The sequence below is a fragment of the Lissotriton vulgaris genome, chromosome 3_1 (assembly GCF_964263255.1).
Source record: "Lissotriton vulgaris chromosome 3_1, aLisVul1.2, whole genome shotgun sequence".
NCBI classification, from domain to species: Eukaryota; Metazoa; Chordata; class Amphibia; order Caudata; family Salamandridae; genus Lissotriton; species Lissotriton vulgaris.
Window position 1 is genome coordinate 1,589,213,449 of NC_141689.1, and position 72,089 is coordinate 1,589,285,537.

The following is a 72,089-nucleotide window of genomic DNA, read 5'->3' on the forward strand; positions in this document are numbered from 1 at the left end:
AAATAATCAAAAATAGAACAAATATTCTCAGTTAAGATCTCATGATGACGGAACCTGGAAAGGGTGGAAACAGAGAGCAGTCCAAGGACATACTACACAGAATGATATTTACCTAGAATGGTGTGAGGACCAATCCCTGGCCAAGGAGCTGGATAGTGACCCCTGAGTCAGTCAGGAGCCAAAGGATCAGGACAGCTTCAGGATACGATAGGTGACTTCTTCTAGATGCAACCCCAGTGTCACACCCCTCTCTGGCACTACTCTCTCTTCGATTCTTCCCCTTCTTCTGATGTGCCTTCCCGAATTTCTTGTGTATTCCCCTTCTAGATGTTCAGATTCTTCTTCAGCAGTGTCTCCGTCTCTTTTCTCTCCCTCGAGTCTTCTATCAGAGTGTTCGGACAGCGTCTCTGACCTCTGGGGCATCCGCCGTCCTCTGCACCGGTGATGGATCTCTGTGTCATCTAACTGTTTAAACCTACACTAGTTATACTATTCTATGTGTATGTTCCACCCCCAATGTTTCAATATTTGTGAAAACCCCTACTTCTTATTGGACAAGGAGATGGGTAGAGGTCATCACACCATTCTAATGTAATGCTTTTTCTGTAGTTCTTTGTTCAATATTCCCGCCCCTTTAATTTACTTTCCCAAGCTTTATTCCCACCCGCATTTCACATTATGATCAATACATTGTATACAAATTTTGGCTTCTTTCCTTCCTCTCTTCGGGTCGAGGGTTGAGGTTCCTAAACGCTTCTTGGTAGAGCGACCTTGGCTGAGTTTCAACTTGTCTCATCATGGTTCTGGATGGGTTTTGAGTGCGCTTGCGCACAAGTCAGGTGGGATAGGGATTTTAGTCACCCTTCAGGCCCAAATAAGAACTAATATTAAAGTTAGAAAAGGACATGTTAGAATACAAAAATAAATGAATGCACTGTATACCACTTAATCCTACCCTAATCCCATTAAATTATTTACCCTTTCGCATTAGCAATTTTAAATAAACGTTCAAGGTTTAGTTTAAGCATAGCATGTGCATTAACAGGTGAGTGTCATCGGCTATCTTAGTAGCTATGGCGCAGCTGCAAAGTTTTCCCACCAAAGCAAAGGATGTCATACTACGTAGATGCAGTAGACACATGCGCAGAATATTCCTGCGTTTTCGGCAGCCATTTTAAATCACTCTGGTTACTTATTAGTAATACACATAGGCAAGCTTCCCCTAGATTCTGTATATAGAAAGTAATGCAATATATTAGTAATTTACGAACATGTTGATTACAGTATTACACAATATTGGAGAGGATTGCATTGGAGCAAGTCTTTTTAATACAAAACCTTGCTCCATGAGCTGGAGGCTTATGTAATAAGAGAGCATGGATTGCCAGATTATTGAGCATTGAGGTGCAAAAGTTATCATTTTTGCCGCAGTATTTTCTGAATTTACCCAGAGAAGCAAGCAAACGTATGTTGGGCTCGCAGGCGTAGGCATGTCATGGAATGCAATTTTGCTGTGAAATCCTCTCTCTAGCCAGCATCCTACCGGGCAAATCCCGGGTGGCATTATATATGGACAGTACAGTCCTGAAGAACAACTTCAATTCAAAAGCTCTAAAAACTTCCAAAATCTGCAAATTTGACCAGAATATCTTTTTTTATTTTTTATTTTTTATCGAGATAAACATTTTTTAAACTGTAATAACATCACTGAGAGCTATAGTTAAAGTCGAGTGCCCATGAACTCTCCAACATCTGAATGAACCGGATGACCAGGCTTCCGCAGCATTCAGTTTGTGGTTTTTATTTGGAGATGCGGTAGCACATATTCCCTTTGGAAAATACCTCGGTCAGCACAGATGGACTCATTTCATGTGGGCTGACTGCAGTGGTCTGAAAAGATTTTCACACACAGCTCTGCAAGGAAAGGACGAGTGGGAGAGGCATGAAATGACTTTCACATTCTGAGAGTTACATTTTTTTACAGGAATTAAATTCCTTCGAGACAATGGACAATACCACCTTTTTGTTGCTATTTTAATTTATTTCTCAGTTTTAGCCTTGAACTTCTTTGGGAAACAACCCTAATATGCCACAATGTAGTCAAGAAATAGTTCAATTATAGCATAACAAATTACAAAGGCTGAACACAAATGTCTTCTGTATTCAGCATCTTCGTCTAAAAACAGAACACAAACCAGGGCACTGCATAACAAAAATGTTCTGTGACTTAGAATTTTCATACACCTGGCTTATGGATAGAGTTCAGTAGTAAGCCAAGAGTATTACAAGTCTAAGTCATCTACACACAGCAAATGTTTTGTGTATCCGGTCTAAGTTCTGCAGAACCTGAGGGTATTTTCAGAACCAGGCACTGCGTTGGTCCAGTACAACTTTTAAAATTGTCTGCCCAGCCAGGATCAAAAGTGTAACAGTTCTTGGCATCAGCTATACCTTGCTCTGAAGTCAACAAACACTTGAAAATCATGTTGCACCATTTATTTCCAATACAATGGTATTTAGCCCCAAAACGTTCATGAGCAAATTCGCAAACAGATTTTGCACACACACTTTTTACACCTGCAAATCCATTTTGCTTCTTGGGCATGCCATCGACGCTGCATGTGGTGTGGGGCTATTGATGTGACGAATTCATATTAAAGCATATCCCTAATGCTCAGAGTGGTGCAGTGGAATGTGTACTTGACACAACACAGGCGGGATTACATTAACACTGTGCGTTGGCCCCGTCTGCCCTGGGCCTATTACTGGGTGCACATTACAAATTAGGCCAACAAAGGGCTCTCCCTAGTGCAGGCACCTGCCCACAGGACAGAACATTAGTGAGCGAGGGACCACAGTTTCAAAATGCCACACTGCTTTGCACTGAAACCAGGCATGCCGGAGTTTGGAGAGAGGGGTACAGGAGGAAATGTGTTCCCCAAACACCTGTGCAAATGATGAAATGCCAACTTGAGATTGCACGGACAATAAATGTGTCAAATTAGTATTACTGTAGTAGCTTTACAAAAATTAGGCACAAATTCCCATTCTGCCCCAGGGCTGTTGCATGAGAAGGCAAAATGGAGGCATAACCCAGAACTTCCACTGTCTGAATTGCCAAGCAGTATTTTTCCACTCTTAGTTTACATGACCCTTGGAGTACTGATTTCTATTTACACACTCAAATTTGATGTGGAAATGTAAATCTGAGAATTGACAGGAATGGGCCACTTAAGACCTGTACCTTTCAATTCTGATCCTTTGGGTGAATACATTTAAAGGAGAGAGTCTGAAGTCATCAGCAGCTCATCCTATATGCAAATGCCTCATGGGAGTCAATGCATACCAGTGCAGAAGGCTGCGGCCCATGGCTTGCCCCTTGCAACCCCTAGCACTGCCGTTGTGACCCCTGACCTCAGCGGTCGAACAATCTGTGTCAGAAACATAGCGGCAGGTCGTGCTTGTGGACTGTTGGGACTCCAGTCTCTGTTTCTGACATTTTATTATTAAACTAATAGTGAACAGCCGTACATTATTCACTGTTCGTATAATACAAATTGAGTATAATTAGCTAGAATATGACCTTTCCTGGTAGTTAATGTAAGTAAACAAAATGCTTTAAAATGTATAATGTGTTCAAGCTTGCGGGTGAGAGCTTATTTATGTGAGAGTGAATGTGTATATGTGTGTAAGCATGTGTGTGTGAGTGAAACTGAAGGTCAAAGGGCGCTTGATATCACTTCCGTGACGTTTGCCATAGTTTTCTAAAAAAAAAAAAACATTTTTGAGGTTTACATGAAAAAGTGTTAAAATATTTTTTTAAGTTTTTTCAGTGAAAGTTTGATTGTTTATGTTATACTCCAACAGCTGCCTAAACCAGTAGTGCATGCTCTTTGGTTGGGCACAGTAGGCTCCAGACACAGAGGCTTGCCTTCAGCTATACCCAGCGCCCAACCATTACCCCTTGAAAATCAGCTGCACATGACCTGCCTATTTGAAAGGGGCCTCTCTCCGTACATGGCCTGGCATACAGCCTGGCCCTGCCCACTTATACCAATTGGATGCAACCAGCAACATCTACACAATTTTCCCCTTTTTAAGTTTGCAGATTTTGCCAGGAGTCTTTAGTTTTAAGATGGTACCCAGATTACGCAGCTCATTGGCACTTGGCAAATATCTCAGACTTAAAATGACACCGAGAGTCTGTTGCCCTCTCGGGAACCTGATTCCCACAGACTCTACTTAAAGTATAGGGGCTTTGTAGGAAAACTGTGTGTTTTTGGGGAGAGGATAGTTAGGTTAATATGGGGCGCGCACATTATCCATGGGGTTTGTGGGTTTTCCTGATTAACCTACACACCCACGTAAAAGTTTGGTATACATTGTGGGTTTGGAGCTTAGCATCATTCTTTCCTGCATACTGCAAATGCTTCCCAGGCTCCAGGCAATGCACATGGATGCCAGTAGAGTGTTGGTATGCAGAAATATATCTAGATCCAGAAAAAAATATGTATTTTTATGTGAATGTCAGCCACACACCACACAATTAGCAATGGCACAACACTTCCACTCACTACTTCAGCCTGTCATATCCCTAGCCCAAATCCAGCAGGTGACAATGGTTATACCTGGAAGTCTGCAAGGGAATGAAAATAGTAAGGATCTGGACATATTGCAAAATAAAGTGAGTGTTGGAAAATGGCCCTCTCTGAAGGGTGACCTCAAATCTTTAGCCTTCCTCCTCCTCTTTTTCTGACCTTTTGTTGGTTTGAGGACACTGAATTCTTTACCACTGCTAACCCGTGCCGCTTTGACTCAGTCAGTCTCAGTTCAGATTAGCTTAATTCGATTTTGATACATAAAATCGTAAAAGCAACATTCATTATATACACATCATTAAGAACCATTTCATTACAATAATTAATAATAAGTTAAGACATTATTAAATCAGTTCAAACGATTTGCTAATCACTGGATACCACTGCCAAAAATACTTCATGGAAAATAATTTGGGATGGGGTTGTTAAAGCCATTCTGTACATACACACTCCAATCCGGCCGATAATTAGTCTCTAAACTTGTTCTTTCTGGAAAATGGTGTTTTCTCATTAGTCTTGTATTTAAGGGCCGAGAATAGCGGGACCTAGGGTAGAAATCATGGAGTCCCCAGACAGAGATCGGGCCATTCCCTAATTGTGGAGACCAAGTTTGTAAATAAGGCACAACCCGATCACTCCAGAATCTAACTAACACCAGGTCGCCTGGGAGATCTTTTGGAAGGGGGCCGAGCCATCCCACCCTTCTAACACTTCGAATGGCACCATCAATGTTCACTGGCAAGGGTTGGTTCCTAGACAGCCAATAGATGACCTTGTGTTTTAGATCCTCTGATCTCTCGGTTTTTCCCTTTGTAATTGGTAAAACACCAGTAAGAACACAGACAAAGGGGGCGGCCATTGGCGGCAAATGTATATGTTTATTATAATCTGGGTTAGTAGCTTTCTCCTCATAAGGTGTGGGAACGTTTGGCACCCTTACATCAGCGAAGATACTCTTGGTGGTAGTGGGCTCGATGTCGGATGGCGAGGAGATACATGAGTGGTTCTTTGGGACCGTAGGTCTGTTGAGTGGGATGCTACTTCTTTGCGGAGCTAACTTAGAAACCACGGTAGCAGGTAAGGGCTGTGGTTGGCTAAGTCCTGCCAGGTTCTTATTAGGTTGAGTCAGTGCCCTAATTTAGGTCTCTATATCCCTTAACCCATCCCCTAGGGAGTTGATTCTTGCAGTCAAAGGGGATATTAGAGAGGTGACCAGGCGTTCAATCAGGTCCAGAAGAGCTGCCTGGTAGGGGGGTGCAAAAGATTCAATGTTATCGCAGGCCTGGGAAGCTGTAAATAGGGTGCTGACGGACGGTGAGGAACTTGTGCAAGGCTTTAGCAGTTTTGCTTCTCTCCTCATGCAGTTATCCCCGGAACACTTTCTTGTGACCTTAGGAGTTTTAGGGTTCCCAAGTTGTTTAGTGTTTGCTTTTACTGACGGGGATAAGGGTGGGGCAGCCAGAATGTTATCGTTTGCGTTCAATAATGAGCTAGACTGCAAATGTACGGGAAGTATTGGGCTGGAAAGGGCTTGAAGTGGGTCTGCCATGGTTTCGACTGGTGCATATCGAATGTGACATAGGGCGTTCAATTCCTCCAACCAGGACAAACTTGATGCTGAGTCGGCTAGCTGCGCCTCGGGATGTTTGCAGGCTACGCTATGTGAGGGTAAACGAGTTTCTAGATCTTCCAAATCATGAATAACGGGTAATAATACCCTGTCTACATAGCAGTCTAACCTCCCCCTACTAGAGTCACTTGGGGGAATACTGGGTTTGGGAGCCCCCTTAAGAGGCATGGCGAAGGTGCAGCAAACTGAGTCCCGCAAAAAGTCAATAAAAGTCCCAGTGTCTTGAGGCGACAGTATGTGCAGAGATGTAGTTCGGAGTATCACTATACATTGTTCAGTAGGAGCCAAGGGGGGTGGCCCGTCTCGCGGTGCGAGGGTCCCACAGGAGCTTTATGCGCCTCCTGGCTTTGGGGCTTGACGTGTGCGCTCCCTGGAGAATTGGGAGTTGTAGTCCAGCAGGCAGCAGCGGCGCCCTGCATGCAGCAGAGGTGGTGGAGCGGGGCCCTGCACAGCAGCAGAAACGGCGGAGTGAAGCCCAGCCCAAACGCTCCCCGACGGAGCAGAGCCCGGTCAGTGTGCAAGGTTCCACGCTAGTGTATTGTTCCCCCTGCCACGGGGAGCACAGGCGCAGGGACAATGAGTTGGACCGTTCCCCTCACGGTCGGTAAGCAGCCTCTCCTGGTTGATTGCGCGTCCCAACTCAAAACTCAGGGGGCAGTGTAAAATCCAAAGGAAGAAGCATCACTATCCCGAAAAATCCTCAGTCAGTCATTTACTTTATTTCACCAGTATAACAAAAATAGCATACAAAGTATATAATATACAATAACATCCATTCATAAAATTGCAATCACAATATGCATTTTAAGATAGAAGTAACCAGTGCTAAAGTGCTTGTGCTCTCTTCCCTAAGCATGCCATAATTGGTTTACACCTATTTGATATATTTAATTAACGTATAAGTGGTATACCATGTACCCAGGGACTTTAAATTAAATGCTACTAGTGGGCCTGAAGGATACAAACATTGAAGTGATGGACAGACTCCGCGAGGGTATTGACATCAACCTTACGCAAGCCCTTGTTCTTTTGGACCTGTCCGCCGCTTTTGACACGGTGGATCACTCCATTCTTCTCACTCGTGTCAGGGCGGCGGGCATAGAGGGCTCTGCCTTCTCCTGGCTTAATTCCTTCCTGCGTGACAGGGCACAGGCTGTTCATCTCACTGGTTTTACTGCCTCCTCACGAAAGGTGGAGCGCGGCGTCCCTCAGGGCTCCTCCTTATCCCCTCTTTTGTTTAACTTATACATCTACCCCCTTATTTCTTCATTACAGCAGCTTGAGGTCACGGTGTTTAATTACGCCGATGACCTCCAGCTTATCTTTAATCTTTCTCACTCTGCCTCCTCTGTTCAGAACTTTCAAACCGTCATGCTATTCATCCAAGATTGGATGAACTGCAACCACCTCAAACTCAACCCTGACAAGACAGAGTTGGTCTTGACAGGAGGTGGTTGCAGTCCCTGGTCCCCTTCGTTCTGGCCCCCTTCACTTGGTGTCCCCCCCCTCCCGGTCCCTAAAGTTAAAACACTTGGGATCTTTCTCAACCCCCAACTATCTGTACACCCCCAGGTGAGTTCGGTGGTCTCCTCCTGCATCATTTCCCTCGGATAATTAGGAAGATATCCCGTTTCTTTTCCCTCCCGGCACTGAAAATAATTGTAATGGCAATGGTGCTCTCGTGCCTCGATTATGGGAACATAATCTACAATGGCGCACCGGCCTATGCCATACACCGATTGCAGCTAGTGCAAAATCAGGCTGCCCGCCTAATCCATGGGCTGCCCAAATTCCATCGAGCAACCCCACTGCTGAAATCATTGCACTGATTCAGAAAAGGGGGTGGTGATGGACAGAGTATCTGAATTAAACAGAACACTCATACCCAGTCAACAGATCAGGGCTTGATCCATCACCGTTTTTTAGCTCACTGCACCATCCCAGCTCAGAACCCAGCTATATGCAAATTAGTCTGTCCCTGGCCCAGTGCATCATGGGAACAGGGCAGACCAAACTATCAAGCCAATTCTTATACTGGGAAGGAAACAAGCTTCCGGGGACCGGTTTCTGGCATTACAGCCGTCTTCGGCCCGGCTTGCTTGAATCCTGATGGTGCAATGAGCAAGGGACTCACATCTGAGTATACCCTTCCACGCTTATGGTGGACAAAACGATTTTCTGAATCGTTTTTGGCCACTATAGGTGTGGCAGGGTATACTCAGACATGAGTCCCTTTCTCACTGCACCATCAGGATTCAAGCAAGCCGGGCCTCAGACGGCTGAAATGCCAGAAACCGGTCCCCGGTAGCTTGTCTCCTTTCTGGTGAAGAATTGGCTTGGTAGTTTAGTCTGCCCTGTTCCCATGATGCACTGGGCCAGGGACAGACTGATTTGCATATAGCCAGGTTCTGAGCTGGGATGGTGCAGTGAGATAAATAACGGTGATGGATCAAGCCCTGATCTTTGGACTGGGTAAGAGTGGCCTGCTTAATTCAGACACTCTGTTCATCACCACCCCCCTTTTCTGAATCGAAATCATTGCACTGGCTACCTGTGAGGTAGCGGGCCTTATTTAAACTAGGTTGCCTCACCTTCCAGGCTAGGATGGGCACTGCCCCCGAGTTCATATGCTCAGCCATCAAATCTTACTTGCCGGGCAGAGAACTCCGCTCTACCCACATGGCACTCCTGGCCACCCCCCGCTTCAAGAAAAAGAAAGCAGGTGGGGCGAAATTTGCGGTCCTCGCACCTGTCTTCTGGAAGTCCCTCCCTATGACTCTCAGATCTGCAACCTCCTATTTGGAGTTCCGGAAGAATCTTAAAACCTTCCTCTTTTCCAGAGCTTTTGATGCCTAATCTGTCCCTCCTGTTGCTGTTGCTAGTAGCAGCTCCTTCAGCACCATGAAACCGCTGGGTATAAGCGCGCTAAACAAATGCTTTTAAATTCAAATTCAAAATTGAAGCAATTAGCTTGTGAACATTATGAATAAGCGCTCCTTTCTGAATAGGTGGTTTTAGATTATTGTTGGCCCAGTGGGGGTGGGACCATTGACAGTAGAGCGTGGTGGAACCAATCAGGCTGTTAGCCAGTATTGTACACCAGTGCAAACGCTTCAAAGCCTTCTCCGCTGGTTGAGTGGAAGGAACTTTCTAACTGCTGTTTTGTCTTAAAGTGCAAGTGCTCCTGTTATAAATTGTATTATGGATTGGTGTTTCCATGATTGGCATATTCAATTTGCTGGTAAGTCCCAAGTAAAGTGCGCTGAGTGTGCCAGGGCATGTAATTCAAATGCTGTTAGTGGGCATGCAGCACTAATTGTGCCATTTACATGAGCAGCCTTTCAAAGAGTTCTCAGACCTGCCACAGCAGTTTCTGCACAGTTTCTACTGCCATGTCGACTTGGCAAGTACTCTCACTTGCCAAGCCCTAGCCTTCCCTTTTATTGCATGAAAGGCACCCCTAAGGAAGACCCAACGTACCCCTATGGGCAAGGGCCAGTGTATGTGAAAGGTACGACATGTACTGGTGTGTGACATGTCCTCATAGTTAAATACAGTGGTTTTCGTTTTTCACTATTGAAAGGTTGTCTGTCCCAGAGGATAGAATGGGAGATACTTCATAACATCTTACAAGTATAAGTTCCGATGGGGACAAGAGGGAGAAATCGAGTTTAGTATGCCTGCACTCAGAATGTAAAAATGCATCTTTTAGTAAAGATCATTTTTTCGTTGTGTGTTTGAAAAGACCACTTTTAGAAAGTGGGTATTTTCTCATCCATCCTATGTGCCTCTGCTGAGTTGTGGTTGACTGTCTTCCTTGGGAGTGTGCATTCTCTTCAGACAGCCACTGGTGGGGTTGAGCTGTATCCTGCCTCTGCTGCATGAGTCAGGGCTGGGCTGAATAGACCTGGATTGCATTCAGAGTACTGGGAGGAGATTTCCTTGCACCTGAATAGGCCTGGTCTGCCTTGAACAATTCTGTCTCCACCTCCTGCCTGGAAGCTGGGCCAGAGAGGACAGAATTGGTTTGAAATGAACACAGACACTCTCTGCCACAAGAGAACAAAGGGAAGTGTGGTATAAATATTGGGGCCCAGATCCCAAAACTTTGGAACTTGCTGGGATCAAGGAACCTGCCAAGGAGAAGAGCTGGAAGAGCTGCCAGGAGGAGTACTGCCCATTTGCTGTTTTGTTGCTTTGCTGGGTTGGCCTGCAGTTGCTACTACTGCCAAGGGCAGGGACAAGACTAAAATAAACTTTCTTCATTTGTTGCTGAGTATCTCCAAGGGCTTGAGATAGAGATTGCCTCCTGTTCATGAAGTCTCAGGGACAGCAAAGACTTCACTTACCCCTGGGTGCCACCTCCAGGACCGCGTGTCTCAGTTGCCACTTGCCACAGAGGTAAACCACAATCCAATGCCGTCACCCAGACCGCTAGCGGTTCCAGGACATGAAGGCACAGCAAAAGGCACGCTGAACTTCGCACTGCAATCCTAGTCTCAATGACCACGACCACAATCAATGAGCTGCTGCTTGCACCATGACCAGTGGGCACTGTACTCCGTACTGGATTGCTTCACTTTGCCGCCCTGGTCTCACCGACAACGCTATGCCAGCTGACGTCGCCGTCATGGTCTGCACCGTGGTCTTAGGGCACCGCTCATAAACAACACGCAACATCACCCCTTCCCACGCCACAGACGCAGCCCGGTGACACCAGCCCCATCGACTGCCAATCCTCAATGGCTGCCTGAGCTTGCACCGTGATCGTCAGCACTGAAATGAGCACCACCCGCTTGGCACCATAGCCCTGGTCTCAACAACGCTGCTGAACGAGCGCCATAAGCTGCTGCATGCACTGCGACCTGAGGGCACCTCATGCTGCACCACTCCGCTTCACACTGCATCCCCGGCAACCGCAGCTACTGGAACCCAACACAAGTTACTGTTTACATGTCTTCTGGGACTGACGCCGGTCCGCACCAATGCGGTCGACAGACACTGCTGGATTTGGTTGTTTTCCGCACCGCAGTAGCACCAGATGGAGTTACCGACTTCAAGGAACTGCATTTTTAGGGTATTCTTGCAGAGTACAGATTTTGATTATTGTATGTTGGACCTTTATTGTTTTCATCTTGGTTTACACAGATAAATATATTGGATATTTTTCTAAACTGTTGTGGTGTCCTTTTGTAGTGTACATCTGAGATCAGCCTGACTGCTCATGCCAAGCAATCAAGGGAGTGAGCAGGGGTTATTTCAGTAGTGTATCCCCCTTTATCCTGACTAAGAAGAAGGGTCCCAACCTGTCCAACTAGAGATCCCTATTTCTAACAGGCTAATGTTGGGAATTTCTTAAAACACTTGTAAGTTGTCACTCCTGATCAGAGAAGAGTAGCTTTTTCATGTTTCATATCTATAAAATGGTAACAATAAAACCTCCTCACTGGTAAAGTTGGATTTATCTTTACTGTTTTAGAATTGCCACTTTTTGAAAGTGGACATTTCTCTGCATGTACTACTATGTATGCTTGACATACTGTCACCAATATATGTCTGGGGTGGGTGACAGCAACACTTCTTGCCTTCCCTCTAGACAGCCACAACACAGGAAGGATAGGTTTGTCGACATACATCTGCATTCTGATGGCCCGGCCTGGGCAAGATGGAAGGGAGGGGTTAACCACTTGAATAGGCAGTGTCCTACCCTCACATAAATAACTGATTACCCCCCTACAGATAGCCTGGCAGGCAGGACTGGAATGAAAGGGATACTTGTGTACTTCAGAGAGCTGCTTTGAAGTCACCCTCAAATCAAAGGCACTTTGGGGTATAAGTACTGGGTCTGTGGCCCCCTAAAATCAGACACTAGTGGACTTGAAACTCAAGCTCTGCCAGAAGAATTTCTGTGCTGCTTAAAGGACTCAACTGGACAGCTGATCTGGGGGGCCTGCTTTTCTGTTTGTTACCATGCTGCCTGCTGCTCTCTAACTCTGCTGAAAGAGAGCTGGACTCTGCCTTCCCATCTAAGTGTGCTCCAAGGGCTTGTTGGCTCGCCTTCTGTTATTGAAACTCAGGGAAATCCAAGTCTCTACCTCTGCTCCTGTGCCTGGTTCACCCGAAGTGGACCCAGATACTTGCACCAGTTAAATTGATGCATCTCCTGCCTGCTGGAAGAAGCATTGGCACATCAACTCTGTTGCTGGAGATGAAATCGGTGCATCACATTTGGGGCCTTAGCAGGGTCAGCAGAACCACTGCATTGACCGATGCATCACCGCCACCATAGAAGGACGATCGACAAACGTGGGGAAACCTGGTGCATTAGCTTCACTTCAAGTGATCTCCAAGGGCTTGTCGGCTTGCCTCCTTTTGCTTGAGACTCATGGATATTAAAGTTTCCACACCTGCTCCTGTGCCTGGTTCATTGGAAGTGGTCCAGATACTTGCAACATAGATTTAGATGCATCTCCTGTCTGTGTGTGGCAGAACCGGTGCATCGACCCTGTAATAGGGAAAAAAATCAACACATCGCCAAGGAACCAGCACTTTGCCCCCAGAGATCCACGCATCGGCCAGGGTATCCCCCCACTGCAGTTTGGGGAGATTGACGCATCCCTTGACTGCGTGCCAGAATCCGGCTCATCACTTGACACCTCTCAACTCAGGCACCAGTTTTTTAAACAGATGCATCACCTTAACAACATTGAGAAGAGCATTGCATCTTGCACATGCGGGTCTCAACATCAATGCAGCTCGCTGTTTTCGACCAGGAAAGGTACTTTGTTCACCGGGGCCTGCGTAGGTCCTGTAGCCAGCCAGCTCTCCATCATGGTCAGCCCATACTTTAATTTTGCCCAGGTCTAGCACAACCTAAAGTAATATTTTCAGTGCTACTTGCTTCTAAGCACTATACAGCATTTATTCTTTTAAAATTAAATATCTCAACTTCAATACATTGGATTTTTGTCATTATAGTCTTGCTTTGTTCAGAATATATTAATCAATTTTTACAAACCACCTGTGTGGAGTCTTCGTATGGTGCCTTACAAATTGCTTCTTTAGATAAACCTGACTGCTCTGTGCCAAGCTACCAGAGGGTGAGCATAGGTTATCTTTTACTGTGTATCTATCTCCTGTTCCGTTGGCCCACACTACCCTTACCAAGGCCAATGTGACAACTACTCTGGATTGGTACAGTTAGGCAAATACCTCTGAAGCAGCATCTGTGGAGAGAAGCTCAGTAAAGAAGGGTAATATTACCCGAGGGACTATAATACAGACTCGTACAAAGGTAGGAAGTAAAGAGGGCCTTAATATGCCTCCCAGGAGTGCCGGGAGTACTGTGGACAGATTGAAGCCTCCTAGCAGCTTCCAACATATTCACAGCCATCTCTCTGGACTCTGTCACACCTAAAGGGTACTTCATAGGGAGGGCAGGTAGGCACGGGTAGTTGCGAAGGATCTATCGCTGTTCAGGCCCATAGGAGTAAACATTGCTATCCCTGCAAGTGACAAAGGGCTGGTGATGACAGCTCATGTTACCTGCCTACTGTGTGCAAGCACATCCCTAGAGAGACTCAATGCAGCAGTCTCAGATGGCAAAAGGGCAGACCCGTGAACAGACTGGCAGAACGTTTATCTCTACCATGTTTTCATTTCAGATATGTTACTTTTCTAGTTGATACTCAAACCGTAAGATCTACAATCCATAATAAAAGACACTGTCGATTTACAAATGTGTCCAATTAAATTGTTAATGATTGAGACATTTAACAGCACCCTCAATATTACCGATGATTCAATGCCCTCCAATAAAACGACTTGTCTTAAAAATGCACTGCCTCTTACAATCAGGGTGTGTACTTCTATCAGTGCAGCAGGTACAGTGGCACTGGAGCCCAGAGGCAGCCGAATTCAAACAGCAGCCGGAGAAATTTCTCTGCTTGCACCAGGGCCCATGAAAAAGTGGCAACATTTATGAGCACCTTAAATTACTCTTAAGTGCATTCTTAACTGACACGTCATTGCAAACCAGTGAGATGTAACGTAGGATGTCTCAAGATTTAAAAGAAGGTAGATGTTAATTTCAAAAACATGTGCTTAAGTCAATGGTCTGCGAATGAAATGAAGAGTAATTTACACTATGCAGAACATACTCCAGCGGTGTAATTACCAATCAAGAAGTGAAACAGATAAAACAAGCACATCTTTTTCTCTCACAGCATTTTTTTCCATAATTAACCTTCTCTTCCCCTTTCCACTCTTTGAAAATGATTCTGACTGCAATTCATTCACACACGGTTCCTTTGAGGGGGTGTCTCATTATTCACCAACAACAAATGCTCCCTCAGATCACCTAACTCTAATAGTAAACGCTCAGAAACAGTGGGTGTGGACATACGGTGAGCTTCACATAATCAGGAAACTCTTGTCGCTGGGCCTCCTTTGTACTCGACAGTGCAGTTTTATTGAAGAGAGGCTATGCATAGAATATTCCCAGAGCAGGTGAGTATTCTGCAAAAATTATGCACATCTTTCATACAAATTCACTCAATATCCACCCTTGCACATAGGCACCAGTGTTGGGTGTTTCATGGAGTAAGATATGAATACGTGCATTTAGTAGGCAAGGAATAACTTTTAATGTGTGTGCGTTGGTGCACATGTATCCTTGGATTTGATTAGCTCGTGTTCCGAGAATGTTGATGTGTGGCTCCAGATGGTGGCCACTGACTGTAGACCTACAGTATGTTTGATATAGATATTTTTCTTGCTTTCTCCTGGGCATTTTAAAATGGATTACTTTTTGCTGTATGATTTTGCGATGCTATAAAATATGCAAACGTGCATAACATAAATTTTTGTAAGATCATTTTTGAGACATTTCAAACAATCAATCTCAGTTTCTGAACTGCAAAAAAAAAGAATTTTAGTAACTGTGGGGCTCTTTCAGACATAAGAAACTTTTAAATCTTGTATTTGTTCTTTGTAAATTGGTTACAATGTTTTTCTTTATCTCCCCCCTCCCCCCATTTCATAAAAGGGAACCGACCAAGGGTGAACTCGTGATGGTTTATATGAGTATGAGATCCGCTGCAGCACACCCGAGCATATCAGTTTCAGATTTAGTACTAGCTAAAATATTGCCAAGATGATTGATCTACTGGTTCAGAAGTAACTATGTCATACTGAGCCGTCAGCATAATGGAGCAGCTCCATTAAGTATTACCAATACCTTCAGACGGTGCACTCGTTTAGCAGGGTTCAGTAGAGACTCAGCTAAATGGAACTAAATTGTCATAAAGACAATATTGAAGAGTTGGTGTGGATTCATTTTGTTAAAGCTTGGGTACAAAATCAATGGTAATGGCCAAACACTGAAATCCCTCTACTATCTTCAGTTGCAAAATACCTACCCCTAAGGCACGGGCACAAGTCTGCCATCTCCTTACACTTAGGGTTGGTTTTACCAGGTGTGGAAGACTATGGGGATTCGGTAACATAAGAAATTATTAAAATGACTGAGGTAGAGGTGTCAGGTGAGCCCTTAGTGATGCTGCTGGGGACTGCTAAAAATATACTGAAAGGTGTGTGGATGCTATTGGCCATGGCTGGTAAGCTGGCCTAAAAAAGATTGGCAACACACCGGGTTACTTTAGGCGTAAAATACAACAGATAGATGCCTGGATTAAAGATATGATTTATTGCAATGAACACTGGGGAATATACTCTAATACATGCCGGGTTAAATCTAGATCACGAGACATCTGGGCCCTCTTCAGAGCTCATTTGGGAACAGGGAAAATGAGGAGGAAGAGAATGTGGATTTGCATAGTCAATGATTTATGGGTCTGTAAGCAGAGAGAGGGGAATTGTGCTCTCTATGTGGGGATTGGCTTTGTGAGAGTACTCAAAGAGGAAGCAATAAACACCTTTCCCCCATGATTGAATCTCAGCTGAGGTTTCCGTGAAATTATAACTTTTCTGTGTATGTGTCTAGCAGCAGATAAAGAAATACATAATTGAATAATTACATTTGTGCTTTGACTGACCTGTTGAGAATTTCTACTAGCAAAAGACTGCTCAGTCTCATTTGTACATATACCATGCTGGTCCTTCTGCATATTCCGCTTCTTGCAACGCTGACAAAACAAGTAATCAAGCAATAAACAGCGTTTTTGTTCCTGTTAATGTTTATAGCTTGAAATCTATTAAAAAGTAGTATGAACCAAGTAGTAAGCCACCTACACACCAGTTAAACTTAGAAAAAGTATCTCTCACTCTATCAAATTTGGGTTTGCATGATCAATTTTAATGTACAAGTCATGACGAGGCCAAAAAAACAAAAAAGAATGGTGCAGGCCTATGGGAGCGTGGTTCAATCAATCAATAAATCAGGGTTTTGTAGAGCATTACTACTCGCCCATAAGGGTCTCAAGGCGCTGTGTGGGAGGGAAAGTCTGCTGTTCAGTAAAAGAGCCTTTTCTTGAGGTCCTTCCTGAATTGTGGCAGAGAAGTTTATATCCTGAGATGCAGAGGAAGGGAGTTCTAGGTCCTTGCAGTGAGGTAGGAGAAGGATCTTCCTCCAGCGCGGGTCCTGCAGATCCGTGGGATGGTGGCCAGTGTCTGATGGGCAGAGCAGAGATGTCTGGTAAGGATGTGTAAAGAGAGGCGGTTAGTTGAGGCATGCAGGTCTGGCATTGTGGAGGGCTTATAAGGTGTGAGTGAGGAGCCTGTAGGTGATCCTTTTGTTGACCGGGAGCCAGTGGAGGTCTTGCAGGTGGTTAGTGATGTGGCTGCAGCAAGGGATGTACAGGATGAGTCTGGGGGAGGCGTTTTGAATGTTTTACAGGTTTTGTTTGAGTTTTTTAGTGGTGCTGGCGTGGAGTGCTTTGCCATTGGCGAGTCTGCTGCGGACGAGTGCATGGGTGTCTGTTACCCTTGTCTTGGTGGGCATCCACTTGAAGATCTTTGTGGAAGTAGGTGAACGAGACAGCGTTGATCTGGCGGTTCATTGAGAGCGTGGAGTCCAGGATGATGCCAAGTTTTCTTGTATGGTCTTTGGGGGCGAGGGGGGTCTGTGCATTGCAGTCCATCATGAGTCATCCCAGGCGGAAGGGTGGAGTCCCAGTGTGAGGACTTCGGTATTGTCTGAGTTGAGCTTGAGGCAGCTGTCCTTATCCAGGTGGCTACTGCCTTCATTCCGCTGGGAAGGTTGTCCTTGGTGGCTGTGGGTGCGTCAGAGAGGGAGAGGATCAGCTGGTTGTCATCGGCGTTGGAGACGATGTTGAGTCTGTAGTTTCTGCTGATGGTTGCAAGCGGGCCATATAAATGTTGAAAAGGGTGGGTTCTGGGAAAAAAGGTGGAAGTCTGACTCTCTGTGTTCAGCTGGTGAGGAAGAAGTGGATCCAGTTGAAGGCTTTGTCGTGGATGCCAGCGTCGTGAAGTCTAGCGCAGAGGGTGTCGTGGGAGATGGTGTAGAAATTGTCCGAGAGATCTAGGAGTATGAGGGCCGCAGTTTTGCCTCTGTCAATGAGGATGTCGTCTGTGGCAGCAAGGAGAGTGGTCTCGGTCCTGAGGTTGCTTCTGAATCCCTATTGGGAGAGGTCCAGGATGTTGCTTGATTCAGTTAAGAAGCTTTGTATCGTCCGCATTAACACAAAAATGGACAATTACTAAGCTTCAAATTTGGTACCAAACAGCACTGTCCACATTTTACCATGTTTGGTCACAGCTAAACGGTGTAAACCAGTGTCAGAATAAAATTGGTTCAATCACATAGACTTAATATCCCTTACAATCTGTGTCTACATATTGTGCTGTTCTGCTTTCCTTTACACATGGAATTATCACCCAAGTTTGGAGTGTAGGGTTTTTTTTTAATATTGATCTACGGTATTTCCCAAGTTGTCAGATTTCTCCACAGTAGCTACAATTGACTTCCTCAAAAGTGGCATAGAACTCCATGGAGGTCAGTAAAGCAGCACTATGGAATCCTTTGCGGATTTGCCTGCTCTAAATATTGAAGCCATCTCGTTGTCCAAAATAGAGATGTCCTTACAAAAAAGAATTTCCCTAGCCGACAGTGCCTGATGCTTGTTAAATCCATTCAGGTGCATGCAAAAGGAGGTGCTCGGAAAAAACCTCTCCGTTAACCATTAGTCTGTAAGATTCATGCACCTTTGTTTTCAAATTGGGGGTGATAGCATGTGGCCCTTCCAAGAGTCACTAACTACCTTTGATGGACACAATAATTTAAACAAAGATGTTTAAGCATTCTTCACAATTTCCAATAATTTTCCGCAACACATTTGAAATGCTACCCATGGTCAACGCCCCAAAATTAAATTATTAACATCAGTAGAAGAATTTGGGTACCCCTTTGGGGATTTCATGTTGAGCAGGTTAGTGCTGATCCCTCACTATCACTGTCAAGAGAATGTACCCCTGCGTGCAATAAGCTGGTGAAGATTAGTTTAATTTTCCTATGTCCTTTTTGAACATATAGGCACTGGTAAAACCTTACTAAACACCAAATAGTACCTTATCACTTACTATATTAAAATCACATCTTCGGTCCGCGAATGCAGCGGGGGTGCAATGGCCATAAAAAGGGCACGATGGATCGGCCTTGGTCTCTTTATTTGACCTTGCAAATTGATACTTGTATAGCGCACTACTCACCCGCAAGGGTCTCAAGTCGCTTGTACGATTACCGCTGTGGAACCCGTCCTGGCTTTCCCTGTGAGGCATCCACTCCTGGGCACCCCCAGGGTGAAGGCCAGGCATCCTTAGCGTTGTGGCAGCTGTTGTGGAGATTAAGCAAGCTATTGCCCAGAGTTGCAGAGTGAGACTCTATGATTAGAATAGGCACTGAGGCGAGAATTATCAGGTCCATGGAATTTTTGAGCCCAAGACCCGCCAAGGCAGGGAATTGAACCCTGGTCCCAGGCCAGACCTCTGCATTAGGGTCTGATGCTCTAACCATTGAGCCACACTTCTCCACCTTCTGAAAGCAGGAAAACTTCAGGGATTCCACATTTTTCAGATAAGACATGCTGCAGCTGAGGTCCAGCTTAAACACTCGAGATATAGGCTGAGGTGCATATCGACACGGTACCAGCACGCGCGTGCACATCTCATGCAGTCAATGCACCTCCGAGCTACTGGAGAGCCCACTAGCCAGTGTTAATTACCCGGATTCAGAGCACAGGGCTCCCTGGCCTAAACAAGAGCAGGCGAGCTCATAGACCCGGACCCTGGGCTTTGCGGGCCCCAGGGGAAGCAAGGTCGCAGACCAGTCTTCCCCTGGGGATTTCGTGCAGACCGGAAGGACAAGGTGTGGGGGTGGGATTAGAAGAGCAAGGGGTGGGGATTTGGGAGCGTTTAAAAGGTGTTTGAAGAGGAGGTTCAGCCTCTTCCGAACACCAAGCACCACCGGGGGGACTTTAGAAGAATTGTGTGGGCAGTAGGTGGGTTTGTAGGGGCAGAGGCCGATTTGTCGATCGGTGGGGGAGAGTTTTTGTTTTTGGCTGCAATTTAGATGGTAGCGCGGGAACGTTTATGGGCCACCATTGCCTGAGTTACGTTTATCCTTGTGCCGGAGTGTCTAGCTTATTTTGCCGTATTATACCCCATTTGTACTCTGTTTTCCGTTATAGCACACTTGTCACTTTTCCTCATGGCACCTTGGCTACCTCATGTATTTGTTTGCTCGCAATTGTCGCTTTTACCTTGTGTGACTTAGCGTCTGCTTTTGTGGTTTGTTCCCGTGTAAGGTTCTCCTCGTGTGGCGGTCTGTTCCTTGTGTGGGGCGCTCTGGCGCCTTCGGGTGGAGTCTGCGCTGTGTAGAGAAGCAGAGATAAATAATTATGGGCTATTGGTCCCGCTGCAAGGGTCAGCTGTGCCGAGCGGGCGGTGGGGAGAGGCGTACTACCCGGTCGGGGGAAGGGCCCGCCAGCAGACATGTGCGGGGGCTGGCGTAGGTGCTGGCGGGGTCAGGCTGGAAAGTTGTGTGGCTGGAAAGTTGGGGTGGGCCCCCTGTGTTGCGCCGGCGGGAGTTTTTTGGTAGGGGTGGCCTTGTGGAATTGCGCCACTTACGCGCTGTTCGATTCCCGGGCATGTGGGCAGTTTTGCCCGCACTGGGCAGGAGGCGGCACCCTTGTCGGGTGGGGCTCAGGATGGCTGCGAGGGAAGGGGAGGTGAGGAGAGGGCGGGCTGTGGCGTTTGCGGCGGGCCCTGGCACCTTCGCCCGGTACGCAGGTTCGTGTGATTCTGTGTGGCGCGGTTTTTGCCCGGTGGTGTCTGGGCGCTTCGCGTTGGGGGCAGTGGCGATACCGGATGAGAAATCCAAGGGTACGGAGGCGGACGTTCAGTTGCTTAAATAAGGTGTCAGGTGCGGGGGAACGTGGTGCAGGGTCAAGCATTGAAGTACTTTTAACGATGGCACGGGGCTGCTGGACCCCGGGGGGGCCGGTGGAGAGCAAGGGGGTGCTGCTACTGCACATATTTGACGCAGATGGGCCTCTTATCGCGGGCCTGCACACGTTTATGCCAGGTAGGGTGCAGGACACCTCCTGGGGGTGATTATTGCTATTTAGTGCAGAGGGTCTTGTTTGGGGGTGCTGCGTTTGAGGTGGTTGGGGACACAGCGGACGTTTGGGGCACTGAGTAAGAGTGAGGGACCGCCATGCACGGCGCGAGGCCCGGTGGAGCGGCCTGGTGGGGGGGGGCAGGACCGGTATTGTTCCGGCAGACGGGGATGCCAGTGGGGCGCACACGGCCTCCAGACGCTGGCCTGAAGCAGTAGGGGGGTCCGCGGCGGCCTGCCCTCCATCGTGGGATCGCGCAGCTCGAACATTGCACCTTTTATGGAATTTTTCTGTACTATGACCAGTGTATGACAGTTGACATGCAGCTTGGAAGTCTGCTGATGAGTGAGGGGTTGTGGACATGGATGTGGGGGTATGCCATGAGAGTAGTGAGTGGGTTGGTGGAGTGCAACATGCGGTGCATATGAGGTGCATATGAGGTGGTTGAGCGGTGTTGCTGGGGGGGGCAGGGGAGGTTTCCAGTAATTAGTTTATTTTGTGTTGCTCCAGGAGACAGATACGGTTATAGGGCGGGTATGGGGGACGTCGACAGCGGGTATATCAGCGACTGGACAGGAGCAGGAGGTCCTGGATGGAATCTCAGGTACGGGTCTATGGTTGAGGGCAAAGTGGGGAGCTGCAGGGGTTTTCGGCTGGTTGGCTGGGGTGCATTGGAAGGTGGTGCAAGGGGATGCAGGTGCTGCTACGGCAGGCTGATGGGGTACTGTTTAGGGTCAAGTGATGGGTAGGCATGGGACCGGACTGGGGACTGACAGAGCACACAAGTTGCAGGATTGGAAGGTTGGGTAACGGTGTTTGAGCATGGTTGAAATTCTCTGCCAGGGGTGCCGGCGCATTCTCAGACCGTGAGGAGCGCTTGAGGGCCTGAGGGGCCGACTGCCCCACAAACGGTAATGGGTGGTATAAGCGGTATCTGTTCTGGGTTTTCTGTTTGGGTGTCGTCAGGCTGGGGTTGACTTGCACGGGAGGAATTGGGCAATCCATTTGACGGGCGGGGATCAAAAGGGCTGGGAAGCCCATCTCTGTGATTCGAGGCTATGGGTCCATGGCGCTCAGTGTCGTAGGGAGATTAGCCGGGAGTCCGGCGCAGAGGTAGGTTTCTTCTGGAAAAGGGTTTTTTGCATAAGTCCGGGGTCGCTGGAGTGGGAGTCTGGGGCTGCGCTGGGGGCCATGGACATGGATAGTTGACGCAAATGCTACGGAAGACTGCATATGAGTGGTGGGGCTTGGGGTTTGCGCTATTGGTGAGGCAGTTTCTGATGGATATACTGTTCCCATTCAGTTCTGTACGTCTTTATATAACGATGGCTGAACTAGTGGGTGTCAGGGCGCTCTGCACACATGCGGTGACAAATGGTGTGGCTGGGGGTGTACAGCGAGTGGGATTTTGGGGGGCTTGGGGTGCACGTGGTTTTGTAGCAGGTCCGGTTTGTTAGCGGTACACAGGAGGGGGGAGTTTTGTAGGCTGGGTGTCTGGCCGGGGAATCTTTGCATGGGCGCACAGAGTGCGAGACTGGAGGGTGCATCGGGTGTACGCGACAGGGTAGGTAGGGATGGTTTGTGGTGCGGGGAACCTTCACGCGGGGCAGTGGCGGAAAGACTCTGGTGCTGTGCTATTCTCATGAGTTACAGGGATCCTGGAAGTGCATTCGTTTTCACCTAGAGGCGGGTTTACAGTGGTCACTATTGAGCAGCGGATGAATGAGTGACCGGCATTGTTGGTGTGCCCTGGGGGGGTACATAATGGGGGCACCTGATTCTCAAGCAGGGCAAATTTGGTGCCTTGAGCCATTTTGGGGGGTTGGTTTCTCTGGGTGTCTGGATTGGGGGTGGGTTTGGTGGTTACGGTTGGAGGGCAGTTTTTCACGGGCAACAAGATTGTGGTCTTAAGATTGAGGGTATAGGACTGGGGGTGTTGTGTTCCACAGGAGGAATGTGGGGTTTTCGGATCTGCAGGTAGTTATGGGCTTTCACACGCAGGGCAGCATACAGTGGCGCATGGTTTTGGGTGTTATGGGACTGTTGTAGCATTGACAGATGGAGGGCTTGGGGAATTGGAAGGGGAGCAGCTGCAGTAGTCGGGCTGCGGGTGTCCGTCAAGGTGTTTTCTGTGTTGACGGGGGACTGGACTCTTGTCGACCGGGTGTGAGGGAATAAGGAAGCCATTCATGCAGGACTAAGTATTCTTTTCTACTACAGGAGCTGGGAGTGGAGCAGGACCCCAGGCGGTTGCCTGGCGGGAGTGGCCCCCTTTGCTACTGGGGGCATGGTCTGTCAGAAGAGGCGAGCTAGCCAGTTACACAAGGGCTGAAACATGATGAATAACTGTGAGGATGTGTGTTTTTTTTTTCTTTGGCCTGGACGTGTGATTTCGTGTTATGTGGTGGAGAGTCGCCCCAATCCGAGCTTTCAGGTGGGGAGTCAGACGTATGCTGGGATTAGTGGGGTATGGTTTACACGATGATACAGGGAAGGGGACATGGTGCAAGGAAGCAGGTACTGGAGGCAATGGGGGTTGCTGTGATGAATTGGGGGCCTCGCAGCAGAATGAGTCAAAAGGGGGAAGCTATTAACTGACGAAGGTACAAGGAGGGGAGTGGGGATTGCGCTGGGAGGGAGGCCACCGGTATGGACCGGGTGGGCACCTTCGGTGACAGTTACTGGTGCTTTTGGAGCAGGCCCGGGTGGTGGATGTTCGTTCACCTGGGGGGGGGGGCGGGCTCTGGTCATGAGCGAAGTTTTGGCCTAAGTCTTGCTGAGCGGTTTACGTGGGAGGAAGGCAGAATGGTGGACTGGTCGTGCAAAAAGGGGGGACACGTGCCACATACAATATTTAGGTCTCATTGAATCTTATCTGTCTACAAAGGTGGCGAGCAAGAGGGTGGATGGTCGTCCATCATGAGGGGGACATTTGGCACTAATGAGGTTTGGGCCCCAGCATCTTATCTATCAACATTGAAGGCAAGCAAAAGGGTGTGGTCGTTCCCCAATGTAGGGGCCCCTCGTACACAAAAGCGCGTTTGGCCCCTGAACCTACTGTTACATTGGTTGAATGGAAAAGGTGGATGGTCGTTCACCGTGAAGGGGGCACTTGGCACGGGAGTGATTTTGGCCAGAATCTTGTCTGTCTACACAGGATGCAATCGAGGGTGGATGGTCGTTCACCGATGGAGGGGGTGCATATCGCAAGCAGAATCGGTCCGGAATAGTATTCTGTTTCGCTGCATACCAGCAAAGGGTGAATGGTCTTTCACCGTGAGGGAGGCACTTGTACAAATGTAGTTTCGGTCACATTGAATTCGCTATGTTCACAGTGAAGGCGGGCAAAAGGTGGATGGTCGTTCACTGTGAAGGGGGTACTTGGCACTAACAAGGTTTTGGCCCGGGAACCCCTTTTGTTTATGCTGGACGCCAGTGAAGGATGGATGGTCATTCACCAGCCAAGGAGGCACTGGTTGCGAGCACAGTTGGCACGAGAATGGTTCTTATCGGTGTGCTCTGAGTTCAGTAAGAGGTGGTGGATAGGTCATTCACCACGGGGGGCACCTTTCACAGACGAGAGGTGGTTTGCAATATGTGATGTGCTCACACGGTGGATGGTTGTTCAACGCATTGGGGGCACTGTCCCGGCCATGGTTGGCATGATGCAATGTGCCTGGTTAATGGGAGTACAGCACAGGTGGTGGATGGTCGTTCACCAGACGGGGGGCCTGCTGCCCTGACATGGTTTGGCACGGCAAAGGTTTGGTTACACAGGGTACATGCGAAGTGGCGTGGTCTGTCACGGAGAAGGGGGCACTCCAGACATGGGATTGCATTGGATACGTTATTTGTTTGCGCAAGACGCATGGGGAAGTGGTGGCTGGTCGGCCACTGGGCGCCGCAAGGTTACGGACGCATTCACGGCGCAGGAACCTGGGGTTTCAAGTGATGCGGGAAACGTTGGCACCTTTCGCGATGGACGGGTGTCCCATCAACAGTGAAGTATATAGTACGTGCTTTAGGGTGATGGATTGGTCTTCCACGGGGTGGCGCGGGGTCGGCGCGCAGTAGGCGAAAGGTGCCTGGGGGTGGGGCAGTGAACCGCCCTCCGGGGGTTCCCTGGTTGGCGGTACTTTGGAGGGGTGGTGAGTCACATACGGACGATCCACCCCTCGAGGGGGAGAACGGTACACGGGTGACTGATAGCGGGGCGCGGGAGGCAATGAAGGAAATTCAACAGAGGATGCTCGGAGGGCAAGTGAAGGTGAGAATGGGGAGAGGAAGGAGGTCACCAAGTGAATGGGGAAGAGTCAAACAGGTGAGATGGTTTTGAGAAGGAGGAATGGAGAATGAGTCGGCATGGGGTGGGGAAAGTAAAGTTATTGCATTTATGTACTATGTAATAAAGTCTAAAGGAGTGCAACCTTGTCCTAATAAATGGCCTTTTACGCTTCAAGTAACAGCGTGGAGTGTGGTTCTTGCGCGAAGTGGGATGGGTCCTGCCAGGAATGTTTCGGTGCCCTAGCTTCTACCCAGTGCCATAGGGACTAGAGTTTGTTTAAAATATAGCGCAGGGTGAGAGCCCAGTAAATCGAGCCAGTTCAAATGTGAAAGGGAACCATTTTTAAAATCAGGGGCGGTGCAGGCTCGAACCTGCGTTCATAACTTAAACGTCGATAGCTCTAACACTAGTCCACAGCGTTTCCTCCGAAAACCGGTAGAAAATGTAGTATTGTATATCAGATAGTGAGGGTTGCTGCTCATTTCTCAGAAACACATTACACCCATTGACAAAGCCAATAGTCCTGGCTTGTTGTCGGTGTAATGATACGTGTTTTATTGCAGGATCAACCCCAATTCTGAGCCACTGGCCTCTCATAGAAAACAGAGCAGGCACTCCTAGACCGGCCCCTGGGTTTAGTGGCCTGGGTCCTGCCAGTAATGTTTAGGTGCCCTTCTACACAGTGCCACAGGGACTAGATTTTGTTTAAAATATATCGCAGGGTGGGGGCCCAGTAAATCGAGCCACAGTTAAAAATAGAGCCACTTCAAATATGAAAGGGAAACATTTTTTTAAAATCACGGGCAGTGCAGGCTCGAGTCTGCGTTAATAACTTGAAAGTAGATAGCTCTAATACTAGGCCACAGCATTTCCCTCTGAAAACGGGTAGAATATTTAGTATTATATACCACATAGTGAGGGTTGCTGCTTATTTCTCAGAAACACATTACACCCATTGAAAAAAGCCAATAGTCCTGGCTTGTTGTTGGTGTAATGTTACGTGTTTTATTGCAAGATCAACCCCAATTCTGAGCCCCTGGCCTCTCAAAGAAAACAGAGCAGGCACTCCTAGACCGCCCCCTGGGCTTGGTGGGCTGGGTCCTGCCACTAATGTTTAGGTGCCCTTCTACCCAGCGCCACAGTGACTAGATTTTGTTTAAAATATATTTTATTTATTTTATTTATTTAAAGATTTGTAAAGCGCCTGGTGACCCGGAGGCATCCCCGCGCTGTGAGACCTTGAAATTGGCTAAGAGGGGAGAAAAAACGTACTTAGGGAAAAGCAGAGTTTTGAGCTGCTTGCGAAAACTCAAGTAGCAGGGTTCCAACCGCACACTGCGGGGAAGCGAGTTCCAGCGTGTGGCTGCCTTTACGGAGAAACGACGACCTCCAATACGTACCCTCCTAAACTTGGGGACATTTGCCAGTCGCTCATTGTCCGAGCGCAGAGATCTCAAGGCTTTGTACGGGGTAACCATATCTCCTAGGATCGAAGGGCCTTGTCCATTGAGGAGCTTGTGAGCGATGCACATTGCCTTAAACTCGATCCTCTCTCGCACTGGCAACCAGTGGAGAGCCTTAAGCGCTGGCCTGGCAGAGGTTCTGGAGGGAAGACCCATCAGCATCCGGGCAGCCGCATTTTGGGTTCGTTGTAGCTTGCCCAGAGTAGCTTCAGGGGCTCCTAAATAGACAGCATTTCTGTAGTCCAATCATGCAAGAATGAGTCCTTGAACCAGGAGTTTCCTAGATTGAAGGGGAAGCAGAGGAAGGATCTTGCGGACTGACCGCATAAGTCCAAAGCAGGTTCCAGCTGTTTTAGTTGCCTGGGTTTTCATTGATAAGTCCGGTTCAAGCTAGACCCCCAGACTCTTAATTTCTTTCTTGGGGGCGGGCACCTCACCCATAGTATCGGGCCAAACAGATGATGGAATTGCTGACCACTTCTTGCCCATCAGCATAAATTCTGTTTTGGACCCATTGAGTTTAAGTGAGGACTTGCACATCCAGAGATGGATTTTCTGGAGGCAGTGCAAGAGATTATCTGGGCATTGATCAAGGTGTGAGAGAGAGACGGCCAGTTGCGTGTTGTCCGCATAACTCTCAATCTTGATGCCGAAGGGGGCAACTACATCCTCCAGCGGGGCCATATAGGCGTTAAAAAGGGTGGGACTAAGTGAGGAACCCTGGGGAACCCCACTTGTCAGAGGAAGAGGGTCAGAACGGGAGTTGCCATCCCAGACCTGAAACGAACGGCCCGACAGGAATGACTCTATCCAGGCCAACGCAGTGCCCCTGAGTCCTGCCCTGGCCAGCCGGTGGAGCAGGACACGGTGATTCACCGTGTCAAAGGCTGCACTAAGGTCCAGGAGGATCACTGCCACTGACACCCCCGAATCCAAAATGCATCTTGCCTCCTCGATGACGGCGAGGAGGGCAGTGTCCGTTCCTTGGCCAGGGCGAAACCCCGTTTGGGAACGTCGCAGCAGATTGTTGGATTCCAGAAACTGGGACAGCTGGACGTTAACCAGTTTTTCAGCAATTTTGCTGATGCCCGGGAGGAGCGTGATCGGCCTGTAGTTGGCCAGATCAGCGGGGTCCAATTGGCATTTTTTAAGAAGGGCTTTAACTACCGCCCCCTTCCAACTAGGAGGGACGGAGCCTTGGGACAGTGAGGCATTGATCAACTCCAGAACTGGGGGAACAATCGCAGAGGCGACTGCTTTCAAAATCCTCATGGGAGCAGGGTCACGGGGAGAGCCACTTTTCATCTTGGCCAGAGTCTTTTCGACTTCGTCCGATGAGACCGCCCTAAAAGCATTAAGCTGTGGGCGAGGGAGGCCTACTGGACAAGTGTCAGGCGTCACGTTGTCCCAGTAGGGTAGCTGACTAGGCTGCGGAAGTGAAGCTAAGATGTGGGAGATTTTAGAGTCAAAGTATTTTGCTAGTTCATTACTCCTGTCCGGTAGGGCCCTGGTCAGTGGAGGGGGCTGTGGTACCTTTAGGAGTTCTTTGACGATGAGATAGGATTCTCTCGCGGAGTTTGTGGCATTTTTTATCCTATCGTCATAGTAAGAGGCTTTAGAAAGTTTCAAAGCAGATTTATATGCTCTCACAGTCCTCCAGTAGGAATCTTTACTAGAGTGGAGCCAGTCCTTCCTCCACAGTCGCTCCGCTTTTTTACATTCCTTGCGGAGGGCTCTGAGTTCCAGGCTAAACCAGGGGGCCGAGCCTGTCTTTCCGCTCTTGTCTTCGCGGGTTTTTATAGGTATGATAGAGTCGAGTGAGTCGGAAATCCACTTCCTGAAATTGCTATCAGCTACGACAAGGTCCCCGGAGGGGGCGGGGGTCGTCGATTCCAGAGCTCTGGCCCAGTCCTTGGTTGAGAGTCTGGACCATGCCCTGTCCTGGGTGTACGTGACGGGCTTGTGGGGCTTCCTAAATTCTCCTGGCCAGAAAAGGGGAACCAAAAAATGGTCTGTCCAGGGGAGGGGGCAAGAAGGTCTAGCCTGGAGGGTACGGACATTTGTAAAAACTGGGTCTAGCAAGTGGCCCTTAATATGGGTGGCTCCGGTATTGACCAGTTGGAGGCCATAAGCAGCCAAGTCTAGTATCAAGTCAGCAGCCCCTGTGTCTAGGGGATCATCAAAGTGGATATTGAGGTCCCCTAGCACAGTAAAGTTAGGTGTAGAGTGGGCAAGTGCTGAAATAGAATCTAGTAGGGCGCTAGCAAAGGGGCCAAAATGGCCGGGGGGGGCGATACACCAGAAGACCTGCCAGAGAGGTTGTCGGGGCCAGATGGATGGTAAAATGGCAGCTCTCTGAGTCCTTGATGTGAGCATCGCTAATTCTGCAGGAGAAATGATCTCTGTGCAAAATGGCCAGTCTGCCCCCTCTACCAGAGGGACGTACTTGGGACTGGATATGGAAACCTGGGGCCAGAGCCAAGACCACATCCGAGTCCGAGTGTGTTGTGAGCCAAGTTTCCGTAAGAAACAGGATGTCTAGCTCATGGTCCACGAGCAGGTGGTTAATAAGCAGGGCGTGCATGGGGAGCGACCTACAGTTCAATTCTGCTAATTTCAGGCCAGAGTGTGAAATTGGTGCCTGAGTGAATATAGCGCATGGTGGGAGCCCAGTAAATCGAGCCACAGTTAAAAATCAAGCCACTTGAGAGTTGATTGCTCTAACATTAGGCCACAGCGTTTCCCACTGAAAACAAGTTAAATATTTAGCATTGTTTATAACAAAGTGAGGGTTGTTGCTTATTTATCTGAAACACATTACACCCATTCACAAAGCCAATAGTCCTGGCTTGTTGTAGGTGTAATGTTACTTGTGTTTTAGTGCACATGAATTGACAGAAGCAGCTAAATACTAGTGGGGCAGCACACTATGCTAAGCACAGATTTTAGGCTTTAGCATTAGTTACTTTATACATGGACCTGTTCATTTTTGTTTTTGGGACACCTTCAACCTCACGGTATGCCCCAGTGCGCACATTTGGGGTGCCAGATGCATGTATATCTGAATGCATACTGCATAATAGCTTAGTGTATTTGTACAGTGACAGGAGCTGCAAGGCCTGTATTACATCCACCCGAGTCGGGGTGCCTTCATCACTGCTGCTGCATGAATGTTGATGTGCAGCTTTACTTCAATTGAAGGGGATGTGCTTAGTCTGGCCAGGTTCTCAGCAGGTTTTTATGTCCCACTAATTTTCTAATTAGCCAGCTGGTTCTGAGCAAACAGGCGGCTGTTGTGTAACTAAGGTAGAACGAAGTTCTCAGTGGTCAAATGATGTCAATTGACGCTTCTATTAATCCAGGTGTTTAGATCGGCTAGAGTGGTTATTTACAATAAATTGTCTGAATTTTCAAAATTGGTAACTCCATGCTCTGACAGTTTTTTTTAAACACTTTCTGTCCTCTTCCTGGTTTTTACTTTGCCTCTCAACTTTTCTCTTTGCTCCTGATGCCTTGAAATACCTGGGTAAGGTAGCTTAGTGGAATAAAGCATCATGGTCAAAGGTTCGGATAAGGTGGGTCAACTCAACTAATGGCCCTTCTGAGGTCGACAAAATAAGTAACATTGAGTTGGGCAATGATAAATATGTTGGTCAGAGGCCAGATACCTTTGGGTGAATGTGCACTTTACAGATGCATGTTATGTTGAACTTACATGTGGTCAGTATATGATGCTTTGTGCATGAGACCACTAGGAACAACTGTTTTTAGTATTTCTATGGCATTTACCACACTGTCTATGTGAGCTCCCTTGCTCCAACTACCTTTCATTCCCCTTTCTTCCCAGAAATCCCCACTCTAGCTTTTTTTCCCCCGGCAAACAGCATCAGAAGCCTTCCCGTAGTCCCATGGGGTTTACAGTGGTCACTTTCTACCATTAGAAGCATGTGATAGAATGAATGAGATGGGGCATGGTTAATGGTGTATACAGCTGTAATGCGCTACAAAGCAACACCAATTTAATTGCTTTCTGCATAATTGCAGATCCATGGGGAGCAGCCTACCATTATATCATATGAATGTAATCCCTTTACCACGTAATGGCTACGGCGGTCAACCTCGAATCTGGGGTACTGGGTTCGAGTCTCGGCAATGACGCTGAACATTCTGTAATTCTGGGCAAATCACTTAATCTCCCCATACCTAACAAAATAAAAAACTACAAAAAAAAGAATGTGTCCTCATGTAATGCAACTGGTACTATGTTAAGCGGTCTGATATCCAATTCGGGGCAAGTTCGCGCTATATAAAACTCTGTAAAATATATATATATTTTTTTTAACTGGATAATTATGCAATTTCCTCAATGGCCTTCAGGGAATGCTTAACACTTCTTTGTATTCCAAAATCTACGCATATTAGTTACAAATTGCACCAGGTCAGTGTACCTTTTCTGATGCTTTTCTCCAATTAAATAATCTGTGAATCAGTTAGATATGCTTTGTATTGTACCTCTGAAACTTAAACCAGTCACAAACTAATTCCTGGTTTTTATATCTAGCAGGACATAATCATGGTTTCATTCAACGTCCTATTTTTCTCTTGCGATTGCTCTGTGTGTGTTAGAAAAGATGAAGACTTTCTGCCTTTGGACAATTCCAGAGAAGTTCTTTGTAAATGGCTGGTAGAAAATATAGATGAAACTGGTCGGCCAATCACCGAAGAGAGAGATTTTAAAGCTATGATTCTTTTCCAATCATCTGGTAAGCACAATAAGTAAACTTTTATATTAAGATTGCAACTGCAGGATAATGGTACTAATTACCAACATGAATCAGTAAAATCCTACATCTGGGAATAATTAATCCAATAATGGTCAGTAAAAATTAACATGCATGTCCTCACATATGCCTTGTATTGCCCTCCAATGACAAATGTACCACTTATGAAAAGGGCTGAAACGTTTAGCTTGTGGCACTACTATAAGGCATCCATTTGAGGATAAACTATTTTATTTACGCAACTTTTTTTCAGCAGGTTCAAGTTCAGGCTTACAATGTGTACTGTCTAATAAGGAAAACTTACTTTGTTATGGATAGATTATACATATGTCCTTTAATATTAATACCTGTTTATTTATATATTTTGGCTAGCGCTTGAAGATATATTGCAAGTGATCAATGTGTTATCACTGTTTTGAAGTTTATATATAAATGTTTTTTTTCATTTTATTAGTGAAGAAACAGTGTCTCACGATTCAAAATATTTTTGAAGAGTTAATTGCAAGCTATTCTGGCACAATGGAGGGTCTAAAACAGGTGTTGCTTCAAAGGGCACATGAGTAAAAGCAGTTGATGATGGACTGGGGCAATTGGGGAAGCGCTGGAAGACTTAAGAGGGTGTTACATGAACTCCAAGAGGAAGAAATTGCAGAGAAAAGATGCAAGGACAAAAAAGCCAAGCAGAGTTGTCAGGATTACATAAGAGTTGCTAACCACACTCATGCCCAAAGCACCGCTTCTCAGTCTGGTGATGCCAGATCGCGGATGAATTTGCAGAAACTTGAAAACCTGGCCCTTTTAGAAGGCATGGCTAGTGTCCTTCATCCAAAATCTACAAGTAAATATGATGGAGTAAAACGTGAAAAAGAACTTGTCTTGGAGTCCCCACTTAAATCTAAATATCAAGGAAAAAACATGCCTCCCTTTCACTACAACACTGGAAACATCCTTTACGACGCAACTTTTACAACGCAGTGCCTTTACAACGCGGTATTTACAACGAAAACCATTACAACGCATTGCGCTGGGGGGTGCTCTGGGATAGGGAATACGTTTAATTTACTATCCAACACCTTCCCTAGTGTCCACAGGGACTTGAGTTGGAATAGTAAATTACACTATTCACTATCCAGCACCCCAAAGCACTATGCGTTGTAAAGGTTTTCATTGTAAATACCGCGTTGTAAAGGCATGCGTGGTAAAAGTATGCGTTGTAACGTCATACATCCCAACAACACCAGTTAATACCCAAAAAACTCTAAATGAGTGCTGCCATTATACACATTTGCATATTGTTAGACCTGTATGCCAGCCTTTTTTCCTTGGTGAACGTAACATGTCTTTTGTTGCCAAAACCACATAAGTTCTACCGGTTATCTCTGCAAAAAGCCTTCACACTTGAATTAATATGGTGCATTCATTTCCTCAACAATAGGGCACATATACCTACCTATTAAAATGTTAGTAAACAAATGGAAAACTTTTTGATATGATCAGTATAAACGATGGACTAATGCTTGCTCTTCTTTTTTTTCCCTCAGGACAATGAGGAATCATTTCATTTGATGACGGAGGAAAGTCCATCATTCAACACTGGGGTAATTTTTTAATTTTTTTTTAAAGGTACATAGGAAATGGCATTTCCACTTGTATGACCTAATTTTGATTTGCTTTCTCTTGAAGGAAATGGCATATAACTCCTTGTCCATAATTAATGAAAACAAAAGCTTTTCTGTTGGCCCTGGTTCCTGTCAGGAGTGTGTACCATTACAAGCCAAAAACTAACACTTAAAAGGTGCTTGCTTGATATTCTACCTTTCCATGTAAACTGCAACAAATTCCCATTAATAATCCTTTTTTTCCATCCAAACACATGCATTGCCAAAAAGTATGCTTGTTAAGTGTATATTGTATTTATTATCTGCTGCCTTTAAAAACTGTATTTATTTGATTATAGCACAATTGCAAGGCACTTGCAAAAGTGAGTTCGCTATATAGTATTTGCAAGCTGCGCTGTTTGCTTTGACCAATTCACAGAATTTAACAGATACAACAGCATCAAAAATATGCAGTCGATCATTCACTGTACAAAAGGTACTTCTTTTCTTTCCCCCACTTTTAACACAGTTAAAGTTAATATAGGACAAACCTTGTAGATTTCCTGCATGAGGACTTTGAAATCTTTCTGCATGCAATGTTTTTAAATATGGCTGCTTTATACTCCTGGAGCTAACATAGCAAATATTACATTGTTAGCCATGTACAGATGCCAAATCAAAATCAAAAACCCACTGTATCTGACATCTTTTTTTAAATGTAACCTAACATAATGGCAAATAGTTAATAGTTGTGTTATTTTGCAGACTGATATGCAGCAGTTGGTAAAGGACTCAAACGATCTTTCACAGTTCAGAGATGTACTCGTTCCAAAGAGAAAATTGTACAAGCTCTTGGAGGAAGCCAAGGCAGCTCGGGACAGTGCAGGTTTTCTTCTCAATGGTATCAGCGAAATACTTTTTTTTCCTAAAGAACTTGCATCTGCAAAAGGTGTAACAAAGGCTTTTGCTGGAACAGCTGTCCTTGATGAGGAGAAGGTTGATGCATTGTTTGGTAAGATGTTACAAATGTTCAAATTAATATTCAGTCAAGCTGGGATTATGAAAATTCATTATACATTGTGTTAAGTTATGTTTGCATACGTGATGTTGTATCATAATTGAACGATGACTCCATCATTGCTTAACAGCTGTCTGCAAAAGAACAATAAGAGCAATGGGGGTGGCTTGTAATTTCTTAACAGTTTGTGCTGAGCTTGTGCAACAAATGGCATGCAAATCTGGCGCAAAGCCTTGAGTTGAGATTTCATTTGTAAATCTGTAGGTCCAGGTTTGAGGTTCTCAAACTGGATGAATGGGTGATAGCAAATTGCACTTGTAAAATATACTGTGCTCGCAGCTTTTATTTAGACCGGATCAACTCCCTAATAATTAGATCAGCAATTAGATCAGTTGGTCCTGGTCCTAACACTTGGTTGTAAGGGCATAAAAGGCAGTGATCATTATTGTCGTCATCATTTTTCAAACCCCATTTTGCTGTGTTATATTTAACTTGCAGAATACCATAACAGAATTTCATATACAATGATTTAGCGAGCTGAGGTTGAATTTCGTCAAGAAAATGCTCAAATGAAGGAAGAGATTTTGTGAGAAGAAATTGAGTAGTCAATCTGCCATTATCAGAATTATGGGAAATCCAATTATGCATGTAAGCCAAAAATGTTGTTTTCAATATTTTTTTTCGAGGGCAGTGTAAAAAATGCAGGTGTTTCCCAAAAATAGTTCAATCCATGTTTGTAGAACCAGGGGGCATATTATCAAGCCTGTGCGCTAAAATTATCGCCGCTTTATCGGCCGAAAACGGCCGATAAAGCGGCGATAATGGGCTTGATAATATGCTCTGTGGAATTCCAATCGAAGCCCATGTTAGATTTCTTCACATCTAACATGTGCTTCGATTGGAATTCCATAGAGCATATTATCAAGCCCATTATCGCCGCTTTATCGGCCGTTTTCGGCCGATAAAGCGGCGATAATTTTAGCGCACAGGCTTGATAATATGCCCCCATGTTCTCACATGCTTGACCCACTGGAGATTACCACAGTGGTCTTATCTTAGTATCTCTTCTAGCCCCTCTTTATAAGTTGCGAGTTCTGCTGTAGTATACAGTCGCACCAAAAAAGACAGAAGCCTTAATATGGCCTGGTGATCAATGCATTTTATGTTCAGATGCATAACAATTGGGATAACTGGCATGCGTATGGGAAGACATAACAACATCCTAAAAATCTTGCAGAAACATATTTCTGCAAGCGGCCCACCCCAAGGTTTGGCTCCGTATGAAGTTGCTGATTGTGCCCTGTATTTATACACCTCTAGTGCAGGTGACACTGCCTTAGTTGTACTTTTCTGGTGCTTTTTTAGTATGGGTACTGAATTTTGGAGAAAAATTGTCTTGTTTTTTTGCAATTGCGAATGCCATGTTAGTTTTGTGTCAAGCGTGATACCTAAATAGCTGAAGTTTGATACATATTCTAGCTTCTGCTTTTGAACAAAACTATATTTCTTAAATGATTTGAATGGTTTGACAGCCATGTATTTTGTTTTTCTTGAATTTATTTCAAGGCCCTTCATATCCAATATTCGCTAAATGAATTTAAAAGGTTTTGGAGTCCCTTGGGCAATTAGAAATATTAAAATAGTGTTGTCCGCAAATAAGAGGGCTGGTACAGGCAACCCTCCTAACTTAGATGAATCATGCCTACATCCCAAAAGATATTTTGGGATGTCATTAACATATAGGGAAAAGAGGGTGGGTGACGGTACACATCTTTGCCTTACGCACCTCGTTATGGAAATTGCCTCAGTGAGTGCTCCCCTGGGCCTCCATCTGACTTTTGCAATATTGTTTTTGTGCAGTCTCACTATCTGTGTAAGGAGTTCCTCTGACACACCTTATACCAGTGCTTAATTTGTGCCGGTGTTTTCCGGTGCTTAGCACCGGCACTTATTCTTTAGGGCCGGGTCTACAGAGTACAGTGCACACGATAATTACGTATGCTTTATGATGAAAGATAACGGTCTCCTACCTGCCATGAACTGACAGAAACTGCTGGTGAGGTGACATTATGCTGCTGCGTCAGCTCAGCATAAGTAACTAACAATACAGGCAGCAATAACATCAATAGTAGCGCTGGTGAACTACAGACGCTACCGTTCAACTGCTTCAGTCCTCCTTGGTGTTAAATTATTAGCCAAGCCTGTGCGTGCCCCGTCATCCCTCCTTGACGTTCAATCGTCTCAAGTGTGTGTGCTTCCTCCAGAGTCGGACTGACCAATGCAGATCAGGGTCCCGACTTTTCGCCCACCCCAGCCTTCTGCGCAGCTGCAGCTTTAGATATTTGACGAGGCAAGCATTGTTTCTCGCAGAAGGCCGATAATTAAAAGCAACAAAAGGCAGTAAGTAATTAGAAATTCTATAATGTTTGTTTCATAAAATGAACTACTGTCTTGTACCTTAATGGTTAAGGTGCCCGGGAAAGTGCAATCATGGTGGTGTGGTCTGGTCATAGGCCAGGGTTCATTTGCAAATTCCCTTGCAGATGATGACATGCTGCCATACAACGCTGATTGCTAAGCTACCCGACCCGAGTCACAACTCACAAGTGCTAATAAATAACTGTAGTGTCTTGGTGTGGACACGTTCTAGTGTTTCTATGCAATGTAATACACTCTACACCCACCCACCACAGACGTCATGGTGTCACATGACGCTGCCAATAAAAGAGGCTGAGCGCACGTGCTCAGGACCTTTCCTACTACCCATTCCTGGTGTCCGTGTCATCCTTGCTGCGCCTACCATGAGGGCCCAGGGCCCACACTTTCAAACATTACAATGGCGACGAGGTCGGTAGTGCAACCCACGCGTGCCACTACCAATCACTGAGGAAAAGGGGGAGATAGTGCCTGCCTGAAGGGCACCCCCTGCAGCAAGGCACAGCGAGCCGAGAAGCCGGTGCATGTCGGAGCCCAGCAGCCACCAAGAGGCGACCAGCTAACCGACTGAAGCCACCTGCGACGGCCGCCACCAACATGCGCCTCGAGGAATGAGCGGACCGCCCAGAGCCCACCTGAGACGGCCGCATGGCCACAACCCCACCAGAGTGGTGCACAGACCGGGCGGAGTCCACCCGCCGCGACCGCGACGGAGCAGCTGGCCCGCCAGCCGAAGGTGAGCCCCACGGGCGAAGTGCCCGCCATGAACTGTGCCACTGATTAAGCAGGACCAGCGGAGCCTACCCGCGGCCTGCCCGAGTTGTCCCCCGCCGCGTGTGTGCTCAGAAGCGGCGGGGCACAGAGACTAAGGGCGGCATGAGGAAGTGCGGCCGGACCCGCAACACCCGTCAACAACGAGGGGGAGGGAGCGGAGTAGCTAACCGCCTCCCGACCCCCTCGCAACGTGATCAAGACCAAGCGGAGCCCACCCGCGGCCTGCCGGTGGCATCCCCACCGAAGAAAGAGACTGCAGCGCCAGCGGAGCCCACCCGCGGCCTGCCGACGGCACCCCCGAGAAGGATACGAACTGCAGAGCCAACGGAGCCTACCCGCGGCCTGCGACGTCCGGGACAGGTCTCCGCCGCGCAGCGTGTGGAAGGTGAAGCTGCTGCGGCGGGAGACCGGAGCCTAATCAGCATTGAAAAGGCAGAGCCGGCGGAGCCTACCCGCGGCCTGCCTTGAGCGCCCCTGCCCACGGAGGAGTGACCGGAGCGACGAGCTCCCCCACCGAAGTGAAGCAACTTCTCCCCCGCCCGCGAGAGACTGCCGAGGCGGCTGCGGACGGAGAGAGAGAGCGAGGGAAAAGCGGGAGAAGCATACGGCCAGTGTGGCCGTGAAATAAAGCGTCCCCACCTAGTGGACAGGAACAAAGTGCCTAGAAGCGGCCCGCGCCGCCAAGATCAACAGTCCCCCCTCCTTATGAGGAGCAGAGTGCCAGCAAAGCGGTCAACACCGCCAAAACCTCACGCAAGTCCCACCGGGACGCTATCACAAGAGGAATCACCTGTGCACCAATAAAGACTGTGGAATTGGCCCCCAGCATCCAAGCTGCACAACACCACAGGGACATAAACAGTGCTTTTACAATCTATGCTGGACGTCAGCACATTTTCAATTAAGTACATTTTGCTGCAACACTAACAAGCAAGAAAAAATCACTCACCCATTTTCAGCAGCAGCTTCAACCCCCGGTGCACTGTAGCAGTAGAGTGCACACCCGGGAAAGACAATACAGGCTGCTAAAAGATCCAGCAACACTGCCACCCAGTGGCCAAAAGTATTACTGCACCACCATCTTCCAGCTCAGAAACAAGCACTACTCAACGCAAAAGAAGTTAGCACCATCCAGCGGCAGCAGACGGAGTAGTGCCCCAAGGGAAAGCATCTCAACGCCGCAATCCAGAAAGCGCGCTCCGCGCAGAAGACAAGGAAGAGAAAACACCAACACGCACCAGCAAGGAGTCGGCAGATGCCACTTCCAGAGTGACGTGGGAAGAGGCACCAACGCCTCACCAAGCATCCAAGCAAGGACGAAACGTCTGGAGAAAACGACTGCCAAGCAATGGAGGAACGATCAGGGAATAAGACTGCCGAGATCAGAAGACGGAGAGAGCAGTGACTTCTAGTGGCCACAGGAGATCACCGCAGCATCAACTACTCCCGCCAACGGTCCGAAGCAGCAAACTTCTGACGCCATCCAAAGCAGCAAGTACCCTACGGTCCAAAGCAGCAAAGTACTGGACGTCAGCCAAAGCAGCAAGAAAAGACGGCAGCCAAAGCTGCAAGTACCGACGACACGCAACAAGTGTCCGAGAGCCTTGAAAAGAACGGGCGCAGATAACGCGCCACGTGGCAAGGCACAGCCCCCACGAGATGGAAGAAGGGCACAGGTAACGCCACAGTGCAGAAGAGTTACCGAAGAAGACCACTAAGCGTGGCACCCCCCGAAGCCGATCCACAGAAAGATCGCGTACCAAGTATGACCCGTGATGGGTTCTCTAAACCTACATCAGAAAGTCCGATGGACGACCAAAGAAACCTGCCAAAACATCAGCAGGAGCGGACCGCCAAATGGTCCAGGACGTTCGACCTAGTCAAGGTCTCCAACACCATCCCACGAACGTCACCTACAAGTATCTAGTGAAGAGGGTTCGCGACGCCAACTCAGGAAGCTGAGGAAGAAGGAGGAAGTGTTCCAGTCGGGGACAAACCAGGATCACACATGCAGCGGGCGCGCCCTGCATGGAGGAGCCAGGTCAGGAGAGAAGATGCAAGATCGGACCGAGTGATGTCGCGAAACAGGAAGGAAGAAATGGAGAGATCCGTGTGGCACGTCTGCCACCGCGAAAAGAAAGGAAGAAGAGGAGAGATCTGCGGGGCACGTCTGCCACTGCGAAAAGAATGGAAGAAGAGGAGAGATCTGCGTGGCACGTCTGCCACTGCGAAAAGAAAGGAAGAAGAGGAGAGATCTGCGTGGCACGTCTGCCACTGCGAAAAGAAAGGAAGAAGAGGAGAGAGCTGTGTGGCACGTCTGCCACTGCGAAAAGAAAGGAAGAAAAGGAGAGATCTGTGTGGCACGTTAGCCACAGTGAAAAGAAAGGAAGAAAAGGAAAGACAGGTGGCACCCTGCCACGGCTTGAGAGCAAGTAAGGTATCCACGTGGCCATTGCCACAGTTAAGAACAGAAAGAAGTATATCCCCGTGGCCGTTGCCACAGTTAATAATAGAAGGAAGTAAAATCACGTGGCCGTTGCCACAGTTAAGTAAGGAAGGAATACATCCACTTGGCTGCTGCCACAGTTAAGAGGAAGAAGAAGTCAGTGCGCAGTGAGTCCCCACAGTGAGCCCAAGGCCAACCATTATTCCACGGCGAACCACGAGAACTCCAACCGCACCCGTCACCGCGGAGGTCAGCAACAGAAAGATTGTGAGTACAACGGGGCTCCCCAAGGCTTGCAGACTGTTTCCATCAGCACCACCAACCAGACCTAAGCGGACAGTTGTTCCCCTAAACAAACTGAACTCCATCTGCCCAATTCCAGGCAGCGGCGGATTGAACAGCTTGGCGGAACTGAACACTTCACTGCATCCTGAGAGAAGTTAATTCCCCAGATGTGTATTATTAAGTTGTCTTTTCATTGATTAAAAAGGGGAGTGATGTAGTGTCTTGGTGTGGACACGTTCTAGTGTTTCTATGCAATGTAATACACTCTACACCCACCCACCACAGACGTCATGGTGTCACATGACGCTGCCAATAAAAGAGGCTGAGCGCACGTGCTCAGGACCTTTCCTACTACCCATTCCTGGTGTCCGTGTCATCCTTGCTGCGCCTACCATGAGGGCCCAGGGCCCACACTTTCAAACATTACAATAACGTGCCTATATTTCGTACCACATTAATTCAACTAGACTGGGAAACTTTACTTGTCCTGTATAGAAATTAAATCGGGTTTGAAATGGCGCCACGAAAAAGACATACATATGCTGCCCGGCACAGTTCATGACATGGTAACTCCATGCTCTGACAGTTTTTTTTAAACACTTTCTGTCCTCTTCCTGGTTTTTACTTTGCCTCTCAACTTTTCTCTTTGCTCCTGATGCCTTGAAATACCTGGGTAAGGTAGCTTAGTGGAATAAAGCATCATGGTCAAAGGTTCGGATAAGGTGGGTCAACTCAACTAATGGCCCTTCTGAGGTCGACAAAATAAGTAACATTGAGTTGGGCAATGATAAATATGTTGGTCAGAGGCCAGATACCTTTGGGTGAATGTGCACTTTACAGATGCATGTTATGTTGAACTTACATGTGGTCAGTATATGATGCTTTGTGCATGAGACCACTAGGAACAACTGTTTTTAGTATTTCTATGGCATTTACCACACTGTCTATGTGAGCTCCCTTGCTCCAACTACCTTTCATTCCCCTTTCTTCCCAGAAATCCCCACTCTAGCTTTTTTTCCCCCGGCAAACAGCATCAGAAGCCTTCCCGTAGTCCCATGGGGTTTACAGTGGTCACTTTCTACCATTAGAAGCATGTGATAGAATGAATGAGATGGGGCATGGTTAATGGTGTATACAGCTGTAATGCGCTACAAAGCAACACCAATTTAATTGCTTTCTGCATAATTGCAGATCCATGGGGAGCAGCCTACCATTATATCATATGAATGTAATCCCTTTACCACGTAATGGCTACGGCGGTCAACCTCGAATCTGGGGTACTGGGTTCGAGTCTCGGCAATGACGCTGAACATTCTGTAATTCTGGGCAAATCACTTAATCTCCCCATACCTAACAAAATAAAAAACTACAAAAAAAAGAATGTGTCCTCATGTAATGCAACTGGTACTATGTTAAGCGGTCTGATATCCAATTCGGGGCAAGTTCGCGCTATATAAAACTCTGTAAAATATATATATATTTTTTTTAACTGGATAATTATGCAATTTCCTCAATGGCCTTCAGGGAATGCTTAACACTTCTTTGTATTCCAAAATCTACGCATATTAGTTACAAATTGCACCAGGTCAGTGTACCTTTTCTGATGCTTTTCTCCAATTAAATAATCTGTGAATCAGTTAGATATGCTTTGTATTGTACCTCTGAAACTTAAACCAGTCACAAACTAATTCCTGGTTTTTATATCTAGCAGGACATAATCATGGTTTCATTCAACGTCCTATTTTTCTCTTGCGATTGCTCTGTGTGTGTTAGAAAAGATGAAGACTTTCTGCCTTTGGACAATTCCAGAGAAGTTCTTTGTAAATGGCTGGTAGAAAATATAGATGAAACTGGTCGGCCAATCACCGAAGAGAGAGATTTTAAAGCTATGATTCTTTTCCAATCATCTGGTAAGCACAATAAGTAAACTTTTATATTAAGATTGCAACTGCAGGATAATGGTACTAATTACCAACATGAATCAGTAAAATCCTACATCTGGGAATAATTAATCCAATAATGGTCAGTAAAAATTAACATGCATGTCCTCACATATGCCTTGTATTGCCCTCCAATGACAAATGTACCACTTATGAAAAGGGCTGAAACGTTTAGCTTGTGGCACTACTATAAGGCATCCATTTGAGGATAAACTATTTTATTTACGCAACTTTTTTTCAGCAGGTTCAAGTTCAGGCTTACAATGTGTACTGTCTAATAAGGAAAACTTACTTTGTTATGGATAGATTATACATATGTCCTTTAATATTAATACCTGTTTATTTATATATTTTGGCTAGCGCTTGAAGATATATTGCAAGTGATCAATGTGTTATCACTGTTTTGAAGTTTATATATAAATGTTTTTTTTCATTTTATTAGTGAAGAAACAGTGTCTCACGATTCAAAATATTTTTGAAGAGTTAATTGCAAGCTATTCTGGCACAATGGAGGGTCTAAAACAGGTGTTGCTTCAAAGGGCACATGAGTAAAAGCAGTTGATGATGGACTGGGGCAATTGGGGAAGCGCTGGAAGACTTAAGAGGGTGTTACATGAACTCCAAGAGGAAGAAATTGCAGAGAAAAGATGCAAGGACAAAAAAGCCAAGCAGAGTTGTCAGGATTACATAAGAGTTGCTAACCACACTCATGCCCAAAGCACCGCTTCTCAGTCTGGTGATGCCAGATCGCGGATGAATTTGCAGAAACTTGAAAACCTGGCCCTTTTAGAAGGCATGGCTAGTGTCCTTCATCCAAAATCTACAAGTAAATATGATGGAGTAAAACGTGAAAAAGAACTTGTCTTGGAGTCCCCACTTAAATCTAAATATCAAGGAAAAAACATGCCTCCCTTTCACTACAACACTGGAAACATCCTTTACGACGCAACTTTTACAACGCAGTGCCTTTACAACGCGGTATTTACAACGAAAACCATTACAACGCATTGCGCTGGGGGGTGCTCTGGGATAGGGAATACGTTTAATTTACTATCCAACACCTTCCCTAGTGTCCACAGGGACTTGAGTTGGAATAGTAAATTACACTATTCACTATCCAGCACCCCAAAGCACTATGCGTTGTAAAGGTTTTCATTGTAAATACCGCGTTGTAAAGGCATGCGTGGTAAAAGTATGCGTTGTAACGTCATACATCCCAACAACACCAGTTAATACCCAAAAAACTCTAAATGAGTGCTGCCATTATACACATTTGCATATTGTTAGACCTGTATGCCAGCCTTTTTTCCTTGGTGAACGTAACATGTCTTTTGTTGCCAAAACCACATAAGTTCTACCGGTTATCTCTGCAAAAAGCCTTCACACTTGAATTAATATGGTGCATTCATTTCCTCAACAATAGGGCACATATACCTACCTATTAAAATGTTAGTAAACAAATGGAAAACTTTTTGATATGATCAGTATAAACGATGGACTAATGCTTGCTCTTCTTTTTTTTCCCTCAGGACAATGAGGAATCATTTCATTTGATGACGGAGGAAAGTCCATCATTCAACACTGGGGTAATTTTTTAATTTTTTTTTAAAGGTACATAGGAAATGGCATTTCCACTTGTATGACCTAATTTTGATTTGCTTTCTCTTGAAGGAAATGGCATATAACTCCTTGTCCATAATTAATGAAAACAAAAGCTTTTCTGTTGGCCCTGGTTCCTGTCAGGAGTGTGTACCATTACAAGCCAAAAACTAACACTTAAAAGGTGCTTGCTTGATATTCTACCTTTCCATGTAAACTGCAACAAATTCCCATTAATAATCCTTTTTTTCCATCCAAACACATGCATTGCCAAAAAGTATGCTTGTTAAGTGTATATTGTATTTATTATCTGCTGCCTTTAAAAACTGTATTTATTTGATTATAGCACAATTGCAAGGCACTTGCAAAAGTGAGTTCGCTATATAGTATTTGCAAGCTGCGCTGTTTGCTTTGACCAATTCACAGAATTTAACAGATACAACAGCATCAAAAATATGCAGTCGATCATTCACTGTACAAAAGGTACTTCTTTTCTTTCCCCCACTTTTAACACAGTTAAAGTTAATATAGGACAAACCTTGTAGATTTCCTGCATGAGGACTTTGAAATCTTTCTGCATGCAATGTTTTTAAATATGGCTGCTTTATACTCCTGGAGCTAACATAGCAAATATTACATTGTTAGCCATGTACAGATGCCAAATCAAAATCAAAAACCCACTGTATCTGACATCTTTTTTTAAATGTAACCTAACATAATGGCAAATAGTTAATAGTTGTGTTATTTTGCAGACTGATATGCAGCAGTTGGTAAAGGACTCAAACGATCTTTCACAGTTCAGAGATGTACTCGTTCCAAAGAGAAAATTGTACAAGCTCTTGGAGGAAGCCAAGGCAGCTCGGGACAGTGCAGGTTTTCTTCTCAATGGTATCAGCGAAATACTTTTTTTTCCTAAAGAACTTGCATCTGCAAAAGGTGTAACAAAGGCTTTTGCTGGAACAGCTGTCCTTGATGAGGAGAAGGTTGATGCATTGTTTGGTAAGATGTTACAAATGTTCAAATTAATATTCAGTCAAGCTGGGATTATGAAAATTCATTATACATTGTGTTAAGTTATGTTTGCATACGTGATGTTGTATCATAATTGAACGATGACTCCATCATTGCTTAACAGCTGTCTGCAAAAGAACAATAAGAGCAATGGGGGTGGCTTGTAATTTCTTAACAGTTTGTGCTGAGCTTGTGCAACAAATGGCATGCAAATCTGGCGCAAAGCCTTGAGTTGAGATTTCATTTGTAAATCTGTAGGTCCAGGTTTGAGGTTCTCAAACTGGATGAATGGGTGATAGCAAATTGCACTTGTAAAATATACTGTGCTCGCAGCTTTTATTTAGACCGGATCAACTCCCTAATAATTAGATCAGCAATTAGATCAGTTGGTCCTGGTCCTAACACTTGGTTGTAATGGCATAAAAGGCAGTGATCATTATTGTCGTCATCATTTTTCAAACCCCATTTTGCTGTGTTATATTTAACTTGCAGAATACCATAACAGAATTTCATATACAATGATTTAGCGAGCTGAGGTTGAATTTCGTCAAGAAAATGCTCAAATGAAGGAAGAGATTTTGTGAGAAGAAATTGAGTAGTCAATCTGCCATTATCAGAATTATGGGAAATCCAATTATGCATGTAAGCCAAAAATGTTGTTTTCAATATTTTTTTTCGAGGGCAGTGTAAAAAATGCAGGTGTTTCCCAAAAATAGTTCAATCCATGTTTGTAGAACCAGGGGGCATATTATCAAGCCTGTGCGCTAAAATTATCGCCGCTTTATCGGCCGAAAACGGCCGATAAAGCGGCGATAATGGGCTTGATAATATGCTCTGTGGAATTCCAATCGAAGCCCATGTTAGATTTCTTCACATCTAACATGTGCTTCGATTGGAATTCCATAGAGCATATTATCAAGCCCATTATCGCCGCTTTATCGGCCGTTTTCGGCCGATAAAGCGGCGATAATTTTAGCGCACAGGCTTGATAATATGCCCCCATGTTCTCACATGCTTGACCCACTGGAGATTACCACAGTGGTCTTATCTTAGTATCTCTTCTAGCCCCTCTTTATAAGTTGCGAGTTCTGCTGTAGTATACAGTCGCACCAAAAAAGACAGAAGCCTTAATATGGCCTGGTGATCAATGCATTTTATGTTCAGATGCATAACAATTGGGATAACTGGCATGCGTATGGGAAGACATAACAACATCCTAAAAATCTTGCAGAAACATATTTCTGCAAGCGGCCCACCCCAAGGTTTGGCTCCGTATGAAGTTGCTGATTGTGCCCTGTATTTATACACCTCTAGTGCAGGTGACACTGCCTTAGTTGTACTTTTCTGGTGCTTTTTTAGTATGGGTACTGAATTTTGGAGAAAAATTGTCTTGTTTTTTTGCAATTGCGAATGCCATGTTAGTTTTGTGTCAAGCGTGATACCTAAATAGCTGAAGTTTGATACATATTCTAGCTTCTGCTTTTGAACAAAACTATATTTCTTAAATGATTTGAATGGTTTGACAGCCATGTATTTTGTTTTTCTTGAATTTATTTCAAGGCCCTTCATATCCAATATTCGCTAAATGAATTTAAAAGGTTTTGGAGTCCCTTGGGCAATTAGAAATATTAAAATAGTGTTGTCCGCAAATAAGAGGGCTGGTACAGGCAACCCTCCTAACTTAGATGAATCATGCCTACATCCCAAAAGATATTTTGGGATGTCATTAACATATAGGGAAAAGAGGGTGGGTGACGGTACACATCTTTGCCTTACGCACCTCGTTATGGAAATTGCCTCAGTGAGTGCTCCCCTGGGCCTCCATCTGACTTTTGCAATATTGTTTTTGTGCAGTCTCACTATCTGTGTAAGGAGTTCCTCTGACACACCTTATACCAGTGCTTAATTTGTGCCGGTGTTTTCCGGTGCTTAGCACCGGCACTTATTCTTTAGGGCCGGGTCTACAGAGTACAGTGCACACGATAATTACGTATGCTTTATGATGAAAGATAACGGTCTCCTACCTGCCATGAACTGACAGAAACTGCTGGTGAGGTGACATTATGCTGCTGCGTCAGCTCAGCATAAGTAACTAACAATACAGGCAGCAATAACATCAATAGTAGCGCTGGTGAACTACAGACGCTACCGTTCAACTGCTTCAGTCCTCCTTGGTGTTAAATTATTAGCCAAGCCTGTGCGTGCCCCGTCATCCCTCCTTGACGTTCAATCGTCTCAAGTGTGTGTGCTTCCTCCAGAGTCGGACTGACCAATGCAGATCAGGGTCCCGACTTTTCGCCCACCCCAGCCTTCTGCGCAGCTGCAGCTTTAGATATTTGACGAGGCAAGCATTGTTTCTCGCAGAAGGCCGATAATTAAAAGCAACAAAAGGCAGTAAGTAATTAGAAATTCTATAATGTTTGTTTCATAAAATGAACTACTGTCTTGTACCTTAATGGTTAAGGTGCCCGGGAAAGTGCAATCATGGTGGTGTGGTCTGGTCATAGGCCAGGGTTCATTTGCAAATTCCCTTGCAGATGATGACATGCTGCCATACAACGCTGATTGCTAAGCTACCCGACCCGAGTCACAACTCACAAGTGCTAATAAATAACTGTAGTGTCTTGGTGTGGACACGTTCTAGTGTTTCTATGCAATGTAATACACTCTACACCCACCCACCACAGACGTCATGGTGTCACATGACGCTGCCAATAAAAGAGGCTGAGCGCACGTGCTCAGGACCTTTCCTACTACCCATTCCTGGTGTCCGTGTCATCCTTGCTGCGCCTACCATGAGGGCCCAGGGCCCACACTTTCAAACATTACAATGGCGACGAGGTCGGTAGTGCAACCCACGCGTGCCACTACCAATCACTGAGGAAAAGGGGGAGATAGTGCCTGCCTGAAGGGCACCCCCTGCAGCAAGGCACAGCGAGCCGAGAAGCCGGTGCATGTCGGAGCCCAGCAGCCACCAAGAGGCGACCAGCTAACCGACTGAAGCCACCTGCGACGGCCGCCACCAACATGCGCCTCGAGGAATGAGCGGACCGCCCAGAGCCCACCTGAGACGGCCGCATGGCCACAACCCCACCAGAGTGGTGCACAGACCGGGCGGAGTCCACCCGCCGCGACCGCGACGGAGCAGCTGGCCCGCCAGCCGAAGGTGAGCCCCACGGGCGAAGTGCCCGCCATGAACTGTGCCACTGATTAAGCAGGACCAGCGGAGCCTACCCGCGGCCTGCCCGAGTTGTCCCCCGCCGCGTGTGTGCTCAGAAGCGGCGGGGCACAGAGACTAAGGGCGGCATGAGGAAGTGCGGCCGGACCCGCAACACCCGTCAACAACGAGGGGGAGGGAGCGGAGTAGCTAACCGCCTCCCGACCCCCTCGCAACGTGATCAAGACCAAGCGGAGCCCACCCGCGGCCTGCCGGTGGCATCCCCACCGAAGAAAGAGACTGCAGCGCCAGCGGAGCCCACCCGCGGCCTGCCGACGGCACCCCCGAGAAGGATACGAACTGCAGAGCCAACGGAGCCTACCCGCGGCCTGCGACGTCCGGGACAGGTCTCCGCCGCGCAGCGTGTGGAAGGTGAAGCTGCTGCGGCGGGAGACCGGAGCCTAATCAGCATTGAAAAGGCAGAGCCGGCGGAGCCTACCCGCGGCCTGCCTTGAGCGCCCCTGCCCACGGAGGAGTGACCGGAGCGACGAGCTCCCCCACCGAAGTGAAGCAACTTCTCCCCCGCCCGCGAGAGACTGCCGAGGCGGCTGCGGACGGAGAGAGAGAGCGAGGGAAAAGCGGGAGAAGCATACGGCCAGTGTGGCCGTGAAATAAAGCGTCCCCACCTAGTGGACAGGAACAAAGTGCCTAGAAGCGGCCCGCGCCGCCAAGATCAACAGTCCCCCCTCCTTATGAGGAGCAGAGTGCCAGCAAAGCGGTCAACACCGCCAAAACCTCACGCAAGTCCCACCGGGACGCTATCACAAGAGGAATCACCTGTGCACCAATAAAGACTGTGGAATTGGCCCCCAGCATCCAAGCTGCACAACACCACAGGGACATAAACAGTGCTTTTACAATCTATGCTGGACGTCAGCACATTTTCAATTAAGTACATTTTGCTGCAACACTAACAAGCAAGAAAAAATCACTCACCCATTTTCAGCAGCAGCTTCAACCCCCGGTGCACTGTAGCAGTAGAGTGCACACCCGGGAAAGACAATACAGGCTGCTAAAAGATCCAGCAACACTGCCACCCAGTGGCCAAAAGTATTACTGCACCACCATCTTCCAGCTCAGAAACAAGCACTACTCAACGCAAAAGAAGTTAGCACCATCCAGCGGCAGCAGACGGAGTAGTGCCCCAAGGGAAAGCATCTCAACGCCGCAATCCAGAAAGCGCGCTCCGCGCAGAAGACAAGGAAGAGAAAACACCAACACGCACCAGCAAGGAGTCGGCAGATGCCACTTCCAGAGTGACGTGGGAAGAGGCACCAACGCCTCACCAAGCATCCAAGCAAGGACGAAACGTCTGGAGAAAACGACTGCCAAGCAATGGAGGAACGATCAGGGAATAAGACTGCCGAGATCAGAAGACGGAGAGAGCAGTGACTTCTAGTGGCCACAGGAGATCACCGCAGCATCAACTACTCCCGCCAACGGTCCGAAGCAGCAAACTTCTGACGCCATCCAAAGCAGCAAGTACCCTACGGTCCAAAGCAGCAAAGTACTGGACGTCAGCCAAAGCAGCAAGAAAAGACGGCAGCCAAAGCTGCAAGTACCGACGACACGCAACAAGTGTCCGAGAGCCTTGAAAAGAACGGGCGCAGATAACGCGCCACGTGGCAAGGCACAGCCCCCACGAGATGGAAGAAGGGCACAGGTAACGCCACAGTGCAGAAGAGTTACCGAAGAAGACCACTAAGCGTGGCACCCCCCGAAGCCGATCCACAGAAAGATCGCGTACCAAGTATGACCCGTGATGGGTTCTCTAAACCTACATCAGAAAGTCCGATGGACGACCAAAGAAACCTGCCAAAACATCAGCAGGAGCGGACCGCCAAATGGTCCAGGACGTTCGACCTAGTCAAGGTCTCCAACACCATCCCACGAACGTCACCTACAAGTATCTAGTGAAGAGGGTTCGCGACGCCAACTCAGGAAGCTGAGGAAGAAGGAGGAAGTGTTCCAGTCGGGGACAAACCAGGATCACACATGCAGCGGGCGCGCCCTGCATGGAGGAGCCAGGTCAGGAGAGAAGATGCAAGATCGGACCGAGTGATGTCGCGAAACAGGAAGGAAGAAATGGAGAGATCCGTGTGGCACGTCTGCCACCGCGAAAAGAAAGGAAGAAGAGGAGAGATCTGCGGGGCACGTCTGCCACTGCGAAAAGAATGGAAGAAGAGGAGAGATCTGCGTGGCACGTCTGCCACTGCGAAAAGAAAGGAAGAAGAGGAGAGATCTGCGTGGCACGTCTGCCACTGCGAAAAGAAAGGAAGAAGAGGAGAGAGCTGTGTGGCACGTCTGCCACTGCGAAAAGAAAGGAAGAAAAGGAGAGATCTGTGTGGCACGTTAGCCACAGTGAAAAGAAAGGAAGAAAAGGAAAGACAGGTGGCACCCTGCCACGGCTTGAGAGCAAGTAAGGTATCCACGTGGCCATTGCCACAGTTAAGAACAGAAAGAAGTATATCCCCGTGGCCGTTGCCACAGTTAATAATAGAAGGAAGTAAAATCACGTGGCCGTTGCCACAGTTAAGTAAGGAAGGAATACATCCACTTGGCTGCTGCCACAGTTAAGAGGAAGAAGAAGTCAGTGCGCAGTGAGTCCCCACAGTGAGCCCAAGGCCAACCATTATTCCACGGCGAACCACGAGAACTCCAACCGCACCCGTCACCGCGGAGGTCAGCAACAGAAAGATTGTGAGTACAACGGGGCTCCCCAAGGCTTGCAGACTGTTTCCATCAGCACCACCAACCAGACCTAAGCGGACAGTTGTTCCCCTAAACAAACTGAACTCCATCTGCCCAATTCCAGGCAGCGGCGGATTGAACAGCTTGGCGGAACTGAACACTTCACTGCATCCTGAGAGAAGTTAATTCCCCAGATGTGTATTATTAAGTTGTCTTTTCATTGATTAAAAAGGGGAGTGATGTAGTGTCTTGGTGTGGACACGTTCTAGTGTTTCTATGCAATGTAATACACTCTACACCCACCCACCACAGACGTCATGGTGTCACATGACGCTGCCAATAAAAGAGGCTGAGCGCACGTGCTCAGGACCTTTCCTACTACCCATTCCTGGTGTCCGTGTCATCCTTGCTGCGCCTACCATGAGGGCCCAGGGCCCACACTTTCAAACATTACAATAACGTGCCTATATTTCGTACCACATTAATTCAACTAGACTGGGAAACTTTACTTGTCCTGTATAGAAATTAAATCGGGTTTGAAATGGCGCCACGAAAAAGACATACATATGCTGCCCGGCACAGTTCATGACAGGAGCCATGCTGAGTGCAACTTTACCGAGAACTAATGTAAAAAGCTAAATTTAAGTTTCAGTCTGATGTAGAAAAAAGAAATGAAAACTGAATTAGCCATATCAGTTTTAAAACGTTTTAAAAACGACTTGCACACAAATGTTTATTACCAGAGCAAAGAACAAATGCACAGTCCTGCAAGATGTGCGAGGAGCAAATGCATTTAAAGAAAATGTTTCAAAGAAGGCAGCTGCGTATTTCCCTAAAAACAATGTCACTATTAAGTCTTGTACTATCTAAAAATACATTTTGACCAACAATATTATTCCTTTTTAATAGAGAAATTGTGATCTACTAAGGCTCAGATGTTAATCATACATATGCTCCTTTAGGCTTACACTTAGTTCAGGGTAGATGACACATAATTTGTGTTTCAACAAAACACCGGAGAGCACTCCAGAGACAGTATGACTGAGGCATAAAATGGAAAAGTGTGGCTATTTACTAATCCAGAGTACCTTCTTGCTACAGCAAAGTGCTGGTACTCCCCCATTAAACATATTGAACCTCTGCTGAGAAGTGCAGGTACTCTGACTTAAAAATTAACAAAGTACAGGTTCTCAATCCCTGAAAGTACCAGCCCATTTAAAACACCAATTATCACTACAGTAGTTTTCCAGAAATACATACACGTTTGTCAATGTGCATGGTGCAGAGTTACACATTTGCTTTAACGCTCATGAAAAGGTGGTCACACCTAACTATTTCTTTCAGGGAGATTCTGATTTTCATTTAGACAATCCCCTTCTCCTACACCTCACAAATTTTAAGATTATTCCTTCTACAGCGCGTCCTTCAAAAAACAATCTACTTTTCCCCTGACAAGAATAAATCAACGTTTCAATGTACCTTTGTGAATGCCACCAAACTTGCAAGTTTGTGGGGCTTCACATCATTTGCAAGCACTCTTGCAAATTGAATGTCCACTTTCCAGGCTTCCCCCTCAGATTAGGTTAGAGGTTGTGGTATAAAAGCCAGAGCTGCCTATTTTGGAACTGGGGAACCAGGTTTGAGTCCAGGTGTTGGCTTACCACCCTGTGATTCTGGGATAATCACTTAATCTCCCTGTGTCTACCAAAAATTAATGTGTCCTTGTGGAATGTAACTGGTGCTCATGTAAAGCGCTCCAATACCTTTGGGTCGAGTATGTGCTATATAAAACTGCAAGAAAAAAAAGAGCAGATTTACTCACAAATTATATTAATATTAGTTGTTATTGTTTGAAGAAATAATTTAGATCTTCTTCCCAGAAGTGATATTTTTTAAGTATTGAAGTAATACTGTGAGGTAAGACTGTGTTATTGTTTGTCAGTGTGAGTTTTATGTGCTGCTGACGTTGAGACTTGCGGTGCTTATTTTGTCTATGAAGTACCGATGTTTGTCAATTTATATGTATAGTGAGGAATTTTGGCTATGAGGGCCTTTAGGGAGTGCATGGCAGCCTTGAGAAAAACCTCTCATTTGGCAGTAGCATTGAGTATTGAGTTCAGATTATGGTCAGACTTTGCCACAGTGATGTGAGTTTGACGCTCTCTGGGCTACTTTGAGTATCACATGGTTTTGTGGTGCTAGGAGGTTCCTTCGTGTTTTTTAAAGCTTGAGGATGAAAAATGGGGAGTATCTGTCTTTAGTGTTAAATATGCTTGATTCACAATAGGCCATCACCTCAGCTTTGTTTAGCCAGAATGATCACTTATATAACACCACTAGACCTCCTTAGGAGAGTGTTACTTTTTCTAACTATCAGATGATGGATTACAGAGTCACTTATTGACACTAGATTAGTCTGTATCATGTAAAAGAGAAGACAGGTGACCTGGATGCATATAGGCCCAAACCTCCTCATGAATATGTGTTAAAATGTACTACTTGTGAATCTTGGGCAAGGCCCAGAAACAGATTGTTGAAAATGAAGTTCTTTAGTTTAATCAAGCCCACTTTTTGGAAGGATTCAGTACTAAATGAGAAGAGCAACAAAACCTACATATTTATGTAGCATTCCTTGAGCTTGCCCATGCTTTTGATTCTGTGATTCAGAACTGTAGCCAAAATATGGAAAAGTTGGGGATTGACGGATTTGATATCTTTAAATGGTATTTTGTACATTGATACCTCAATAACTGTACCCAGGGGCTAGGGAGGGGATTTAGTTTTTCTCAATATGACATGGAAGGGGGTGGGATAGGGCTGCGCCTTGGCTTCTGTCCAAATTGTGTCTCTACATCACTGAATTTTCCCATGGGGAGAATGACTGGGTTAAGGAGGTGACCTTGTAAAGTAAAAGTGATGCCCTCCTTCATGCAGATTATACAGTCCAGGGTCTGCATTAAGGATATGGTGCACTGTTCTACTCTGTGCCGCCATGCACAATTAAATCTATGTGCAGAACTGGACAGATTCAGAAGGGGCACATTTCTACAGTGGGCAACATTGTGAAGTGTGTGAGGTGTAGACAGAGAGGATCTAAAGACAGTACTATATTATTATACATTATTCTGGCTTAATATTGCTTCTGAAAGTATCTTTCAGGATTGGTGGGACTCTCATTCTTTTTTCTACACCAGTTGAGGATGTGGGTGGAGCAAGTGGCGGAAGTGGGTGGAGGCGGGGGAAGTGGGTGTGGCCTCCTAAAAAAATTTGAGCACCTGGACTTCATATTTTACAAATTAAGCACTGCCTTGGACTTTTAGGGAGCGCCAGAGAAAATCTCTTGGTATAAGGTCAAAAGCGACCTTAAAATCTTTGAACACTATATATAGGTGACTTTCCTTTAAAATTGTGTATTTCCATCCCATGCATAAAAGCCTAAAAGCCTGATAATTCTACTGGTTTTTGCTCTAAACCCTGCCTGATACTGTGATAGAACTTTGTTTGCCTCTGCCCACTCATTTAATCTTGTTAAAATCTGCTTGGCATAGATCTTTTGTAAGGTATCGATAAGGCTTATTGGTCGATAGTTTGCTGGGTCTTGGCGATTTCCTTTTTTTTTCAATTGTGATAATTTCGGCCCTTTTCCATGAGTCTGGTACTGGGGCACCAGCTGCTACAGCATTACAAAGACGAATAATGTATGGTCTCCAGACAGTCTTATCATGCTTCAACAGATCTCCTGGTATTTTATCATGACCTGGGGCCTTACCTGGCTTAATTTCATTGATTACTGCCAAGTTTTCCTCTATACTAAAGTATGGAATACAGATTTGTTCCATAAAATTCAGTGCTTCAGCATTTGGTGTTTCATTATTTGCTGGCTCATTGGTGACCTCAGAGTACAATTTAAAAAAATGATTGGCCCAAGTGCCTGCATCCAGAAAAAGATCCATGCTACTTCTCTCAGTTTTATTACCCTTGGCTAACAGTTTCCAAAAGCCTGCATGAGCCTTAGTTTTAGCAGCAATTATCAATTCTGTCCAGACGCTGTCATCCCATTCTTTCTTTGTTTGTTGTAATAGGCTTTTGTATTTGGCCCTTTTGTCCCTTAATGCTATGACGTCATTTGATTTTGCTGCAATTAGGAGCTCACTCTTTGCTTTGCAACACTCTCTAGTGTACCATCGGTTGGCTGATGTATGGGTCGCTCTGTTCACCTCCCCATTCTCTCTGTGGATCTTGCTCAAAATCAATTTTAGTTTATCTATCATTTTGTGATGAATCTGCACTGTGGGAATCTCAAGAACTGGCAATTCAATATAGGGAGAGATGACATCTAAAAAGGTATTGTAATCCTTGCCATCTCCTCATCTTTACCCACTATTGATGGCCATTTCAGGGCTCGCCCTGTATTACTAACTGTTGGTTGAATTTGGCTTGGGTTACTATCGTTATGCCTCAGGTTTGTAGGATAGAAGAGGAAAATTACTAATGTTAAACATAGACGGTAATAATCACTATGTCCTCTGGCATCCACTTTTAGATCTTGGATATTTAACCACACATTAGCCAAAACCATTATATAGTCGATGCTGCTCTTGGTAAAGCCCCTACTAAATGTAGGGGTCCTTTGTCTCTCTGACGGCAATCGGCTATTGGAGGCCCTAAGTCCCTGCCCTGAGGTTAATCGAGTAAGTTGTGCAGCCGCAACTGTGCAGGGCATTGCGGCACCTGCTTCCAGAGGGGGGATTTATAGGCCAGATCCTCCTGTTCAAGCAGGTTTTCCAACAGCTCTATGACTGGAGATTCCCTGCTGGAAGGACCAGGTCTACTGTAGATATTTATTATGTAAATTGGGGTTTTATCCAGTGTTGTTAACTTTATCCCCATTATATTTGATGTTGGAAATTTCAGCTGAGTTATATCCACTTTTAGAGTCGTTTTTACCCAAAGAACAAGGCCACCTGACGGCCTACCCTCTTACTGAAGGTGCGGCACTAACACTGAAAGATTTGTACCGAAGCTTATGGGGAGTTTCTAGTGCCCAACTTTCCTGTAGCAGGCTAATTTCACTAAGATTAGTATACTCCTGCCATTCCCCATCTTCTAATTTGTGTTTCAACCCTGCTATGTTCCAGGATGTCATACGTAATACGGATTGCTCATTTGGTTCACCCTTTAGAGATGGATTGACTGCAACACAGTCAGCTCCTACTTGACCCCTGTCTACTATATTAAAGTGGTGCTTGAAAGTAAGATCTGGTAGGACTAACTCTTCGTTTGGAGGGGTCTCGCAATATTCAAGTGTTGGGGAGGAAGTGGTTGTCAATCAACTGCCTCCAAATTGTTATCTCAGGCATCAGAACATGATTGTGGTCTGGGGTTGACGGATGCTTGAAGACTCCTATTTGTAATTTCGCAGGGATTGAATAATCAAAATCTCACAGGGTTACAGGATAGTGGACCTGTTCTCAGGTCAAGGGCCACCAATCCATCAGCTATATTTTTTATTTTCAGGGTTAAGAGAATAGTATAAAGGGCTATATAGTTAGAGAATTAGCGTTCTACCTAAAGGAGATCAGAACGTATTATGGATCTGCAGTCACGCTTGTGCCTAATCCAAAGAATTACTTTATTTTTCAAGGACTCCTCATATTCCCTGTAAGAGGAGAGGCTAAGTGTGGGAATATTTGTAATAGCCACTTTCCAGCCTATTCGCTTGTGGATGCTAGATTTTTTATGAATGTTGAAAATCTGCCTATCTGCATTAAAGCCAGCGGGAAGGTGGCCAATATCCTGTGTAACCTGATTGTCCTGCTCCCATGCTATACTTTCCGTACCTATTCTGTGCAAGTTAGTAAAGTCCCTCCTGTTTATATTAGGTTGTGTTTTGTTTGGGTTACCACTCCACAGAGCTCCCCTAGTCAACTCGTCCCCAATCACAAGTCTTTGCTTTCCCCGACTTTGTATAGTTCTATGTTCCCAATTGGGCCTGTTCTCATAGTTTTTACCACGTAATTCATGTCTGTAGTGTAGTTCCTATATTCCCAATAGGCTCCGGGCATTGTAATATTATATTCTATAAATATGACGTAGGACTCTGGTCAGTAGGTATCTATCGAATATACTAAACTTAATTGTGAGTGCCAGCTAGCTCAGAGGTCACTAGAAACGTTCTTGAATTCCCAAGAAGGGATTAGTTTCTGAGAACTGCATAAACATTACAACCTTAGTTTCCCTAAGACTGAAATAACTATCTTAACAATAGATAAGTATTTCACTCAGTCAATCGTGCATGCTTCGTTTCTACAGTTTGCAGAGAAATAGTGAGACGGGCGTTTTCAATAAAAGGATTATTGAACAGTCTTCTTTCTCATGCAAGAGAGGTGAACTGCTACAATCATTAGACAGAATGCAAAGTATAATGTGTACAGCGAGAATAGTATTATAAAATAATACTGTAATAGCATTGTATGGTTTCTAAGCCATATAAAAATACATACATAAATAACACAGACTAAAATTCGCAACTGGTGCTTCTAAAATATGACTGCCCCAATGTGCCTAACCTAGGTCTAGTACGAGGGAAGAAGTAAGTATGGTCTTTAGCATAGGTTTAGTTTTCGCCAAGGATCTACCAAAGGTTTCTCTAGGTTCTAATCAGCTTCATACCTTAGAATGAAGGAGGTCTGGTATCTCTGTCTCGGGACTCAATTTCCCAACACCCCGCAAGGGGAGTCAGAAACACTGGAGCTGGATTTCTCAGCAGAGGAGGGCAGCTACCCGATCAGTGCATCAGCTGGAGAGTCGGCTTCCTTCGGCACTTGCTGTAGCGAGCTGCGTTGGGCAAGTAGGTCGTCGAACTGCTCCGAACCATCGTGCTTTGCTATAGCAAGTGAAGGTATATTTATACCTTGAAGGTGTTTAGGAATGCCAGTGTTGACGTAAAGTTGGGCATATGAGCGTTATGAATGAACCCCTAAGGAATAGGTGTTCATTTTAAAACTAAATGAGTTCTTGGAGAAATCAATATTCAAGCAAGGGGAAGTCCCTAACAGCTGAAGCTGGTTTTCCAAGAAATCGTTGTGACGTTTGGTGAACGGATGTAAGTAGCCATGCCTGTATTTGGGTTGCATGGGCTCTGCCTAAATAAGGTCTTGATTTCTATGCCTATATAAGGGCAACGTGAATTGTACCTATATAAGGGCATGAATCGGGAAAATCCATTCGGAATCTAAAATGCCATACAACACCCACTCCACTTTCTTATGTACGACTTCTACTAAGTACTAAGTTCTAAACATGTATAAATGTTCCTAAAAAGCTATCTATACAACAAGTGTTTAAAACCAACCCAAAACACATAAAAATGCAATGGTACTGGTTGTACACAAAAGCACATTGGTGCTGTACGCTTTCAAAGCAATGTTTCATTCCAAGCATAAAGATGACATTTGTAAATGCTGTCTGAAGGAATCACAAAAATACATTTATGAAATGGCTCGTTAATACAGTAGAGAAGGGTGCAGAAACCATTTCATATTACATATAACTATTGGTATGAGGACAAGGTCAAATATTGTTTGTGTCTGTGGGCCAGATTAACCATTTTTTCCCTATCTGTTCTGTTGTGATGCAAAATAGTATGTACATCAACCCCACCCTCTGAAGTGTTATCACTAACAGGTGTAGGTGTAGGTATGGACGGATTATTGAGGTCTTTTATCTTGGCTAACCCAAGACAAGATGTCTGTTGGACAGTGTCATTCAAAAACATAATTTGCTCTGGGATGATGTAGGCTCTAAATAAAGCTTCTATCCCCTGCACTTGCCAATATTTTGTGCCCCAGACAGTTTTTGTCTCAATGTTGTCTTTCCAAAAGTCGAAACCTAGTGAAGGCAGCTGAGCATAAAAGGCTGCAGAATAAATTTGCTTGGTATTTGTCAACATACTTTTCATTCCCGTCTTATTAACATTTCTATAGTATAATGACTCTGGATTGGATACATTGAAACCTGAAAAGTATGGAAATGTTCCCAAAAATGTATTTGAGCTTCCCTTTGGTGGCGTAGGACAATGTTCCTATTGGTTATACATCAATACATTTCTAGGGTTTGCAGATTTTTGCAAGAAATGATGGCCATAGTGATTATAACAATGCATTTGTTCATTTTCTGATGGAAATTCTAATTATTCATGATTTGTAAATACAGCAGACATTTCTAAGTCTAACATCATATTATTAACAGTCTCGAAGTCCCAATCATCAGAAAAGGTACTAGATGAAACAAAGTCATTCAAGGAAATCTTGAACTAGAGTGGAATCTTCAACAGCTCCGCAGGGCCAAAAACGTCATAATCAGTTCTGTCTTAAGCTGTACCACCAGGTATAGGAACGGCTGTGATGTTCACTGATGACAAGTCTCTTAGTTCACGATGAGATGATTTGTGTGGCTTGAGGAGTAAGTTGATGTTCTTACTTGCTGTGTCCTTTTTAACAAATCTTCCATTTATCAGCATTCCCAAAGTTATGACCAGAGTCAACCAAAGTAGAACAAAAAGCACACTCAACACAATCCAAAATTCAATCCATGGTGAAACCAGATAAGTCTTTTCCAAGTGATGAAAAAGGTCTGTTGCTTGTTCTTTCAAAGTTCTTTTTACTGGCGTCATTTCAGGTTAGCTGGGATACTCAGAAAACAGATCAAAGTTAATGAAATAGCCACAGGCAGTTCTGTCAATTGTTGGGATTGCATCAGGATTCGTTGAAATCACTGGAAGCACTTTATCACTTGATACATTTGTGTAGTCTGATGCTACTTCTTTGTAGACAGGTATTTCTTGACAAACTGTTATTTGGGTCTCAAGAGGATCAAGTTCCATAGCTTTGTTGCATAGACCTTCATTTTGCACTGCAGATTCTTCAAAGGTGATGAGTCTCTCAGGTTGAACCTCTTGGATAGTAGCCAGATTACGCCATCTGCTACATTAGCAGAGTCCACTTGGCCTACTGCTTATGATCGGCCACATGATGTGGTTTGACCAGGTCGATGGACACAAACCTGTTCTCCTTTTTACAAGCAAGGGGCGGCAGTAATATTGTTCTTGATCCGTGGATTGCTAGGACAGGTACTGGTTGTCTGTAAGAAGGCCTAAATTCCTTCTTGTCCACAATCTTTTCTCTGACTAGATCCCCAAGCTTAGGAATCCAGACAGGCCTTGCTGGGACGGTCAGTTTCTCTTCAGTGGTGGTTTGCTTCAGGAACACATTATTTTGTTTCGTTCTTATTTCATTTAAGTCCAGTAAAACAGCCAAACGGTCTTTGATATCAAAGGGTTTTTGATCTACCACTAAAGTCTGGACATTTAATAGATGTTTGACCCACCCGTCACCCGAGCCTAATACCCTAGCTGTTATAGATTGCTTCATGTCCCGGTTTTTTCTCTTCACAACCGAGTCTCCCTCAGGATGGAATGGACTAGAATACTGCAATGCAACGCCCAATTTGGCCATGGCCTCCTTGTAAGCTCGAGAACTAAACGCAGGACCCTGGTCAGAATGTAGCGTGCCGACTGCGTATGTGCCGATAAAGACTCACAAATCTTTTATAACAGTTCGAGCGTCAGCGGAGCGCTGAGGCCACATGCAAATTAACCTTGTCTTAATATTTGTGGGACCGCTTTTGTCCACAGGGACATCTGCGTGTAGAAAGTCTAATGCTGTCCAACAATGGTGTCTATACTGGGCTGGCTATGTTATAGTCAGGAATCTGGTGGTGTTCTGTGCTGCGATTTCTATTGCAGTCACTGCAATTAATCACAAATATGTGAATGTGTGCATTCATTCCTCCCCATCAGTACATCTCGAATAATTCTAGTATAGTCTTAGAGATCCCCTGATATATCAGACCCTCTCCCAAATGTGCTTCGTATATCAAAGCTACTCTACGTCTCCTGTTTGGAATTACCCTATCCCCCACTCCAGGGATTCGAGCAAAAGGAACGGAGTGTGCATCAATTATATATGAGTATTTGAGTGGAAACTTATTAGGTAACGCTTCACTGCTGCCTCTGCTTGTGGCATTGACAGCTAGCATTATTTTGCTGTCTATTTTCGTTTTTGAACGATTGATTGCAGCTACGGAAGCCATTTGCACAGCTGCCTTCGCGGCTTCATCAGCCAATGAATTCCCTGCAACGTGAACGCCATCACGTTGATGACTCAGCATATGTATCACGTGAGTGTTTTGTAGTCCTTGTCGTAACTGAACTACTTGTTCCCAAAGCAATTTATGCATGATCGTGCCACCTTTTGCATCTTTGTAACCATTTTGAATCCAGTTCTGCAAGTATTCATTGTTAGATTAAACACAATAATATGAATCACACACTATGAGTGTGGGGAATTCGCGTTCTGTATTCTCAAGCGCCATCTTGAATGCTTGTAGTTCAGCTCGCTGAACTGTAAAATCTCCTAGAAATTGAGTTTTAGTGACCATAGGTCAGAATTTGCCATTGCGCCAATGACCTTTAATGATCGCACACACCGTACTAAAGGCTTGTTTAACCCCCGTAACGGGTTGAGCTGATCCGTCGGTATAAATTATACATTCATAGTGCTCTAGCAGCAGAATTTCAGTAGGCAGAGGACATTCTTGTTCGTATTGTAGAAATGCTTGTGTTTTCAAATATGGATCACAAACGTATTCAACGTCTGTTGCAGCAAGAGAATTAACTCATTGTATCCATCTTGGATGTAAAGCTTTTGCATTTGGAATGCTCACTTTTGTTACTGCCTCTATCACATAAACTGCCCTACCAACTCTTGCTGATAGGCCATTTTTTATAAGTTTTATAATGATGGCTTTCCTTAAATTTAGAGGTATGCTTATAGGGTCCTTGTTGGTTTCTTGGAAAGCTGTTATGTTAAAAGCTACCAGATCAGCTGCAGCTCCACCGTTCTCGGTGTCGCTATCTGTCATTTTGTTGACTGAAGGTTTGCAAAGCAAGTTTCAACGAAACAAAGATAAGGTGCACAATATTTAGGAACACTGTATCCTTCAACATTGAACAAACCAAAAACTAATACGTAGGATTTTTCATCCTACTCAGCTGTGGCAGATGTTATCCTTTTACCCACTCCAGACGTCTATTGGATTATTATGGAAAAAGGGGTCTCTGAGAAAAGCACGACTGAGTTACTTTAGTATTTAGCGTTAAATTAGGGGCATATGTAGGTAGGCGTTTGCGAATCGCAAACGCCCCTTTGGTATGTAGGTGGCACTTAGCAAAATAAGGAATCGCAAAAATTGCGATTCCTTATTTTGCATATAGCATTTAAGGAATTGCAATTTTGCTATTCCTTAAATGCTATGTAGGGGTGCCTTAAAAATTGTGATTTTGGCATAAGGAATCGCAAAATACCACCTACTTCAAGTAGATGGTATTTTGCGATTTCCTTTAAAAATGCAATAAAAAAAAAATCAAAGTGCCATTTGGCGCACAGACATGCCCTTAGGGCATGTATGTGCGACACATGTACTTACAGGTACATTCCAGGGGTGCAACCGGTGTCCTTTGGACACCCTGGCACCCTTGGAATTGCGATTTGAGAATGTATCCCCATTTATTCCTATGGGCCTTTTGGCCCATAGGAATGAATGGGACACTCATTCCTTAATTGCGATTCACAATTTGCTAATCGCAAATAAGGAATGTTAGAGATTCGCAAAAAATTTGCGAATTATTACCTACATTCCATTTTGCTATTCTCAAATAGCGATTCCTTAAAAATCGCTATTTGAGAATCGCAAAATAGAAATTACCTACACATGCCCCTTAGTGCCTTACCAAATGTTGGGGGCCATGTAGTGTAGTTCCTATATTCCCAATAGGATCTGCACAGTGGAATAAAACACCCTATAGATATGACGTAGGACTTAGGTCAGTAGGTCTCTATCAAATAAACTAAACTTAATTGTGAGTGCCAGCTAGCTCAGAGGTCACTAGAAACTTTCTCAAATTCACAAGAAGGGATTAGTTTCTGACAACCGCATAAACATGACAACTTTGTTTCCCTAGGACTGGAATAACTATCTTCAGAGTCGTGGAAACAATAGATAAGTATTTCACTCATTCAATCGTGCATGCTTCGTTTCTACAGTTTGCAGAGAAATAGTGAGACAGGCGTTTTCAATAAAAGGTTTATTGAACAGTCTTCTTTCTCATGCAAGAGAGGTGAACTGCTACAATCATTAGACAGAATGCAAAGTATAATGCGTACAGCGAGAATAGTATTATAAAATAATACTGTAATAGCATTGTATGGTTTGTAAGCCATATAAAAATACATACATAAATAACACAGACTAAAATACTCAACTGGTGCTTCTAAAATATGCCTGCCCCAATGTACCTAACCTAGGTCTAGTACGAGGAAAGAAGTAAGTATGGTCTTTAGCATAGGTTTAGTTTTCGCCAAGAATCTACCAACGGTTTCCAAAGGTTCTAATCAGCTCCATACCTTAGAATGAAGGTGGTCTGATATCTGCGTCAGCTGGAGAGTCGGCTTCCTTCGGCACTTGCTGTAGCGAGCTGTGTCGGGCAAGTAGGTTGTCAAACTGCTCTGAACCACCGTGCTTTGCTATAGCAAGTGAAGGTATATTTATACCTTGAAGGTGTTTAGGAATGCCAGTATTGACGTAAAGTCGGGCAAATGAACGTCATAAATGAACCCCTAAGGAATAGATGTTCATTGTAAAACAAACTAACTGAGTTCTTGGAGAAATCAATATTCAAGCAAGGGGAAGTCCCCTACGGCTTAAGCTGGTTTTCCAAGAAATCATTGTGACCTTTGGTGAACGGATGGAAGTAGCCATGCCTGTATTTGGGTTGCATGGGCTATGCCTAAATAAGGCTTGATTTCTATGCCTATATAAGGGCAACATGAATTGTACCTATATAAGGGCATGAATAGGGAAAATCCTTTCGGAATCTAAAACGCCATTCAATAGGTCTTAAGCCCTCAAGTTCTGTAGTCACTTTTTGTTTCTCCAATTTTTTATCTCCTTTTACTTGGCCTTTTATACTCATGTTATTTTTTATTTGAGTTTGGGGGTCAATCAGTCTCCTCTTACAGAATACGCAACATTCGTTTTGGACACTGGCTAGCCCATTATGAGTTGTTAACACACTTAAGGGCTCATTATGATGGCGGACGGAAGTGCGTCCGCAGCCCTGGGGTACGCGGAAAAAGCCGTTTCTGTGTCCGCCTGCCGCAGACACTCCGTCCGCCATATCAGGATAGGAAAGAGTGTCAAAATTCCGTCCGCGACGGAAGAGCACGCACCGCCGCCCAACTACACCCGACCACGCGGCGGACGTAACCAATCCAGAGACTCCGCCGTACGGACTGACGTCTACGACCGTCCCCCAAATCAAGATGGCGGAAAATACACATAAAACCGCTGCAGAAAAACAACCTGCCTGAACACTGCGGATTCCCCACAGCGACGATACAATACATAGCAGAGATACCCACCACAGGCTGCTCGCCATCATGGACCCAGCACTACACGCTTACCCGATACTCTTCGCCATCCACCACGTCCAAGTCTTGGCCCACTATCGACGACGACGCAGGTACGCTACAAACCATTCGCTGTTTGAAAGGGGAGTACCTGCAAGGGTCGTGACGTTGGGAGGGGGAGTGTCATGTGTCACAACCCACTGATTAGAAGCTAATACAAATACACAACTGTAGCACACAAGCAGGAATGACTACGACAAACCACCACACATGATTGACCTGCTTTATTACACATAATCGGGGTGTAATCACAGTGTATGCTTGAGCATGGCCTTTGTGGCCAACAGAGCAGGTACATCAGAGGCAGCACATGAGAGGGCAGAATGCAGTATCAGAACAGCAACAGGGCATTGCGGCAAACAGAGCAGGTACTTCAGAGGCAGCACATGAGAGGGCAGAAAGCAGTATCAGAACAGCAACAGGGCATTGTGGCCAACAGAGCAGGTACTTCAGAGGCAGCACATGAGAGGGCAGAATGCAGTATCAGAACAGCAACAGGGCATTGTGGCCAACAGAGCAGGTACATCAGAGGCAGCACATGAGAGGGGCTAAGTGCATCAACAGTCCATTGCACTGAACAGGTACATCAGAGGCAGCACATAAGAGGGGCTAAGTGCATCAACAGTCTATTGCACTGAACAGGTGCATCAGAGGCAGCACATGAGAGGGGCTAAGTGCATCAACAGTCCATTCCACTTAACAGGTACATCAGAGGCAGCACATGAGAGGGCAGAATGCAGTATCAGAACAGCTACATGGCATTGTGGCCAACAGAGCCGGTACATCAGAGGCAGCACATGAGAGGGCAGAATGCAGTATCAGAACAGCTACAGGGCATTGAGGCCAACAGAGTAGGTACATCAGAGGCAGCACATGAGAGGGGCTAAGTGCTTCAACAGTCCATTGCACTGAACAGGTACATCAGAGGCAGCACATGAGAGGGGCTAAGTGCATCAACAGTCCATTGCACTGAACAGGTACATCAGAGGCAGCACATGAGAGGGGCTAAGTGCATCAACAGTCCATTGCACTGAACAGCTACATCAGAGGCAGCACATGAGAGGGGCACAGAGCATCAACAGTCCATTGCACTGAACAGGTACATCAGAGGCAGCACATGAGAGGGGCACAGAGCATCAACAGTCCATTGCACTGAACAGGTACATCAGAGGCAGCACATGAGAGGGGCACAGAGCATCAACAGTCCATTGCACTGAACAGGTACATCAGAGGCAGCACATGAGAGGGGCACAGAGCATCAACAGTCCATTGCACTGAACAGGTACATCAGAGGCAGCACATGAGAGGGCAGAATGCAGGATCAGAACAGCTACAGGGCATTGTGGCCAACAGAGCAGGTACATCAGAGGCAGCACATGAGAGGGGCTAAGTGCATCAACAGTCCATTGCACTGAACAGGTAGATCAGAGGCAGCACATGAGAGGGGCTAAGTGCATCAACAGTCCATTGCACTGAACAGCTACATCAGAGGCAGCACATGAGAGGGCAGAATGCAGTATCAGAACAGCTACAGGGCATTGTGGCTAACAGAGCAGGTACATCAGAGGAGGCACGTGAGAGGGCAGAATGCAGTATCAGAACAGCTACAGGGCATTGTGGCCAACAGAGCAGGTACTTCAGAGGCAGCACATGAGAGGGCAGAATGCAGTATCAGAACAGCAACAGGGCATTGTGGCCAACAGAGCAGGTACATCAGACGCAGCACATGAGAGGGGCCAAGTACATCAACAGTCCATGGCATCCAACAGGCACATTAGAGGCCGCACAAGTACGTGGTGCAAGGTACCCCTCACAAGGACAAGTACAATGCCAAAGTATTTTACATGGACACTATACACACCAACTCCCAATAGATGTGAGTGAAGGTAAACACACCGCACATCACGGAGCACTGCCTGAAGTACCTGCCCCTGAGACACTGGTATCACCAGAAACTGGAGGGTGTCCACCAGAAACTGGAGTGTGAGACACAGCCACAGCCCTAGTGACTGACACATGAGCCGCAGATCCAGACACACTGCCAGCACCAGAACCAGGAGTGTGACACACAGCGACAGATGTAGTGACTGACACATGAGCCATAGACCCAGACACACTGCCAGCACCAGACATAGGAGTGTGCGACACAGCCACAGCTCTAGTGACTGACACATGTGCCATCGAGCCAGACAGACCGGCAGAACCAGGAGTGTGACACACAGTGACAGCTCTAGTGACTGACACATGAGCCATAGACCCAGACACACTGCCAGCACCAGAGATAGGAGTGTGCGACACAGCCACAGCTCTAGTGACTGACACATGTGCCATCGAGGCAGACAGACTGCCAGCACCAGAACCAGGAGTGTGACACACAGCCACAGCTCTAGTGACTGGCACATGTGCCATAGAGCCAGACACACTGCCAGCACCAGAAACGGGAGAGGGCACAACTGAGACAGTGCCACAACATGATGCATGACAGCAGACAACAGACACAGTGCCACCATCTGACAACTGAGAATGTACCTCTGATGCGCCACTGAGAACACCCGATTGATGAGCCACAGGGCTGTATGGGCCAGGTGGCAGGGTGGCTCTGGGAGCTGGGGATAGCTGGACTGCAGCCACATCGGTGTGGTCATGTGTCAATGGTGTGTGTCTATGTTTTTTTGGGATATGTGATGGCACCCTGGACATGACAGGACTGGCAAGTGGTGCGGACTCCAATGAAACATCACCCACCAAAGGTGGAGCGTCTGCTGCTGGGGCTCTGCTCTCTGGGGACGTGCTGGACCCTGCTTGTTGTTTGCTGTGTGCCTGCCGCCTGGACTCAGCATCATGTGCTATGGGGGATGCAACAACAGGTGACTCCTTCCTCAGCTTCTGACGTGCCAGGATGGGAGTGGAGGTATGGGGGTACTCCGCCGCGGAGACATCTGTTTTCCGTTCCTTCAACAACATCAGCCTGAGTGCAGCCAGGGGTGATGTATGCCTGTCCTTGATTGCGCCAGTGTCCATGGGTGAAGCCTTGTCCCCTGGATGTGCCTTGTCCGTAAGAGGAGTGTTGTCTCTGTACTTTCCCGGTTCCCTGGACGGTGCCCTGTTCTTGGCAGCAGACTTGTCGTCTGTGGTGTACCTGTCTCCAGAACACAACTTCTCCCTGTGTGTGTCCCTGCTCTTGGGAGTGGCCCCTGCCTTCGTAGTGTCCCTGTCCTTGGGAGTCTCCCTGCTCTTTTGCTGTGCCTTTGTCTTTGGACTCTCCTTGTCCCTGCCCTTGGGAGTGGCCCCTTCCTTAGTACTGTCCCTGCTCTTGGGAGTGGCCCCTTCCTTCGTAGTGTCCCTGTCCTTGGGAGTCTCCCTGCTCTTTTGCTGTGCCTTTGTCTTTGGACTCTCCTTGTCCCTGCCCTTGGGAGTGGCCCCTTCCTTAGTACTGTCCCTGCCCTTGGGAGTGGCCCCTTCCTTAGTACTGTCCCTGTCCTTGGGAGTCTCCCTGCTCTTCAGAGGTGTCTTCGTCTTTGGACTGACCTTGTCCAAGGGAGTGTCCATGGACTTGTGAGTATCACTTGCCTTGGGAGTACCTTTTGTGTGGGATGCCTGTGTAGCATGTGAAGGCATTTTCCCCACCACCACTTGTGGATCCTGTGGGTGAACTCCAGTGTATGTGACGTTGTCTTTGTGAACAGATTTTGCTGGCCTAGGGGATGGTGTCTGTACCCTCCGTGCCCTGACGTGCTGTCTGTGGCTGCTTCTAGTGCAATAACCTGTATTAGAGTCCTGGTCCGAATATTCACTCCCCCCTGAGACATCCAGTGGTGTAGATGTGGGAACCGAAGTAGCACCCTGTCCATGCGACTGTACAATGGCAGACGACACACTGCTTGCCAATGACTGAACTGTCCTGTGTAGACCAGCAACATCGCCATGCATCCCTTCTATGAATGCCACCACCTGCCCCAACTTCCTATCGTGGTCTTGGAATGCATTGATCATATTGGCCTGACCCACACACAGCTGTCACAGCAGATCAACAGCCTCAGCACAAAGTGCATTTTGGGTCACCGGGGCAGGGGCAGCGGTGCCTGCACCGAAGGCCACTCTGCTCCCCCTACTTCTGCGTGCACGAGCAGTACTTGGTACAGGTGGCGGCAGTGTGGGCCCTGTGTGCTGTGTCCCGACCGAAGGTGTTGATTGCCCACTCCCAGTCTGTGACAACAGTGCTGACACACCGACACTGTCGGAAGATAAGGACGATGGCGTCTCGACATGAGAGTCCTCAGGGACGGTCCTGTCCCCCTCTCCGGGGCTGCCCTCTTCTGTGTCAGTCTGCGTGTGCGTGAAGTCAGATCCGGATGCATTGCCACCACTCATCTCCGCCGTCTGTGGCTGAGTGCCCTCTGCCAAAGCAGAAATGCACAGAAAAGAGGTGTAAGTCATGGCCACACTCACGTACAGAAAGACAAGAAATCCCTAATTCCATTGGTGGCAGAACACATCTATCCATCATCCTGCACACGGCCCACCCCTACCAGTCATCCTCACATGATTTTACCGGTGGTGGCCGTGAAACATGTACAGCATGCGGACAGAGCAGGAGCATGTAGTAAAGCACACATGTCTTACCATGGGACCACAGACCTCTACGTCATGTGCTTCAACACTTAAGTACTAAGCAAGTGGCGTGTCAACATGCCGGACCTGGATGTCAAATCACACTCCGCCAATGGCACCAACATGGCAATGCTGCGATACATATGCACCACGGATGTCACTACTGTGTCTGAGCACCAATACATGCATTGCACTCCCAAGTAACATACACAGACAGTCTGCTTACCGCTAGTTTGCTGTGCGAGGCCTGGTCCAGGACCAACGTGCCGCCCATGGCAACCACTGCCGTGCCAGTCGAGTTGACACCCGTCGGTGGGTGACATGCCTGGCACGGCGGTCCTGGCACGGCTGTTGTGGACGGGGCTGTGCAGGCCGTGGGTGACATGCTTGGCACCGCGGTCCTGGACCGGGCCTGGCACGGCGGTCCTGGCACAGCGGTTGTGGACGGGGCTGTGCAGGCCGTGGGTGACATGCTTGGCACCGCGGTCCTGGACCGGGCCTGGCACGGCGGTCCTGGCACAGCGGTTGTGGACGGGGCCTGGCACGGCAATTCTGGGCCGGGCTTGGCCGGCCGGTGTACGGTGGATGATGCAATGTGACTGTAAGGGCGGTCATGAACTGCCATGTCCATTGACATCATCTGAAGGATGTGTTGGCCTGCACCTCCCCCGCGGAATACGTGCACCGCCATTGAACATTGTTGCAAATGGAGCATCCGTCCCGGAAGCTTGCACATGCGGTTGCAGATGTCTGACTGTGACGGCCCGTGCACATGCAGCCAATGGGAAGAGGGAACGCGGCACGCGTATGCCCATTCGAAAGTAGTGGAAGCAGTGCACCGCCATGGTGGCGCCAATGATTGTATATTTTCTGACGCTGCACCGTGGTGTGTAGTCTGCATTTGCGTCACGAGGGTTTTGAGCGTGATAGCGGTCCTTCATATGACATGCTCTATTTCATGTGTGTTCATACTATGCCCATCGGTGTGCACACAATGTGCAACACATGTGCATGTTGCCGTGTTGACGTCTGGTATTTCCATACAGACGTTTCTATTTCGTCACATCTACACAGTACATCACAGCTGTCTACCCACATTCTGCATCTGTTGTCAGTGTGTGGTTAATGTGTGGTAATAACAATGGTGGGGGTACACATGCATTCCGTGTATGTGTGTAGCCTGTAGTGTCACCATGCATGTAATGTCCGTATGCTCACCATTGTTGTTGTTGTCATTGGTGCATGATAACATGGGGTGTATATCATTATCGTTTGTGTGCTTGCACGTGCATGTGTGTCTGTTATGATGCTTCTACACATGTGGGTCATGACACATGTCTTGTTGGCAGTCATGTTGGCATTAGACTAAGTTGCATTGCACATGTTGACACACATCATGTTGTTAGTGGCTGCACATTGTTCATACGGCACTCCGTGTTGTTGTGACAATCAGAGATGTCACACGTATGACAATTGACAACAACAATCTTCAAGTTGTTAGAGTTTGATGACGTGTGATTGAGTTGCTATGCCATGGGTTGTTTGTGAATTGACCTCTATTTCTTCTACTCCCACACAGGAGGGCTCCAAATGTCCATCGCCCATACACTGTGCTGGAGGATATGGTTGATGAGGAGGTGATCAGGAAATTCCGACTGGATCGACGTCAATTGATGGAGCTTGTAGACCAATTGTCTCCTCACCTGCAGCCACGAAGAACCTATCCATTATCCATTACACCCACAGCAAAGGTGATGGCGGCACTACACTTCTTTGCAACTGGCACCTTTCAGTACACATTTGGACATGCCGGGGGGATGTCACAGTCCATGTTCAGCATGGTACTTCGGGATGTTCTAAAAGCCATGATGCTGTACAAGGATGACTACATCCATTTCCATCGGCAGGCAGAGTTGGCAGCGGTCAAAGCAGACTTCTATGCACTGGGCCAGATACCACACGTAGTGGGTTCCATTGATGGCACACATATCGGTCTCATTCCACCACGGGCACGTGAGCAGGTGTATAGGAATCGGAAGCACTTCCATTCCCACAACGTGCAGGTGGTGTGCCTGGCCGACAACATCATATCCCATGTGTGTGCAAGATTTCCAGGCTCTGCACATGACTCCCACATCATGCGGAGCAGCATTGTCCCCCAACTGATGGATAATCTGCGTCCTGAACGTGCATGGCTTGTTGGTGAGTATGCTGTGGGGACAGTTGTGTTATCTGTGTGGCATGGGGTACCCACCAATTCTGGTAGTGATATTTGTGTCTCACATCCACCTACATAGGCGACTCGGCATACCCAAACAGGCCTTGGCTGCTGAGTCCCATACGTAATCCAACTACAGCGGGTGAAATGCGATACAATGATGCCCATGGAAGGACACGTAGAGTTGTTGAACGTACTTTTGGACTGCTGAAGTCTAGGTTTCGGTGCCTGGATAAGACCGGAGGGGCCCTGCCTTACTCACCTGTCAAAGTATGCAGGATCGTCATTGCCTGTTGCATGCTCCAGAACCCGGCGTTGCGCAATAACATTGAACTGCTCTTGGACCCTGAAGACCAACAAGTTCCTCGGCCTCCCATCCCACCCATGTCGACTGATGAGGATAGTGGTGAGGAGGAAGGAGTGGACCAGAGGCGCCAGCTCATTGATCGCTACTTCCCTTGAATGTGAGTGACTACCTCAAGTGCCGGTTGACAATGCCTTATGTATGTTTGCTGGTGTTGTGTGGATGTGGTGTGCATCAGCTGGGTGTTCTGCTATGTGATGTTTGCATGTGTGTGTGTTTCTTAGTTTGGACATGCAAGTCTCCATGATGTGTGTCCTCTCATCAAATTATTTAGTGATGAGTGTGGTTTGTGTAATGTTGCACTGCAGTGTGTTGTGATGGGTGTAATTCTGTTTGCTGACGTGTATTTGCTGTCTCTGATTTATCCTAGGTCACTCCCACAGCGGCATGATTATGTACTACTTGGATCCATGCACCTGGTAACGTCTGTTTCTGAGACAATCATGTGAATAACATGGAGGCAACACATCATTGAGTGTGTAAGTGCTATTTATTTACAGTTTGTGCATTGGTGCTGGTGAATATTTACAAGTAGGTGTGGGGTGGGGGAGTGTGAGTTGAAGGTAATGGCAGAGGAAATGTCCGTGCTGACACCACATTGGATGATGTCCGGCTAGTCCAGCAGACCTGTGCTAATAATTGGCTATGTGGGACAGGATAGTTGGCAGGGTGAATGGCTAGCTCAGCCAGTGTCATAGTCATTGTCGGCTCCTCTTGGAGCGTGTGGCGGGAGCATCCCCACTGCTCTCGCCCACTTCCAGCCGCGGACAGCCCCTCTGTCTTAGAGCCGGAACAGAGTCAGCTTGTGGGGCAGGTTGCTCAGGGGCCACATCCGTCGCCAGGGGCACAGGTGGCGGTGGCGGTGGTGTTGCTGCCCGTGGCGTCTGGACACTTGGTTGAGGGGGGGTGGGGGTGTTGCGCGCTATCCATTCCCTCCACAT

The 72,089-nt window shown here is 46.4% G+C and overlaps 2 pseudogenes; both read left to right on the forward strand.

The window, feature by feature from the left end:
* The first annotated feature begins 31,143 nt into the window (after positions 1-31,143).
* On the forward strand, positions 31,144-41,134 carry LOC147728221 (uncharacterized; annotated as a pseudogene).
* A 494-nt stretch (positions 41,135-41,628) lies between these two features.
* Positions 41,629-44,985, forward strand: LOC147728222 (uncharacterized; annotated as a pseudogene).
* Positions 44,986-72,089: the final 27,104 nt, after the last annotated feature.